This window comes from Vitis vinifera, chromosome 2 (assembly GCF_030704535.1).
Source record: "Vitis vinifera cultivar Pinot Noir 40024 chromosome 2, ASM3070453v1".
Classification (NCBI taxonomy): Eukaryota; Viridiplantae; Streptophyta; class Magnoliopsida; order Vitales; family Vitaceae; genus Vitis; species Vitis vinifera.
The window spans coordinates 9,690,632-9,762,720 of record NC_081806.1 but is presented as its reverse complement, the minus strand read 5'-3'; the positions used below and the strand labels follow the sequence as shown (position 1 = coordinate 9,762,720).

The 72,089-nt window shown below is 34.9% G+C and overlaps 4 protein-coding genes across 4 annotated transcripts; 2 read left to right on the top strand and 2 right to left on the bottom strand.

Annotated features, from left to right (window-relative positions):
- The first annotated feature begins 3,199 nt into the window (after nt 1-3,199).
- On the top strand, nt 3,200-4,167 carry LOC100267682 (uncharacterized). The gene is made up of 3 exons (XM_002278470.3): nt 3,200-3,542; nt 3,635-3,682; nt 3,770-4,167. The coding sequence occupies exons 1-3, from the start codon at nt 3,284-3,286 to the stop codon at nt 3,904-3,906; spliced, it is 444 nt and encodes a 147-aa protein (XP_002278506.1). The 5' UTR covers nt 3,200-3,283; the 3' UTR covers nt 3,907-4,167.
- Nucleotides 4,168-10,178: 6,011 nt separating this feature from the next.
- On the bottom strand, nt 10,179-21,007 carry LOC100262521 (binding partner of ACD11 1). The gene is made up of 5 exons (XM_002278507.4): nt 20,584-21,007; nt 18,483-18,586; nt 18,328-18,403; nt 11,022-11,108; nt 10,179-10,935 (listed from the first exon to the last, which is right to left on the bottom strand). Exons 1-5 carry the CDS (start codon nt 20,587-20,589, stop codon nt 10,360-10,362), a joined length of 849 nt encoding a protein of 282 aa, XP_002278543.1. The 5' UTR covers nt 20,590-21,007; the 3' UTR covers nt 10,179-10,359.
- A 21,122-nt stretch (nt 21,008-42,129) lies between these two features.
- On the top strand, nt 42,130-53,032 carry LOC100257399 (syntaxin-22). The gene is made up of 7 exons (XM_002278613.4): nt 42,130-42,641; nt 49,987-50,080; nt 50,412-50,551; nt 50,759-50,833; nt 51,930-52,087; nt 52,173-52,273; nt 52,639-53,032. The coding sequence occupies exons 1-7, from the start codon at nt 42,451-42,453 to the stop codon at nt 52,702-52,704; spliced, it is 825 nt and encodes a 274-aa protein (XP_002278649.1). The 5' UTR covers nt 42,130-42,450; the 3' UTR covers nt 52,705-53,032.
- A 1,920-nt stretch (nt 53,033-54,952) lies between these two features.
- Nucleotides 54,953-60,269, bottom strand: LOC100252266 (uncharacterized). Its single transcript, XM_002278651.4, has 5 exons — nt 59,465-60,269; nt 58,653-58,770; nt 57,087-57,477; nt 56,835-57,001; nt 54,953-55,340 (listed from the first exon to the last, which is right to left on the bottom strand). Exons 1-5 carry the CDS (start codon nt 59,482-59,484, stop codon nt 55,047-55,049), a joined length of 990 nt encoding a protein of 329 aa, XP_002278687.1. The 5' UTR covers nt 59,485-60,269; the 3' UTR covers nt 54,953-55,046.
- Nucleotides 60,270-72,089: the final 11,820 nt, after the last annotated feature.

The following is a 72,089-nucleotide window of genomic DNA, read 5'->3' as shown; positions in this document are numbered from 1 at the left end:
TTCCCTAGCATTTTCAATCAAATCTAAAAAATTAGGAGTTAATTCCCTGGTATCTTTAATCAAATTCATCAACAAAGATCAAGATTGTAAAAAAAGTGCTTAGAGGCCAACGTGGTTTGAGGCTGTGGATGTATTGAATCAATCGAGTTTTGAAATTATGGTTGTCTTGATTAATTTTTTGCAATAGAAGATCATAGGGAATCAAATGGTGACATTTTTTTTTTCTAGGTTATTTATTTATTTATTGTACTCTATTTTTTAATTGATCCAACTTTAAGTATGGTTGATTCATCTTCAAAATGGAGAATGGACAGTGTGACGCATATCCATCCATTCGGGTCAAAATTTGATCCATCTACATAAGAAAACTCTTTTAAAATTTTCTGGTTGAATCACAGTTATTGGATCGATCTCAACTTCCACTGTTAACCCCAAATTTTCAAATTAGGGGTTAAGGGAAATACAAGAGCCATCGCACACATCCCTTTGTGCTCCTTGTTCTTTTCAAATTGGGAGTATTTATTTTCCAGGAAAACTCACCTAGTTTTGAGTTGTAAAAAGTGGTTTTCAGTGGGTTTTCTTACTAAAAATGGATTGATTCATTTGGTTCCTTTATTACCACTCTCATTATTGTTTTGGATTGGGGTAAAACCCTTCCATTTTCCTCTTAATTGGGCTTCAAGAAGTGATTGAGATTGAACTTGGTTTTGACTCCAAGTATGTTCCTGAAGAAGGTGTGTAGCTGAAGTTGGAAGGTGCTAGTTAAGTGGTTCAGGAGAGGATTGCTAGGCTTGAGGCAACTAAATCCTTGTACTAGTTGTTTTTCTTCATAGTAGAATTTTTCGATCACTTGTAGATCTGTGGTTTTGATCTCTTTCGAGATTTTCCACTTTAAATCCTGATGTCATTGCCTCTCTGATTTTGTTTCTTCATTTGGTTATTTCTCTTAGTCTATCTTTTCTTGTGCAATTAACACTGTTATAATAGGTTGATTGGTCAAGGATATGGGATGAATTTGAACCATTTGTGCTTAGGAAAATATTGAAATAATTTCTGTTTTGGTTAAGGAATTGTCCGAAAGATACTTCTGATTGTTGGTATGAGGAGCAGGACAATTGGGCTGTTAGAAATAGGTGTTGGCATGCTAAAGGCTGTGTTCTTATGGTTTCTGCTTGATACTGAGATCATTAATGTTTAAGGTAGAGATTAAGTGTAGCCATGTCCTCCTTGTGTTCATATGAGAGTTCCATGAGATTATTTTATTTTATTTGTAAATGCACTAAAATTGTGAGAATCTGCAGTAGAACCTTGAGGATTTTGGAATAGAAGGTCCATAGATTAACCATTAATATAACCTCCAAATGTGTTTCATCGGCCCTCACTGTTGCAATCATTAATTTTTTTGATAGGTAAGATGTTTTATTTGTTTATAATTTCTTTTTTGGTCCCTAGTGGGAGTTGAACCTGAACTTCCCACAATTCCACCCCTTATGATTAGCGTTTGAGCTAGGTCACAAGTGCTAGTCAGAAAGTTTTTACTATAGCATTCTCCGGACCTAAAAGTTTTGATCTGTTTCTAGAGAATTTATCTGCAAAATATGGTTAGAAGTCATGAAGCGATTGTAAGAAAGTTTTTTAAGACCTACCAAAATTTTTTTGATGGATTTAAATTATTAAATAGAAGGCATGTGTCAGAAAGGAATAAATATTCTCATTTCTTATTCATTCTACAACTTAATGACTAACTTGGGAAATATTGACAATATTTACACTATGATTTAATTATTTCCAAAATATTGAATTGTGAGATACACAGGTAGTGGATTGAAGAGATGGGTAGTTTCTATATGAGACTTTCAAAGGGAAAAATGTAGAATTTGTGATAAGACTGTTTCGCCCTTGCTCAAATCAATGTGTCCATGAACTGAAATGGTTGCTGTTCTGGTTTACTCTTAAAGTTTGTAACTTGTTTGTCACAATTGCAATATGTGTGCAGTTCTCCATTTATTTCCATGTAGATCTTTTAAGTTGGTAATTTCATCTGATGAATTGAAATCTATCGAAGTTCTGTTTGGTATGGTAGAATCAAATTTCAAATTTATTTATTGTTAAAAAAAAAGGAGAAAAAAATGATGATGATGTTAACTTGTAATGTGTGGAAAATGCAGTGCTCTGGGGACATGGGTATTCTCAGTAGCAGGGGCATTGCTAGCAATTCCAGTTGGAATAAAACGGAAATCATTGGCACCCCTTGTGTTCTTTGGAACAACCGGTACCATGATTGATATCATCATGGGAATCAGCGCTTGCGAAAGAGAACATGCTGAACGCCAAATGAAGCTTCTAGAAGACCAAAATTCTGCGGCTGAATCTTGACATTGGATGCCATGTAATCATGTGAGCTGGTAATGGTTATATGCCCATAGCCCTCTGGGAGTTTGGATATTTCTTCCCTAACCTTTTTCATGGCATAAAGTTTGTTTATGATACAACTACTACTTTCGCTTGATGAATAAAAATTCAGGTTTTTGTTGTTAGTAGCAGCCAGTTCAGGCTTGGATCCAAGTGTGTGTTTCAGATGGGACTTTCCCCTTCTTCTCCAAAATATTCAAGAGCCAAAGCTTCTCCAAACCTATCTCTGCTCCTTAGACATCTGCAGTTCTATTGTTTCCCTTCCTACTTTGTTTTGCCTTTCTATCCTTTTCATCAGCCACAACCTTTTTTGGTTCACTACTAACACCTCCTCTCTCCCACATGCCCCCCTCTGCACCTTTTGTTTTCTTTCTTTTAAGAATAAAAAATATTAATAAATTATATTTTTATATATATATAAAAATATGAATTCATTTTATATCCTTAAAATTTAATTTAAAATTTTAAAAATTTTCAATAAATTTTAGAAGTTATTATCTTCTTAAGATAAGTTTTGAAATTGTTTTTTAAAATTTCAAATTCAAGTTGGTAGAATCAAACTTCATTTGTTAAAAGTCCGTTAAGGCCCAAATGGACTTCTGGCCGGCCCATCAAGGACGGACTTAACACAGTATCTTTTTTTTTTTTTTTTTTTTTTTTTTTTTTTTATTTAATTTCTTTATTTATTTATTTTTTAAAAGAAGTGGCGAGGGTAAAAAAAGTTAAAAAAAAAACGTAAAAAGGAAGTGAAAGAAAAGATGGAAAATGCGGAAATTGTTTCTATGTGTTTTCTATTAAAACTCATAACAGCTAATAAAACCACACACTCTGTCTCTCTCGCTCTACGCGGCTCAAGTGTAGAGTACAGAGCATGCAAAGACAATCTCTGGGCTCACCTTCCTCGAAGCTCCACATCCATGGCGGAGGAGGAGGAGGAGCAAAAGAGGAGATTCTCAAGGCAGAAAAAGACCTTAACCAAAGCCAAAACGACGACGAGGCCGACCACAAATCTCTCAAGCCTCTCCGATCATCCTCTTCTCCCCCGGACAAGCTCATTCACCTCATTCCCCTCCTCATGCTCTTCTGCTTCCTTCTCCTCTACCTCTTCTCTCACGATCCATCTCACTCCGGTGCGCTTCTCATTATTCACTCTCTCTCCCTCTATTCTGATTGCCGATTCATTTTAGCTCTTTTTTTACGTTTTCTTTTCTGCTTTCCCCAGAATTGGCTCAGTTTGATGGCTTCAAAAAGCGATCCTCCAAGCTTACAGGTATAATGTGAATTCTGGTTGTGTTTTTTCAAAGCGTTTTCGATGTTTTTGCTTTGATTCACTCGTTTTTTCTGTTTCTCCACGCAGATTCGAACGAGATTGCCGATTTGGAAAGGTTTGTGGTGAAAAGCGATGTTTTCTCGATTCGAAGCCTTAGGAATCTGCAAGAAATCGGAACATACGCCCCGAAATCTCGACTCCACAGGAAAATGGGTGATTTCTAGGCCGCATTTTCGGCTCCTGTGTTTTTTTTTTCTCCTCCAACTCTCCCTCTTCCACCCCCGCTCCCACCCCCACCCCCCAACACGCACTTCCTCTAAGGTCGCGCGTGGGACTCCCCACGGATTCACACGCGCGAATCTATCTGCCATTTTTTTCGCACGTGTACATGCTATTGCTTTGCATGCCAATTTGTTGTTTTGTGAACGCGCTTCGGCGCGTGTTACTGATATCATCATATATGTATAAATATCCATATTTAATTATGATTGTTCCATACCACCAAAAAAAAAAAAACAGATGAAATATCGGGCGATTGAATGCTAACGTGCACCGTAATTCATGTTGAGGAATGAGGATAGTGAAGAGAGTCTAACATGCGCAGTTGATGTTTGGAACTTTGGATTCCAGCTGGTTCTTTCGGACCGTTACTGCACCTCGAGTTGCGGTTGGCTCGCCAGCTGGAAAGTCGTACTGATGGAATCTGGTGCTTCCAGTGTGAGTGAGTCGATAAATGGCACCACCGTTGCATGCTTCCTCTCTTCTGCCTATCTCACCTCAAGACACGTGTCAGAGGTACAATCATTTATTTGGGGATAAACACAAAGTAAGGGTCCTACAACACCTCTGCGGGAATTTGTTCATTAAACTTTCCAAAAATTTATAGAATAATTTAGAAAAAAAACCACAAAATTCTAGCAATGCATTTTGTATTAAGTGTCGAATTAGTAAGAGTGAATTTAAAAATGAAAAACGAGGGGGCATTTTGGTAATAAGATGGAAAGAGGGTGGACTGATTGAGAAGAGTGATGATTCTCAGAAGAAGGTGTCGGTGGAAGAGACACGGTGTCTTTTGTTTTTTTGAGTTTTGATGATGATTACGTGTCACGATGTGACAAGTGTCATCAAAACCACCTACGTTCAATTATCTTTTTATTTTTTATTTTTTGTTTTATTTTTTTGGTCCACCTCATCATTCATATGGGTGATTGAGATTGAATGATGACAAAAAAAAAAAGAAAAATGACATCTTTTTTGTTTTTATTTTTTTAATTCAATCGAATTCTGATGATTCATGACATTCATCATACATAAATTAGAGACATATATTGAAATTAAGGAGGAATATTTTCATTGGTTTCCTTGTACAAGTTCTCTAATTAGTACGTTCACATTTTCTGTCTTTTTCAAGTTTTTAATTTTTTTTTTCCCCTCGAAGGTTTCCACAAATTTAAATATCGTATCTTTAAAGAACTCTAAGCTGCCGTGTCCATAGAAGCAGGTGAATACATCAGATGTGGATTTTTCTGATACACAGTGGGTAGTGGGTGAAGAGAGAGAGAGAGAGAGTCCACTTCTTGGCTGGTTTGGCTTAAAAGATCAAACTAAAAGGTCCAAAAAAAAAAAAGGGGGTGGCCAAGTGGTCCAAACCCACTATCACGAGGCTTCACAGCAGCATAACATGCTCGTGAATATGGTTTTTTACAGGCTGTTTGGTTTGGGAAAGTGTTGGAAGAGTTTTTAATATTTGGATAACGACGTGTGTTGAGTGCGACTCCCCAGTCCCCATTAAGTTTTGATACTGACAAAATTGTGATAATAGGCATAATGGTATTCTTAAAAGTTTTTGACCAGAGGATTTCTTTTTAACCCTATAAATCTATTCTAGAGTTGTGACTTGTGAAGGCCTTACTGTACGATTGAAAGAGGATCATTAGTTTCGGTGAAGACTGAAGAGTAATCACAATAGGGGGTTTTGTCGGAAACCACCGTTTTGCTTTGGCTGTGCGGTGGAACCCTAGATATTCAAAATAGAAACAGTGGATGAGCATGAGATGTCAGTACAATAAGAGAAGTTCATCAGAGAGGTTCGCGATTTGACTTCTCCTCACGTGAGATGTCGTTAGGGTGATCACAAAACCATGTGACTTAAAACAATATCCAGCTCTGCGACGCTGTAAGTCTGTAACTCCCTTTGCTGTCAATCCGCTCCCCTAGGGCACGGGCGACTTTGAAAAAAATACAATAATTTTAATATAAAATAAAATAAAATATTTTTTAATAATATTTTTTAAAATATGGCAATTAAAGGTGTATTTTTGAAGAAATCTAATTAAAAATTATCTTTTGAAAAATAATTTCAATACTTGAACTGTTTTTTTTATAAAAATATGTAGATTTAAAAATAATTTTAAATTATCACATTTTAATACATATATTTTTTAAATGTATTTTTAATCAAAATCTTCGATCAGATTATAAACATTTCTTTTTCCACGTATTGGAATTTTTGAGTGTCAACTTCTCTAAATGTTGGAATTAGGTGGGTGGCCAAATTAATGTGATCTAAATCTGATATAACCAAATAAAAAATTAAAGTTGAAATCGTAAAAAGATTGCCCAAAAACTACCCCGATTAGAAAACAAAGGAAATATATTCTCTCTCTCACTTTACTTTTCCTAGGGGAAAAGGAAGACAAAGAGAACTTTAAAGAAGAAAAGTTATTTACAAAATAAATTGAAAGGTTTTGTGTTGTGAAACGAAATAATTCTTAATTTTAGTTTAATTCTAATCACAATTAAAGATTAAGGTGGTATTTGTTTTTTGGTTGAATAGAAAAAATTAAAATATTTGACTTTTTCTATTCAGCTAAAAATAATATGTTGATATCATTCAATATAATTAAATTGAATCTATTGATAACAAGTTTATTTTAGTTATATTAAATGATGTCAACAAGTTACTTTTAACTGAATAGAAAAAATCAAATATTTTAGCTGAATAAAAAAAACCAAATATTTTGACGAAATATATTTAGCTTTTTCTATTCAGCTAAAAAACAAACACCACCTAAGAATTGAACTATGAAACAATTGCTTTTTGGATCTTGCATATTTTAAAAAGATAATCCGAAGCTTTCCTACACTAAATTCTCTACTCTCAAAACTCTTCGTGACATTAAGATTATTTCTTTAAAATTATTAATTCAATGTCACATATAACATTTACAAGTAAGAAAATAATTTTATAAAATTAAAACTTTCCCAATCATTTAGAGAAAAATACATCAAGCGTTACATCAATGAAATTGCCACTCATTCCTCTGTCTCCTTGTTCTTACTGGTTGTGGGTGTGGAGCTTATCTCATGCATCATCAACCCCCTTTCTTTTTCTTTTTCTTTTTCTTTTTCTTTTCCTCTTTTTAAACTAAATGTATTCCGTGGGACCAGAATTATCTCCAGGTCCCAATCTCTCCCTCCACATTATGTTCTAAATTATTTACTCCCAGAAGCGACCAACCAAACCAACACATCATCCCTAAATTTTCAATTCGAATGTTTCCAAAGGGATAGAATACCAAAAAAGCATTTTTCTAGATGATGGGCTCCACACTCCTCATCATTGACTACTAAAATTATCTTACAAATCCAGGAAGCTTAACGGGCAAGAACCTTAAGGGTCAAGCTATTTGATATCAAGGCACGAACAAAAAAAAAGACCTAAAATCACTCATCCGTTGAGAGTGGGCTCATTTCTCAACTCTACCCAACTTGGGATGGGAATCAGTCTTGAAAAATTCCACATCACCACTCATTGGAGCTAATAAAGATTTATTAATGTCCATTTCGTATATGAAATAATAATAATAATTAAAAAAAGTTGTAAAATTGTAGTAGTTGACATGAACAGCTTTGACTTTGGAGCCTGTAATCACATTGGCTACACAGCAATCATGTGAGATGATTTTATGCAAAACTAAAGAGCAGTGAAAATGGTGAATAAGCTAAAACCCTAGAACAATAGGTTACTTGGCAGCCAAGCATAGAGTTTGACTCCACATTAGGAAACATTTATTACCCTGCGTGATTCTCACTTTAATCAAATAATAACTACTTTCAGAGTCTTGATTTGAGACAAAGGAGACATTGTAAGTTAAGTTAATTTGAGTTGAGAAACCAACCCAAATCCAACCAAAACCAGCACATACACAGGCTAATCATAAGTAGGATTCAGGTAAAGTGGATGACATAAGTGCTTTTATGTTACAAGGCTTCCTTTTCCAGTTTTTCCACATTGTGTTTTTGTTGGTTGGACCAAACTGGTTTCATAAATACACAGATAAGGGAATGGAAAACCCCATCTATTAGCATTTGTATGTATGACAAATAAACCGAGTTCAGTAAATTATAGTAATAAGTCTAATAAGTTATTCAAAAGTATTCCAATTTTTCTACACTATAATAAAGTCATAATTAATTTTTTAGTATATTATTCCAGCAGCTTATTTTACCTCTACCCCAACAAGTGTTCTTTTAATGTACTTCTGAAGTATACTTGATTAATAAAGGTGGCAGTAAGTAATGAATAGACACAAAAGTATATACAAACTAATTAATCTGATCATCCTTGTCGGGCTAAACCTAACCAAAATGGAGGTCCAAAATATCCAATTAAATGCAAGGTTAGGTAGCCACTGACCTGCATTTAACTTGATTTGCTTAAGAGTTATGGTTATAGAAGAAACAGACTAAAATGTCCAAAGGTATAGCTTGGAGAATCTGGAAACAAGCTTAGAGGAAATAATTTTCAACCCACAAATGTAGAATGTGTTCCCAAGCATCATATTCTGAAAGAAAATTTCAAACAATATGCACTTTTTTTAAACAGAGTTCTTGCCTAAGTAAATATGTGCCAATACACTTTGCTTGGTTTCCTTATTCTTGCCTGCAAAAAGGGCACAAGCCCTTATTGGCCTGGGCATTTTGAAATACACTTTGCACTGCTAGTACAATTGCAAAATAAGAGCTCCAGTTTGGGCTAAAAATCAAATCACATTTCCTAAGACAACCTGGGAAACAACAAACTAACCTGGCATACCATCATCTAAAATTGTGTAAAAAGGCTATTCTAAAGAATATGTGCCTGAAATAGGTCATTGGAGCCTCTTCTCCCTCCAGGCTACTCCCAGCGGCACCTTTTGGGTTTTAGCCAAAATCAAATTTAATCCCCTATGTTTAGATTTTCCTACAGGATTGATATCTTGATAAGTGGATGCTTTCAAGATCCTGTGAGGCCTTTGTACTGACATTTGAAGAGTTGGGTTTGGGGGAAATGAAATTCCTAGAATTGGGTATTTTTATTTTTTGGCGAGTTCATCCTACAGATCTTTAGCAACTTGTGTCAGGGGATCACCATCACTGTGAAAATTATTTGGTCACTTATTCCATCAACAATTTTATTTTTTCCAGTCCAGCTGCTTTGGAAAAAAATTTGTTTTGTGGGAGACATTAGATGCCCTTCATTTATAATATACTTTTAACTTCACCTATGTGAAATAGGAGGGAAAAAAAAAAAATTGGAGAATCAAAAGCAACTTGGTTTGGTGTATAGTGTTCCCAAGAGAACCAGGTAACACCTACTCTGGAAAAAGTTCACAGGGGCCATAATTTATGTTGGAATTAAAGTATCTGGATGAATTGAGTTTTGAGCCAAATATTATGCTTGAAAAAAAAATCCAACAAATAAACCTCCTTCCAAAATAGTTCCCAAACTAATACATCTCAGCCACTTGGACATCTACCCGGCCTGAGACTTTTTTCTTTCTTTTTTTCTATTATTATCACAAAACCGTAGTTAGTAATTACAGTTTTGAATTTTTTTTTAAACATAAAATCATAGTTGGGGACTACGGCTTTAAATTTAAGCTTAAAACCATAGTCACCAACTATGGTTCTAAATTTAAAACCATAGTCACCAACTACAGTTTTGACTATTTTAAAAAAAATTCAAATCTGTAGTTACCAACTATGGTTTTGTGATGTGGAAGCCCACATGGATAGGATGCACTAGTTTGGGAATTACTTTGGTAGAAGGTTTATTTTGTGGATTTTTTTTGTTAACAAATTATTTTTGCTCAAAACTCGGATGAATTCACATCATCAAAGGCACCTAAAGGTTAAAAATCATGAATTCATAACCTATTATCCTAAACAGCACATCTGAAATAGGCCGTTAGAAATCACTCTAGTGTTTGAACCATCCGAAGTCCTACTTAAAGTTGCCAACAAAAGAAAACACCCATGATCTTTACTCTCACAGAGATTATCCCCAAAAGCAATAAAGAAAACAAGATAGATGGAAGTAAAAGCATCTGTTAAGCGTCTAGAAACAACTTTTAAGCAGGATGAGAAGAATCGGAAAACAACTGAATTTTTTTGACATAAATCATAACCATATGGTTAAGGGAAGTTAAAAGAAAAGAAAACAAACCAATAATATCATGAATGTTCAATTCATTGCCATTTCAACAAAAGAAAAGTTGATATAAAGTGCAACCATATCCAACAATAAGGGACACTATATTCTACATTCGCCACTTCCATACAAAAAGAACAGTGCAAATAATCAAGAGAAAATGAATTCCAAAAGTTTGGACAAAGATATTTACTGAAGCGAATTAGAGAATCAAACCTTGTGGAGGAGCAGGCTTGTAAGGATGCTGCTCATTGGAAGCAGAAGCTTTTGGAGAATCAGATAGATGAACCTGGGCAAAGTCCTCCACTACTCTTCTTTTCTGTTCATCTTCAGACTTTCCCACCTTCTCTTTTGCCTTCTGGCCCACTTCCTCAGCTGCCTTAGCAACCTTATTGAAAGCGCCTGTTACCCATGAAGCTCCGGTAAATACATATCGGTTTTTCATTATGGCAGATCCAGCACTACTGACTTTTTGCTCAGCAGCCGCAAATGCTGACTTGGTTTTATCGGAAACTTGAAATTTGTGATCCACTTCTCGAACTTTTTCATTCACAACAGAAGTACCAGCACTTATCTTCTCAGTGAAACCGATTTTTTTGTCAAAGGAAACAACTTTAGACGTGGCTGTGGAAGTCAATTGATGTTTCTCGTCAAAGGATTTTGCTTTATTAACTGCATCTTTGCCTAAGATATAGCCTTTAGCAAGCATTCCACTGACAACATCTTCTGTCTTTCGAAAAGCAGATTCAGCACGACCTGGAGTTTTATTTTCCTTTGGCTGCAGAGATATGGATTACAATCATGTTAGAAGCATTCATCTGGAAGGACAAATATGCTAAAAGAAGCAATATGCATGATTGTTACAAGAGGTGGTGCTGAAGCAGCAGCAGGCGGGAGCTGGTAGTCTGGAGCAGGAGTTATGGTCACAGACATATCCACAATTGTTGCTCCCTGAAATAACACAAAGATTTCAAGTGAACCTAGATCATTAAAAGCATAAAAAAGCAGGTCCACCATATATTTGATTTAAAATGTCATGTCTGTAGTATTTAGGTTGCTAGGTTAAATGCTTTTAGTATAGAGGTTAGTGTTATGTGAAGCCAAAATTATGAGTTGACAGATTGTAATGTTCTACACCTTTCTCCTTGTATATAATCATTATCTCACACGTATGGAGTCTACTACATGATGCCCAATCCTTAACATCACATTCATCAGAAAATTGGATACATTTTTCTCACATTTCATAGTCCCCTTACCGCTTATACTAGGTCCAACTTGTACAACACTGTGATGCAGTTAGAAAATCAGGCAAGTTTATAACAGAAGTGCTAACCTCTAAGAATGATGAGAAATTAAAGCCATTATTGTGGAAAGCATCCACGAAATCTCAACCAGCTAGTGGTCCATATGGGACACTAAATGACAGGCATAGAAAATGATACAGCCTAGTCAAACCTCATTTTATTTGGAAGGACCTCTTCATTTCATAGAAAATGAAAAATACAATAGAAAAATGACAGGTGATCCTTCAATAAGAAATATATGAACCCAAATGAACAAGATAAAGAAGGCAAACTACAGCAAACCCCAAAAAGGCCAAGTCAAGATGGTATAAATCCCCCATAAAGGATCCTAAGAGTAGGTCTGTTACCTAGGCAAGAGATTTGTAGTCTGACTGACAAAATGAGGAATCCAGAGGGCAAGAAAAAGGGAAAGAATCAGATACGTGGTAGAAAGACCTCACACAGTTGACAAAATCTAACAAGTAGAAACAATCCACTCCCAAGCAAAATCTAGACCAAAGCAAAAACGTCCAGATAAAAAGGTCCTTTAATGCTTGAATCACAATTGACCTTTTCCTACTACTGTATCTACTTTTTCATATTTTGGTCAGGATTTCTACTGATTACAACCCCATGGTGGTTTTCTTGAACCAATCTTCCACAAAACAGTTTTGGAATCTAGGAAAACTCTAAATAAGCAAATACAATGAAAAGTATCTATGGAAGAGAAAGCAGCAACATTGGAGATTATTTGGTACACATTGGTATATATAAGAGAATAATCACTACCCCAGCTTGCATCAGAAGGCAAACTTGTCTATTAGTCTGACATTTAAGAGTAAAATTTTAGTACTTCCATAAAAGCATGAACACATGATGATCTTTTTGCCTTCACACAAGTAATATTCCTGAGACCTAAACTGTTGAAACTACAAGGAGTAAGATCACAAAAAAAGAGCTGATCTTGTTCTTTAGCATAATCAGCAAACTGTATCCAAGATTTTAAGATATAACCAAAATTTCAAATCTTCCACAAGAGAAAGAAATATCAATAGAAGCACCAGAGATACCAAAGAAGATAATCCATGGTTTAAAACTTCTTAAACATTACATAGATGGGCCCTTGTGACCGCTTACACAAGTAGGAAGGGACAAAAAAACAAGTTCAAGAGGATTTAGAATGCCACATGAACTTTGAGAAAGTGTAAGCTAGAAAAATTATCCAAAATTAATCTCCAAGTGCCCCATTAGCCCTCATAATTTAAAATGCCAACATAGAGAGTTAAGAATATATTATTTAAATGAAATTTTACTATAAGTTTCTAGTGAAAAATTATGTCTCAAGGGCATGATCAGTCTTCACACAAGTTAAACTTTCTCAAACACTTAATCTATTCAACGGTTTAATTATAATAACCTATGATCTACTACTATATTCTTGGTTTTTTTTTTTGATAGGCAAATGGGAAAAACATGTATTAAAGGCACCTAAAAGGATGCTAGCAAAGTACATACGAAATATACAAAAAACACTTAGTAGCGACCGGGGAAAAGAACGAAAAGACACCTTTCCTTACTTTAAGCTCAACCAATCTAGGAAATCTAGCAATGACATTTTGTGATCCTCTATATATACCCTAGGCCAAGTCCTAAAGGTATACAAAAAAACATATTTGATTGCATAATATCTTTGAATGCCCTTCTATTTCTCTCCTTCTAAAGAGTCCACATCAAGCATAGGGGAACAACCTTCCACGTTTTTTTCCATTTTTTCCCAACAAAAGAGCCATGCCAACACAACAGTGCCCTTTGATTGAAGAATGCATAACTCACTCCACTCCAAAAAGAGATAAAATAAGATGTCACACCATTCTTGCTTTGTAACAATGAAGAAGCTTGTCGTTTCCTCTGCAGCTTTGCACAAGTAACATCTACTCAGTAAACTCCATCCCCTCCCTTTTGAACTCGTCAATAGTAAGGAATCTACCCCAAGATGCTTCCTAGGTGAAAAAGCTAACCTTCAAAGGTGCCCAAGCTCTTCATACAATACTAGTTGGAAAAGGCCCACTATGACCCCTCAAAAGGGAAGAATAGAGAGATCTAATTGAGAATTTACCACATTTGGATTCATTTCACCTTAGATAGTCCTCCACTTCCATTTTAATTACCATCGAATGTAATTTCCGAAAGAAACTCTCCACTTTGGCCATCTCCTAATCGTTAAATTGCCTTGAGAAATAAGGTCTCCAGCCACCCCCTTCTTTTTCTAGCTCTAAAGCATCTGCCACCCATCCTTCTTTGTTGGAGGCCACAGAAAATAAATTCAAAAAGCTTCTTCCAAAGTTTGATCATCACACCACAAGTCTTTCCTAAATTTAACCCTTCTCCCATTCCCAGGTAAAAGGTGAGACCTATTTTTTATCGCCTCCCATTCGTTTTTGTTGGCTTTCCACACCCTCACTTCATAGCCACCTCTAACCCCTCTTGAACACTAACCCTTGTCCTCCTCTTCGAACTTCCCTATTATAACTTGTTTCCATTAGGAATTCCTTTCAGTAGCAAATCTCTAATTCCACTTGCCAAGCAAAGCTTTGTTAAGGATAGAAAGGTTGCAAATTTTGAGACCCCCATCCTTCTTTCCCAAGCGCACAATCTTCCAATTAACTAAATGAGGCATTTTCTCAAAGGCTTCACCTTCCCATAAAAAGTTTCTTTGGATCTTCTCAAGTCTTAAACTGACCTTACTTAGGATAACAAATAGGGACATGTAATAAATCGAAAGGCTTGATAAAATGCTTTTGACAAGAGTAAGTCTCCCACCCTTAGAGAGAAATTGTCTCTTCCACATCGCTAGTCTTTTCTTAAATCTCTCCTTCATGGCATCCCAAATCCTGGAAGACTTAAAGGGGGCTCCCAAGGGAAAACCCAAATAGGAAGTGGGTAACTTACCTATTCTATAGCCTAACACTAAGGCTAAATCCTCCACATTAGCTACTCCCCCAGTAGGAATAATCTCGCTCTTCTCCATATTAATTTTTAGGCCAGAGATTGCTTCAAACCACATAAATACCCAACTCAAATGTTTCAACTGATCAAGATTGGCATCACAAAAAATCGAAGTATCGACAAAGAAAAGATGAGAATCTTCCAACCCTTCCCCATCCCTTCTACCCAGCTTAAAATTCAATATGAAGACCCCAATCTTGGCCCTATACAACATTTGATTGAGAGATTCCCTAGCCAAAATGAACAAGTGATGGGAAAGAGGATCCCCCTCCCTCAACCCCTTAGAACTCTAAAAAAAACTAGACAGAGTGCCATTAATAAGAATAGAGAAGGATGCCATGGAAATACACAATTTCATCTAACTTATCCACTTTTCCCAAACCTCATTTGTAGACATGATTGCCAACAAAAAATTGCAATTAACATGGTCATAAGCCTTTTCGATATTCATCTTTAGGATAAGATCAAACAAGTTGCTTTTTAATCTTAATTCAATGGCTTTGCTAGCAATAAGAACTGCATCTAGAATCTTTCTTCCCTCTATGAAAGCATATTGAAAATTTGAAACCACCTTTCCTACCACTTTCTTAAGTCTATTTGCTAACGCTTTAGCTAGCAACTTGTATAATCCCCTTACTAGACTAATCTGTCTAAAGTCTTTTAAATCCTTTGCCCCTACCCTTTTAGGAATCAACATCAAGAAAGTGGAGTTTAAGCTTCTTTGGAAAGTGCCATGAGTGAAAAACCCCCTAAAAATGCCCATAATCTCAAGCTTGACAAAGTCCTAACGAAACTGCCAAAAAGCCATAGTAAAACCATCCGGACCTGGAGCCTTATCCCCACTAAGATTGAAAACAACAAAAAATACTTCCTCCTCAGAGAAAGGCAACCCTAAGCTTCTAGAACTAGCACCCCCCAACACTTCAAAACTTAAGCCCCTGATGCTCGATCTCTAATTTCCTGACTTGGAAAGAAGAGCATGAAAAACACTACATACCCTGTCCTTAATCTCTTCAACCTCCGTCAAAGTAGCCCCATTAACTCTCACTTTTGTCATCAAATTGCTTCTATTACGAGCATTGGCCATCTTGTAGAAAAACCTAGTATATTTGTAGCCCTAATTTAACCAAGTTTCTTTGGCTTTTTGTCTCTAAGAGATTTCTTCCATTAAAGCCCACTTTTTGAACTCGTCCATGGCCATCCTTTTAGCCTCCGTCTCCTCAGCTGAGAGAGGAGAAACTCTCTTTAGGATCCTAAAAGCTGATGGTAGAGAAAGCCTTTGCCTTGTTAAGAGAACATTTCCAAAAACTTCTTTATTCCACACCTTAAGGTCCTTTTTAAGGGCCTTTAATTTTACTGCATTGCTAGAACCCCTAGCATCATACCCCGTCCACCAAGATCTAATGAGATATTTAAAGCCCTCAGCCTTAAGCCACATATTCTCAAATCTAAAGAGAGTTTTGCTCATTCTGATCCCTCCTCCCTCAAGAACAATGGGACAATGATCTGAAATAGGCCTTGAGGCTGACTAAGAATTCAGGCCTCCACTCCACATAAACAGACCTCCATACAGAGGCAGATCCCTTAAGCAGAATTCCTCAATAAAGCCTGAATACTGTCTCATTTTTGCAGTGAGTTTGGAACAATTTCTTCTTTCCCCAGGAAATCTGACAGAATTGAAGTTCCACTTAGACACCACGGATCATACCACATAGTTCCCAGCTCTTCCTAGAAGGCCTCTTCCCCCTCAAAATAGACCCGTGCACACCAGTAAACATCCACACAAAGCCATCCTCAGAATTCCTAAAACGACAAGAGATGGAAAATCTTCCACACTCCATATCCAACAACTCCAAAATCTTGTTGTCCCAAAATACCATAATGCCCCTCCTTGGGCTTCCATAGCTCCCCAGTCCAAAAACCTACCAATTCCCAAACTTCTAACCATCTGTAGCGACACCTCTTGCACTTTTGTTTCTAGTAGGCATATTAAATCAACCTTCTGCATCCTAATCACAGACTTGATCAATTTTCCTTTCTCACCATCATTGGCACCTTTCACATTCCAAGAGAAAATTTTAACTTCATCAGTCAACTGGCACCAAATCCCAACTAATTTTTTCGGGCCTCCTAGCCACTCCAGCAGAGCCCCCATAGTTGACTGAACAATTCAATCTTCTTACCTCTCTCACAAACCGAGAAATGGAAGACTTCTTCTTCTTCCAACCTAGGTTAAGGGCCCCACCACCAATTCTTGCTTCCATTTTCCTCAACAGGCACTGAATTTCCTCTTTGAAACCCTCAACTGGCAGTCCTAAAAATCTACTGAAGACTGCCCCTATCTGGCGCAATGTTAAAAATTTTCAGGCTATAATGCCCAAATGCAGTTTTGAAACCTTGAGAGCAGCCACTTCTTAAAAATTCGACGTTAGTGGGACCAAAAATATATAGTGGCCTATTTGATAGGGAAATTGAAAAGGGGAGCCTGAACTGGTTACGTAGTTCTTTCAGAGGTTAAAGTCCATTACCTCATAAGGTAATCATACCATACACATCTTTCAACAATGATCCCATGTCAAATGAGAAATAAGTGTGACCTATGGAGGTGTTAAATGTTTCTTCCACCCTGAATACTTTCCCTTGGAACAGAAATCAGGCAAAATTGAACGCAAAACCTCGTTCAGGAGGGTGCTAGTGCTTTGTAGGAAACTACTAGCCACTAGCTTTACATTGTTGACATTGCTTTCTTTGACTTCTTGTTTTTTGTTTGTCTGCTTAGAAGAGTCACCTTCTTTCCTTTTATTCACACTCTCTTCTTATGCACTTGTGTTCTAAATAGATTCTTGTTCTTATGAATTAAAGAATAGGAAAGAAAATAGATTTTTTGTTTCTGCTCTTGCACACTCCCACTATTTTTACCATGGACACAGACACTAACATGAAGAACCACCCAACTAGTTCTGCTTGTGAATCTTTTTTTTTTTTGGATAGGTAGTTCTGCTTGTGAATCTCAATTCATCTTTTCACAATGATTCAACTCAAAGAAGGGATTTTAGTGACAGATTATATCAGATCCAAACGTAACTGGATTCTCGTTGCAATGTAAAGACCTAGATCATCCAAGAACTCATCCAGGTCTTTAGTAGATGACAAAGGGTTAGATGTTGTCACATTTCAATTGGGCTCAACAAATTTAAAAATTACCTGTTCAATAAGGATAAGGAATCTGAATTATAAGTTAATCCAGGTTAGCATATGTTAGATGCACTGATAACTGATTTCAGCCATTTCTACTCTAATAAATTGAAACAAATAAGTCCTAATCTTATGGGAAGAACCCATCTTTTTTGACAGATAGTTCATGAAATCAATTGAAACTTGTGAATGTTAATGACTGCTCTGGCAGTCACCATTCTTTATTCTCCTGCTCCCAGGCTCTTAACAAGAAGGGTACAATCACCCAAATATGTGTTTTAATTTAGGCAATTATCCATTACCACCTAGCACACAAGGGAGGATCCAGAATGGATATCTTTGAATGATTTAAAAACTTTTGGGTGTGAAGCCTGAACTCTCTGTTCCACGAAGACAAATTTTGTGAGGTAAAACCAGTTTCCGTTCAGGTCTCAGACACATTTATATTAGAGGTTATTATACGGTGTTCAAAGATGTTATAAACGCATTAAATAATGAATTCCAGAAGTAAATTTAGCCAAAGCAGTAAAACTGGAATTTTGGTAAATTTAGTCAAAGCGGTGGAACTGGAATTTTGGTAATTTCCCTTAAAAGGAAGCATATCTTCAACCTATTTGGTGTGTAAGTGAACATGAAGAGAAAATTTTCAGAACAATGCTAAATTTATAGAGAAGTGAAATCACCGAAAGAAGAATAGCAGTCTCTGCTCCTTGCATATCCTTGAAGGTAACATATGCAATTTGAGACCTCTCATTATCACTGCATAAACGTATTATATGCTTGTTATCAGCCTTAGAATCAATCAAAGAAACCTGAGGAAATACCTAAGACGACTAACCTTTGCATTTCAACACATTCAATGTCACCAGAAAAAGAAAAGAATTCTTTGATGTCCTGCTCAGTTGCCCCTAAGGAAACATTGCTGACTTTGACAGTTGTTATCTGCAAGAAGAGGAATGAATATCTTTTACAACCTTGGAAAGGGATGATGCTCACAAGTATGATCATCCCAGACTGCAACAACATAATCATTAAAAATCTAACAAGACACTGGCTTCTCAACAATTTAGGCAGTAATACCAACTTCCAGTACAAAACATTTGTGATATTTAGGGTGCATTTGGAAACTCAATGGAATTTAAGTTGCCATATTCAGGTTTAGATATCATTTGTGTTCAGTCAGTCTTTAATGATGCTGTTATAGAAACCATGGTGTTTCTTTCATGAAATCCTGATGTTTGACCCTATATCAACACTTGTACTGCGGTTCTGATTTTTCTTGTTCTTTTCTTATTCAGCTGGCCCATTCTGGATTTCCATTTTTTAACTTAAAATTGCATGTAAACTCATGATGCATCCAAGCAAGCCGCCAGCAATTGACATAGTCAAGGACTGTAAAAAGCCTTTTAAGATATGCAAGACACTTCCATCCATCAACCAAAAGTTTGACAGAGTCACATGTGAAAAGAATTTAGCAATTATGTCATCTACTTCTATATAAGCAAGGCCCAGAAAGTTGCTTATTTAGTTATCTTTCCAAGTTTGTGTCTTGTCTGGAATTTAGGAAGTTTTGCTTTGTTAGATGTTTCTTCCTTTGATAGTTTCTTTTTGTTTGAATCCTAGATATAATTTAACAAGTTAACGCATTTTGCACTTCTTTAATGGTGATGCTGCATTGATTTTCACTTTTTTTGGTTTTAATTAGGCAAGGGCCTATTGATTTTTCTTCTAATTGAGACTCCTAAAAGACCTTAGTAAGATTCTAAATTCTTCTTTTTTATTTTACTTCGTATGTCACTGTCTGTGTTACTGCATGGATAAACAACCCTCACATAATCCCAATTTTAACTTCCACCATCCTAAAAAATAAAAATGCGCAGTCACTGCTCATGGCCTTACTAATTTGGACGAAAGACCATAAGAGAAAAGAAGTAAAACAGAGCTACTAATTTGAATAGAATTAAGAAGCCCAACTTCATCAACATCTTTTAAGCCCAGAGTGAAATTCAATCCAAGTTGTCTCACAAAAAAAATTCTGTCAATAAAATTGGCCTGAATTCAATTAAGCAAAACTAGCCAAACCTAGAGTCTCCTCCTTCAAGCAAGCTTTGAGCCAAGAATTGCTGTAAGCCAATGGCCCAAACTCAAGTACTGCATATATCAGGCCTAAAATTGAGACAAAACCTAGTTCCCCGGATCAGAACACCAAATTATTGTCCTGCCATTCCATCGCCACATCCTAACTAAGGTCAGTCTGAAGGAAACAATCTACATAGTTGATTCTGAAAGACTTCAATTTAAATCCCTTATTGGCCATTACAAAATCCAAAGTTCTTTCCCCCCCTTTTGATAGGGAAATGCTATAATTATGAATGAAAGTCTTATAGAACCCAAATAAAAACACATTAGTTAACATTAATATCGGAAACCACATCAAGTTAAGTATAATTCCACTTCATCTGCTTCAGCCAGACTGACAATGCCACTCAAGTTCTTATTAGGGGCAAAATCCACTTTATTATGAAAATAAGAAAAATTCAAATGTGAGTCCAAAATGAAAAATTCGATCTGATAATTTTTTTCATATCAATTTGATGGAACGGCTAAGCACTGATACAACACACTTCTTTTCTGCAACCAAATGGAACTCTGAAACCGTCACAAGATAAATTAGCACAGCTCAGCTCAGCTCTAACTCATCCACCTAAACCTCTACAGAAGACTTCAATTGAATACAAACATTAATGAACCAAACAGATCTACACCGATTACTTATCCAAGCCCTAACTTGTTCAACAATAATTCAATCAGAAAAGAGAAATATAACTCTGAATCATCCAATACACTTCAAAACTCAAAACGAAAAGACAAAAAAGAAAAAAAGAAAAAAAAAGCCAGATGTTTACACAGGCAGATACTGATAAATGATCAATACTAACCGGCATAGCGGTCAAGCAGAAGATTGAGATATGGCCGGTGGCGGAAAATGATGGGAAACTCGCCGGAGAGTCGTAAGCAAGCCGAGGGATCAAAGGCCTGTAGTCTGACAAGAGACTTTATATAGAAAGACTGGAAGGAGGGTGGGCCCCGCAGCGGTGGCACGTGGGAGAAGGACTCCGGCGAGGCACCACGGTATTGGGATTTGGGACTGGGGACAACGCACTGGGAATTTGGCAAAAGAAAAACTAGGCTCCCCGAGGCCTAACCATGCCTTAGTACTCAAAACGTGGGAGACGGTGTCATTCAAAATTTGACTCTCTAGTCTATGGCGTGTTTGGTAACCATTCTCAAAAACAGTTTTCAATTTTTTAAATAGAAATTTCTAAAAACTATTTTCAGAAAATTCTTCCCAAAACAAGGTGTTTTCAAAGAATTACATAATGGCGTGTTTGGTAACCATTCTCAAAAACAGTTTTCAATTTTTTAAAAATAGAAAACAACTCTTTAGGGTAAAAAAAACATGTTTGGCTCCAAAATTTTCTAAAAACTATTTTCAAAAAATTCTTCCCAAAAAACACGGTGTTTTCATAGAACACTAGGAAAAAGTTCTCTTATTTTTGCTACTATGCATGGAACAGAGAACAAAAAAACTCTATCGTAAAAATCCTTTAGCGCTTGAACGACTTATTATTATCTTTCAACCATTCTCTCCCAAACTAAAACCATTGTTGGAAACCATTGTTTCATATGAAGATCTTCAACTACTAGTTCTTCATCTTCAGGTTTTTGTTTTAATTTTGAAATTTGGTGACTTTTTCTTAAAACAAATTGATTTTGGAGAGTATATATTTTCTAAATAAAGAGGTTGTTTGGATGGAGCGAGGAATAATAAAGTAATTTATTAATTTTTAATTTGGTTCTTCTTGAGCTAAAAAAGAGTCTTCAAGGTTGATTGTATTTTTGGATATCTTGGTTGTTAGCAACAGCTACACATGTGAAAATCAATGTGTATGAGAAGAAAACAATTTGCATTCCACATTGACATCTCCAAAACAAAGTTAGTTCTTTTAGATGGGTTTTTGTTTTTACTTGATGGGTATTGCTAATGCTCAATACCCATTTGGAGTAATTGCTTGTGCTATGTCTTCTACACAAGTTTTTTAATTAAAAAAATTAAGGTAAGTGAAAAACTGGAAAAAAAAAAAAAAAAACCAAGATGGATGGGTAGGCTTGAAGCCATTCCATGAAGTTATCTAGGAAATGTAGCATGCTAAATGTGAAAGAGAATGCACATGTAGGTGCATTTTGCTTGAGTAAGTAGTAGTGGGGCAAATGGGTAATGGAAGGAACATGTATTGATGCCTTGGTCATGCTTCATTCATTACCAACTATCACTTTATATTGTCTTTCAAAATAGGATTACAATTTGGTCCTTTGTTTTAAATGTGTTAAAATTAGATAATTTCATGTTTTCAACTAAAACTTTGTGTCAAATATTTTTGAAACTTGTTTAAAAGGTTTTAAGTTGATGGTTGTTGAGCCAAAAATGGCTCAACCGATTGAATTGAATGAAGAATCAATCAACCTATTCAGCTCAATCGGACGAGAGGGTGCAAAACCTTCTCTTTCTTCCAAAATACTTGTTCAACCAATCGAGGTTGGACCTCAATCGGTCAAGGGGCGGTCGAGGTCTAACAATCACCCTCCTATAAGGTGATTACCTTAGGTTGAATTAGACTATTTTTCTAACAAGTTTAATCATATTTGTGGTAAAATAAACAAAGAAAAAGATGTGAATATCATATTTATGAAAATATAAATAAAATGAAAGATGTGAATGTGTAATTAGTTCTTATAAATGTTTGACAACTTTTTTGAGAAAATGAGAGTATATTATTTACTTTTTAATGCATTGTATATCTACATTAAATGTTTGACAACTCCTTCTAAAGCTCAGAAGGCAAAGCAAGGTAAAATTTTATAATTTATAATGTCTGTTGTGAACATAATACTTGTTTAATTGTATATTAACTAAAACCAACACACAACAAAGAAATAATTTTAATGTTTTTAGTATTGGCTAAATAGTTATAATAATTTCATTCTCATCCGAAACATTGACTATAAATTTTTATAATAAATAGAATAAACAACTTTTATTAATAGAAGAAAATATAAAACATTTATTACACAATTGTGGTGGGAATAATGGGATAAATCAACCTTACATATTGTTTTGTTTATTACCTATGCTAAAAGAAGTTGTATATGCACAGATGGCCACTAAGGTAACATATTTTGAGGATGGAGGAATGTGGAGTGGTTATATAGAGAAGATATTCATTGATATAATTGTAATAGAAGTGAATAGAGGTAACATGGAAAATGGGACAATCAATAGCCAAACTTGGAAAAATATGTTGAATGAAATGAACGTTAGAGCAAAACGAAAATTTCCATTTAAATAATTAAAACAAAAGTTTCATAAACTACATGCCAAGCATTGTGAATTCTTAGACCTTTTAAAGCACATTGGATTTGGTTGGGATGCTGAAAGTAACACGATGCATGCTTTAGAGGAAACATGGAAAAATTACATTCGGGTAAAATGACTTCCGAAGTAATTATTCTTTGGTTCAATTATTTTCCATTAAAACAATGCTAAGCATGAGATTTTTTTTTTTTTTTTTAGGCACACCTAAATGTAAAAAAAATTTGCTTCAAGGGATGTCCACACTATAAGTTGCTAGGACTCATATTTAACCCTTCTATAGCAACCGGTGTGCTCCATTATTCCTCAACTCAAAATCCACCAAACATTGATGATGAAGATGAGATGGATAACAACCTCAACATGGTGGAGTGCATGTAGATGTAAATTGTGAAAGTCCTGATGATCCTCTATGAGTAGTGATTGAAGGGGGCGTAACCACTCATTCTAGAAAACGCATTAGTGATTATTGTGGGGATCGTAGAGGTAAGAAAAAATCAAGACTAGGTCAAATGGGTGATGCCTTAAAAGCTTGGGCTGAAGCATCTAAGGCTAGATTTGAGACATCTAAGGCCAAAACTGAGGCACTATTGGCTAGAGTTGAGAGATATAAGGGTAGAACTAGTATTGAGGCTACTAGTTCCTCAAACACTCATGAATTTAACATAACCAAATGCATGACAGCCTTGGAAAATATTAGATTGCTTGACAATGACAAATATATGAAGGTTGTTGAAAAGTTCACATATGCAGAGTGGAAAGAAATTTTTATGAACATGCTTGATGAGAGGAAGAAAGCATGGATTGGGAGACTTTAGATATGGTTACTCATATTTGAACGGATTGTTATTATGCTAGTAATATAGTATACATTATTTATCTTTTGTTAGACTAGTTTTAATATGTTATTTAGTTTTTGTGTGGATTCAACTTGGACTTATGAAACTTAAATATTATATGTTCTTAATGTTTATTAAGCGTTATTTTATATTGTAAATTGTTTTATTTTATGTAGCACGTAATGGATGATGACAACAAAAGTAGTGGGTCATTGTACAAGTCAACTTCATCCTCTGAGGATGACAATGACTTAGATGGAGTATTTATTGCCCAAATAATGAAAGAGTATGAAGATTTTTTTTTTTAAGCAAGACACCTCAAAAGGACATCTATGTTAAGTGGTGCACAATTTGTAAAAGATATACTAGATTGTCATCCTCAAACATGTTATGAACTATTTCGAATGGACAAACGAACTTTTGTTAACCTTTGTCATCATCTAAAGAGACATGAAAACTTAAAGGACACACGATGGGTGACAATTGTAGAAGCAGTTGTTATGTTTTTATTAATAGCGGGACATAATGTGAGAATGAGGGTTGTAGCAGACCATTTTCAACACTTAATAGAGACTATCACTCGACATTTCAAAGAAGTTAGAAGAGTATTATGTCAACTAGCCAAAATCCTCATACGTCCCTGTAATATGTCTAATGAGGTGCCTTCATATATTGCAAATAACCCTAAGTATTTTCCATGGTTCAAGGTAATATATATATATATATATATATATATATAATATTTCACAATTTAAAGTCATTTTATATAAGTATATCATGTTTATGTTTTTATTCTAAAAAATAACATGTAATTTTTTCTTATAGGATTGCATTGGAGCAATTGATGGCACCCATGTGAGTGCTTGGGTTCCAACTGACAGACAAGCTAGTTTTAAAGTTAGAAAAACAGTCATAACACAAAATGTGATGTGTGTGTATGATTTTGACATGATGTTCACTTTTGTTTATGTTGGTTGAAAGGGAACAACAAATGATGCAGGTGTCTTCTTGGATGCATTGACTAGACCTAAAATCCAATTTCCATGGCCAACTAAAAGAAAAATATTATTTAGTGGATTTAGGTTATCCTTGTACATTTGGATTTCTACCACCATATCATGGTGAACAATATCACTTACAAGATTATCAAGGTAGACATAATCAACCCACAAGATACAAGGAAATTTTTAATTATAATCATTCATCACTTCAAAATATTATGGAAAGGTGTTTTGGTGTTTTAAAAGCTTCATTTCCAATATTGAGGATGATGCCTTCTTACAAGCCAAGTAGACAACCATCAATTGTTGTTTCATGTTGTACACTTCACAATTGGATTCGTCTATCAACACAAAATGATCAATTATTTAGACAATATGAGATAGAAGACCTTTTAGCGCAAGGTGAAGAGGTGACCACAAGCAACACAAGTCACTTCATTGATTTGTCAGATGAGAGTGTAGTAGCTATGGCAACATGTAGGGATGAAATTGCCCAATTAATAAGTACAAGATTTTGTAAAATATCATGAAATAGGCAAAATGCTAACAAAATTTTGATTAATTTATCAATTGCATGTGTAAAGAGCAAAAATTGTTTATAAATAAATATGTTTACACTATAAAGTTTTTATATTTTTATATATATATATATATTTTTTTAAAAGATGAAATTACTTAAAGATAGAAAATTAAAAATTAATGAAATTTTTTGTTGTTCTAATCAAGTATGTATTTATAGTTTAAAATTTTAATTTCATACATTATTTGTTTTTACTACATGATGTTAATAATGGTAAGAAAACACCCATTTTATAAAATAGATTCCAAATAGGTTTTTTGTTTTTGTTGTTTTATAAAATTGTTTTTATTGGTTCAACCAAATGTGTTTTCTTGTTTTTAAGAATAGAAAACTATTTCTCAAAATTCAATTTCCAAAAGCAATTTTATTTCTGAAAATAACATAAAACGGTTTTTAAAAACTCTTCTCAAAAACTATTTTTTGGGAACTGTTTTTGAAAACATTCCCAAACAGAGCTTAAGAGCCTGTTTGGTTGCTATTTTCAAGAACCGTTTTCTGTTCTTGAAAACAAAAAACACTGAAAACATGTTTGGGAAAGTGGGTGATTTTTGTTTTTGGTGTTTTCCGTGTTCTCAAGAGGCCTCATTTCAGAGAACAAAAAGAAGTTGTTTTGGTTGTTTTCTTCACTGTTAAAGGAAAAGTTGTTCTCCGTGTTGTCTTCTCCTATTTTTTGTGTTTCCCTACATGTGTTTCTCCTTCAACAGCAAGAAATGAAGATCATGGAGGATGAAGATGGCAGCCATGTTGGCTGACTATGGTGGTTTTGGCGTGAGTGAATGGTTGTTGGTGTGAAAGGCATCGGCGAGTCCGATGGTGGTCTGGTAGGACTCGACTAAAGTCCTACCCGCCTTGACACTGATTGCACCAAGTCTGATTCCAGGTACAACCAATTCGATTATGAGATTCTCAAATCCCAATTTCAAACCATCAATCTTGTCCGCCATGAAGATTAAAGAAGAAGAAGAAGAACTATTCCCATTTAACCCAACCGTTATCTCTCTATTAAGATGAGAGATCATGGGATGAGGGCTCCCTTACCTCACTACAATTGATGAACTGCGAGAGCTTCAATGCCAATGGATGGTGACTCATCGTCGCCGGCGCCGGGACTAAACTTAAGATTCTTCTTCAGCTTTGACGATGCTTGACTGTGATTAGGATTTGGGGGAGAGCTTTGGGTTTGGGGATTTGCCGGTGGTTGTTGGGATAGGGAGAACTATATTTGGTCAAGTTGTAATTTTATAATTTATAATGCAACATCAAATTTAATAAATATCAAATTTAATATTTGGTAAAGTTATATTTGGTAATTTATATGTAGCATTAGATTTAATATTTGGTAAAGTAATATTTAGTAATTGATAATTTATACATTATAAAAAAAACTTGTAAATTTTATAATTTATATGCAACATCAAATTTAATATTTGGTAATTTATATGTAATATCATATTTAATAAATAATAACATGGTTTGTATAAGATACATTTACATATTGATCAACTTCTAATATGTATTTATATGATAAATAGATTATATTTACATTTGAATCATTTTTAATTTATTATATCATGTAATTTTTTTTATCTTATAATATTTTAAATTGCATTAGGAAATCAATAATTATTTTTAAATGGTACAAAAATTATATTTATATTTGAATTATTTTTTATTTTATTAATTTTTTTACCTTATTTATCTATATCATACTCCATGTTCATATTTATCTACTAAAAATTAACAAAAATTATAATTGATATAAATAAATTTAAGAATAATTTTTTAAATTTTAATAAAATGTGAATTTAAAAATGATTTATATGCTTATGGTATCAAGTTAATTGAAGAAAAAAAAACCTTTAAATATGTTTTTTATTTTAGTTGTTCTAAAAAACTTTTTTTATTAACTCAACCAAACATGTTTTTTTTTTTTTTTTGAAAACAAAAACTGTTTTCCAGAATTCAATTCCCAAACACAATTTTGTTTTTTAAAAAACCAAAAACTGTTCTAAAAAATTGTGGTCCAGAACAGTTTTCAAAAACAGCAACCAAACAGGCCCTAAGTCTCCTATTCATGCATTTAAGTATTGGAAAATTTTAGGCTAACTAATGGGTCGAAATTTGTAACCTGTACCGCTAAAAATATGTAAAGAAACCTAAATTATTGGACGATGGGATAACAAATAAAATTGAATACTAAAATATAGGTTGATGTACAAATAATAAGATTGAAGTATAAAAGAATCAAATTAGGTACAAAGTAATGTGGCAAAAATTGTAAATGTGACACATTGTGGTTGTTTCCACTTTTTGATATGTGATAATTTGGCACACATTAGGATTGGTTTCAACTTTTGATACATACTAATTTGGTATTGCAATGCCTATATGAAATATTTATTAAACTATTAGGATTTCTTTTCTTTGTTAGAAACTTTCTTTTGTTGCTTGATGTTTTTTTACTGATTTAATTGGTATAGTTAACAATGAAAATGGTGGCAACTATAGAAGCAAAAAATTGAGAGGAAAAGTGGGGTGAGTGAAATATAGGTCCAAATTGGGTTAATCTCATAGTTTGATGATAACAAAATAATATTTGAATTTAACATTTATATTAAGTGTGATAGAGAATAAGATTTCAAGATAAATCTTTAGGACCTTAATTTATGTAAGATTGTGTGTGTACTAAGTTAGGTTTGTATTTCGTATTTTTATTAAAACACTTTAATTCATCCAAGTGCTTCAATCTATTTTATACTTTTATAATTTGGATGAAAATCAATTTGAGGAAAAAACCTAAACTTAAATTAGTCAAGAATATAAAGGTTTTTCAAAAGGCTAAGGAGTTAAAAACTATGTCCCCCATCTTAAAATCATTCATAAATTTACAAAAGTTATCAAATTAATCAAAGTGTAATGGAATTGATTGAACCAATTAGGTTGAACTAGTTGAGGTTGGCTAAAGGCCACAAATTGGCATAAGCATGTTTCAACTAGTTGAGGTGAAAAATGTTGATTGGTTAAGTATGAATATTACTTAAGAGAAGAAATCTAAGTGCGAGATATCACTTAGGGATTCTCAAATGTTAGTTATCACTTAAGAGAGTGAGACATCTCTTGAAGTTTATGGAAGGTTTTTTGGAATTAAGAATCCAATCATAAAAGTTTAAAGGCTTTAGCTTTAAAGTCTTATTGATATTGGAACCCTTAGCTTGAGATTGAAGCTTGAGGAGAGTAAATGTAGATTTAGTTGTACCAATCAATATAAAAATCATAGTTTTCATTTTCTCTTCATTTCTCTCTTTATATTCCATTGTCTTATTTATTACTTGAATTATCACTTACATTCAAGTCAAACATAAGTGAAAAAAGGAGTGACCTCAAGCCAAAGATGGGAGAGGAATGATAACTAACAACTAAGGTTAAACATATGAGAAAAATGTGTGGATTGAGCCCAAATGAGAGGAATGATACCTAGGGCATGACTCAGGGTCGAACATAGAAGAAAAGATATCTAAAGGCATGACTCAAGGCCAAATATAAGAGACAAATGTATCTAAAGGTATGACATCGAGGCCAAATATGGAAAAGAAATGATAACTAAAGTGAGGCTCAAGGCAGAACATAGGAGAAAAAGTATCAAAAGGAATGACTCAAGGTGGAACGTGGGACAAGAACGAAACTAAGGTGAAACTTAGGCCCACTATATGAGACAAATGTATTTAAAGGCATGACTCAAGGTTAAACACGAGAGAAGAACGATAACTAAGGTAGGACTCAATGTTAGACCAAAGGGAAAAGGTATCTAAAGGTGTTGATTAAGGTTGAGCATAGGAAATGAATGATAACTAAGGTGTAACTCAAGGATGAATATAGGAGAAAATATGTTGAAGGGTGTAGCCCAAGGTCGTGTTAGGATAAAGCGTTTAAAAACATGACCTAATGTAACAATTTTGGATTTATTATTTATTTAATATGATTTTAAGTTCACTTTTGTATATCCATATTCCTTATATTATATTTTATAAGCACTTTAGCCTGCATCTCATGCATTGTACATGATTTGGGTGCATTAGGATTTATACGAAAGATCTAAGTTATGAGTTCCTTGCAAGTAGATGATTTGTTAACAACCAGTCTATGGACTTAGGCAATCTATTTGATGTTGTAGTAAACTACCTCCAAATTGGAGGGATGACTAGTCTCAACCATTAGAATGGGGTTTTGATGGTAAGTGCACTAGTATGTATGGTTACGCATTGGATAGGACCTTCAATAAGTCATGAAATATTATTAGGTAATTATTTCACCAAGCTACTATGTTGTATTGTCTTTCAACATTGAGAGAATACTAAGTCTGTGCCAAAGTTAGTAATGACTTTGACCTACGAGTGAGATCCAAAAGTGGTCATATATTTCTTATGGATTAACTATTGTTCATGGAAATTGGTAGCAACAGGTATCCTTAATAGAGGAACCATGATATTTCATGGACTTTGAGACAATGTGTTCCCTTAAGTGATCATAAGGAAGTGTATTCAGATAAACTATAAACATAGTAATTCCTTATGTGAAATTTGATGTTATCTCTTTGTGAGATAACACATGTTAATTAGGTTGGGAATGTTGGATCTCTTTATTTCCTATCTTAGGCTCAGGTTAAGTGCATAAAACTTTTCCTAGGCCTCTAATCTTAAGTAATGAAAGCAAAAACAACACTTTCAATAATAAAAGGATCTAGATTTGTGCATTAGAAAACTTTACTTTTATTTGGATGTTCCCAAATTGATTTCCATGCGATGAAGACTTTGAAACAGCAGTGGTCGTTGTAGAACCTGTCTACTTAACAATCTTCCACCCTATCTTTCCCTTCATAGACCTTGGTATGAGAGAATGAGTTTCTTTCTCTCTCTAGAGGGTGTGATGCGAACCTCAATTGACACATTTTGAGACCCAACAAACAGTATTGGAATAATTGCCCAAGAAAGCTAAAATATAGATTTTTGATAAAACCCTAACCCAACGTTTATAAGTGAAATGTGAACCAAAAGTATAAGTAACAGACCTTGACCCAATGATTACAATGGAATCACGAACCGAAGGCATAAAGTTTGAACGCCACAAGGAAGAATCTCTGATAAGTTCACAGTTCTTGAAGAACCAAAAGAAGAGCAAAGCCTCACATTTTTTTATTTTTTATTTAATAAAATTATCCCATATTACAATGAGTGCATGTTATTTATATGTCATGAAAAAAAAACTTACTAAATATTAAAACCCTAAATAAAAGTTGATTTGGTTGAAATTAGTAGATCCAAAATAGGAAAGTAGCTAAAAAACGTTCTAAATAATAAAAACCTAAAATTAAGGTAGATTTGGCCTGAAATTAGAAGCTCTAGAATAGGAAAAATGTCTATTAACTTATATGAAGTTGGAAAGTCAATCAGTCATTAATTCATGTCATAAATCACGCCTAATCAAGCCAGATTAGCCCTCAATAGCTTGGATTAAATTTATTACACTTTCATTTTTCTTTGGGCCAAGCTTGGAATGTCTTGCGTTAGAATCAACCCAAATCTCTTGAATTAGCCCATTAAGTGCTTCTTTGATCTTCTTGGATTTTGCTTTAGTAATAGGCCCAACTGGAACATGCAATGAATCCTTGAATGCTTGTTGATTCTCATAAGGGTGGCTAGGTTTTCTCTTTCATTCTCTCTAAAAGACAATGGTGGCAGTGGTAAAAGCTTAAACCTTAGACCCTTAAGGGGGTTTATATACAGCTTTTTATGGGCTTAAGTGACTTGGGCCCAAATTAGGCTTGGGTCACCTAATCCAACCTACTTGGGTCCTAATTAATTAATTAGCCTAATATACCAATCTAAAAAAACAATTTATAAGATCTAGTGCAACCTTGCATTTTTTCCAAAATGCTTTTATGCACACGTATTAATTACATTTCCAAAATTCTCTCAAAGCATGCCACCATGAAATAAGAACTCAAGTGAGGACCATTAAGACCCATAAGAAAATATTGGCTCTCTTAAAATCCAATTATGTAGTTGACTCAATACTCCACTAAAGAGAGTTTATTGCATTATAGTATTCTATGAAATTACAACGAGACAAAGTTCGGACTTGTGACTTACTATTCATTACATACAGAATCCCTATGAATTAGTTCCCGTAATCTAACAAGGTAGTGTTATCAACCCATCAAGATTTCCTTTCCAATATTTGAGTTATAGATCTACCTATTATGTGATCAATTAACATACTCTACCTCTAAGGAGGATATGTCGAATTCCATTATAGGAATTATTACGACCATAGATTTCATGATCACATGTCCTTTGAAACACCCAAAGGGACATATTATTTCAATCTCATGAGATATTGTGATGTCTTTATTGAGAATACCTATTATCACTAACCTCCATTGATAGTTACTTAATTAGTAGGGAATATAAGACTACTTTAGGGTTTCACCCATAGGTCAAACACTCTTATTGATTTCAACACAAACTCAATATACTCTCATGGTTGAGAGTCCATGCAACATAATAGCTTGGTGAATCATGACAATTTGATAGCCTTACATCATGATTTCCTATAAGTTTTGTCTAATGTGTAACCACACACACTAGTGTACCCACCATGGGAATCCCATCCCAATAGGCAAGACAAGTCATCCCTCAAATTAGGAGTTGATACACTGCAATCTCTACTAGTTTGCCTAAATACATGAACCGACTGTGACTAACTTATCATCTTGCAAGGAACCCATGATTTATATCTTATGTGTAACTCCTAATGCACCTAAGTCATGTACAATACAAGTGATATGGGTTGAATGATCGAATCAATGTTAATGCATAAACAGGGATAGTAAGGAGAAAGTGAAATCTAACTTTGTTACATCTTGTGTTTCTTTTAGGGACTCAATCCCAGAAAACTCCCATTAGCCTTAAAAATAGACTGGGTTTTGCACAAAGAATATGCTCCACAACCATATCACCTCTCTAAACTATATCATAGAAAATGTATGTGTGGACCCGCATTTTTCACGTACGTACCCACTCGACTAGCAAGACTCACTTTTGCTTAAGGTGAAAAACTGTATTTTTGTAAAAACTTGGAGTCACCACTTTTATTTATTTTTAAAGGGGAAATCAAGTAAAAACAAAACCCTTAAAATGACTCATGACTTTTGGAAAAACTGTTTGCAAAAAACCTAAGTTTGGGTCTAGGGATCATGTTACTTATTGGAAAGGCACCTCAAAGAAGTAACACCCCTCTAAGCCTTAAAAAGGTCTCTACTAGCTAAGTTAAGGGGAATATGACAATTAGTTAGTTGATTATGGATACCTAAATGGGTTAAGGTGATTTTGAAACTCTATTTTAAGTAGCATGCCAAAGAAAAATTCAAAACACAATCATAAGGAATGATAGTATGCATACCTGAATCGCAACTTAAGTGCTATCACAAGACATCAACAGTTAATTAAAAATAAATAAATAAAACACAAAACCTATATTTTACTCTAGTCTCTTAACACATGGCAAGTCAAACAATCAATCAAAAAGATATGTTTCACATGTTGACAGTCACATTCAAAACAATGCATAACGATCATATATAAAGCAATACATCATTTATGGGATTAAGATGTGAAGGTAAGAAGCGTACTTGAATAACATAGATAACTTGCATTGTTTTTCCATGAGACATGGGAGGTTGGATCAAAGTTATAATAACATGAAAAAAAGAAAAGTCATCCTAACATGCATGGTATCCGAATAGCATAACAGAAATAACTAGAGTATAAGGAAACACTAATTATCACACATGTCATGTATACAACTCCAAAAATCAACAATGTAACAACAACAAGAAGTTATGAGATGTTAAATGGTTTTGAGTTAAACAACAATGTAGGTATGATGCAAAACTTTAAGAATAAATCCTAAGAAAATACTAAAAACATGGAATTTGATCACACCAAATCACAAAATACTTCTCGTAAATGTTTATAACAACATACAAAAGTTCAAGCATTCAATTAAATAACATATTCAATTCAAAGTATCCAAAAGTTCCAAAAAGTCCAGAATTTGGAAAAAAACTATAGCCAATGTAAACTAAATTTTAAAACATACCTAGAAGCCTTCTAAATTCATAAAAAAAAAAAAAAAAAATCATAAAAGTCGTTTAAGATGTTTAAATTGTGAAAAAAAAAAAAATTCCAAGGTTAGAAAGCAATCAAAAGTATTTTAAAACACTATGCGTATTCAATTGTCCAAATTCAGTCATATGCAGTAGGTGTGACTTTGAAAAATCATATCTCCTCAAGAAAGCTTGTTTTTTTTTTTTAATATTTTATGTGTCAAAATTCAATTTCAAGAAGTACATAATCTAGAAAAAAATATTCATTTAAATTAAAAAGATCAAGAAGCAATCTAATTTTGCAAAGTGCTCTCGGTTGTATAGAATTAGGCCTAAACAAAACATGTTGCAAAAGGAGATCATAACTCAATTTTGAGCTAGGCTTTTTGACTCAAACAACACTCCAAAATCAACTAAAAGAAGTGGAAACCACCATACAATTTTTGGAAATTTTTTTAAGCATTCTAAAATTATTAAAATGAATTTTTAAAACTGAAGGGTCCATAGTTGAGTGGAAACCGGGAGGAAACGATGAGTTTTGAAAACAATCTTTCATGTTGGGGTTCCATCAAGTCCGGATTTGATATTCATAAGTTTAACCTGTATATCATTAGATTGGGAGTACAAGTTCAAACCTATGTGAAATAAAACAAAATTTTGAAAACCATCAAAGGAGAATGCAACTTAGGTTGAAGTGAGTTGCATAATTGCCAAAGAAAATGTGTTTTTTGCCTAAACCTAGAATGAATGTTTTTCTAAAGTCATTTATTGGTTTAAATAATTTTGAAAACAATTTTAGAGGAAGCAAAAGAAACCAAGTGGTTTAATAAACTCCAATCAATATACACAAAATAGGTATTTTTTATTTCTTTCTTAAAAGAATTTTAAAATAAGAGAAACTCAACTTGGATCACCTTTTTGGATACCTTTCATTTGGGATCTAGAAGCCAAACCTATGATGGAGAAGAATAATTATTTTTGAAAGAAAAAAATTAATTTTGACTTAATTCAAAATGTAAATTTCTAAAACTTTTCCTAAAAAAAGTCTTTCAAAGATAAATAACCAACATCATGAAAGTTAGCTAAATCGCAAACAATTAACAAGCTTTCAAATATAAATGATCAAACATGAGTCTTAAGAGGGAGATCTAAGTCACAAACAAAACAATATGCTTTCAAAATAAATAATTCAACACCATGTATTAACAAGGAGATTAAACACTAAACAAATTAACAATACTTTCAAAATATCAAATAATCCAACTTTATACTTTAATGAGTAAACTAAATCTTAAGAATTTTCTAAGCTTTCAAAAATAAAAATAGAAAAATAAAAACGAGAATCAAGACTTTTAGTAGCATGAATAAAACCCAAAAGATCTAAAACCTAAAGAGAAACCAATCTTGTAAGGACGAAATTAACTTTTAATAAAAATAGCATCAATTTGAAAATATAATAACAAGGAAATTTAAAACCTAAGAATTAATAGTCTTCCAAAGACGAGAATTTTAATGACATAGCACAACCAAAGATATACATAATAACAAGAAAATCCAAAAAACTAAGAACTACCAAATTTTGAAAGATGTGAACTTTAAATATAATAGGAAAAAAAAAACTAATAACACCCAAATTGAAACAAGAGAATTAAATACTAAAACTATCCCACTTTGCAAAATCAATTTTAATAGCATGGAAAGCAACCTAATAACTCAAAACCTGAAACAAAAAAAAGATTAATCACTACAATTATCCAACTTTGCAAGATAAGACATCATGACATTGAATCAGTCAAACTAATTAATTAAAACTAAAAAACTTCTTAATTATCTTGAATGAAATAAACTAAAATAGCACAATTTTCAAAATAAAAATTTTATTCCATGAAACAATTAATCTAGTGAACTATAAAGAAAAATTCTAAACTAACTAAAATGAATTAAGATAAATCAAGACAAGTTTCAAAATAACAACTTTATTACATAGAAGCCAATTTTCTAAAAATGTAAGGAATACTTAAACTAAAAGAGTGGGATCAAACCAAATCAAAGTATGAACTATAACACAATAAATTGATTAAATTAATGATCACAAATCACTACTACAAAAATTGTATATAATGACGTTCTCTTTCTTGGCGTTTTTAAAAAGTGTCAATATTTAATATAATTTGTAACACACAATGGCGTTTGGCAAAGACCTGATATATTATGGCACTTACTTTAGAAATTCTTGTCACTTCCTTCAAGCATTCTTAAATAATTCCTGTTTTCATTTCCTTGGTGCTTTGTAAAGCGTCATTTCCTAACACCTTATATATAGTATATACCCATTTCTAAGATTTTATCCATACCGCCAAACAGGTCGAGCTCCCTTTCATACCAACCAAATAGATTGATGCGATATTGAAAGTCTACCAATGATATCTTTTTCCCACCAGTACCAACACTTGTGGCAATCCATGAATGTTCTCTTTGTCACGCTACTCTCTAACACATCATTTGACTTTGGTCATTTCACACTTTACACCTCTTTTCCATTCCTTGCTTTTTATTTCACTATATTTTCTTCTTTTTCTTGAGCCCTATTATTCCGATCTACGCCTTTTGCCTTTTCTTTTATTTAGATTCACGCTGAAACTGAAGATCAACAATCTTGTTTTCTGTAAGATCTCGATTTTTTCTATTTCCTCTGGTTCGTTAATCTTTCCCTCTTTAAGATGTTTGAATTTTTTTTTAATTTTTATAATTTGTTTGGAATTTGTAGATTTGCTGAAACTGAAGATAACAATTTTGTTTTCCATAAGATCTTTGTTTTTTTCTATTTCCCTTGGTTTGTAGATCTTTCTCTCTTAAGGCATTTGGCTTTTTTTTTTTTTATGTATATGTTTGAGGTTTGCAGATTTGTTGAAAATGAAGATAACAATCTTGATTTCTACAAAATCTCATTTTTTTTCTATTTCTCTTGGTTTGTTAATATTTCCCTCTCAAGGCATTTGATTTTTTTTTCTTTTAATTTGTTTAGAGTTTGTAGATTTGGTATAATTGTTTGAGTAGTGGATTTGCCTGTAATGAGGGAAGTTGTTGGGAATTAATTTTGCAATTCTTCATAAATTAATCGATGCAAGCTTGAGTTAATCTTAGTTCTCTCTTGTTTATGCCTTTCATTTTTCTTTCAATTTCAATTCTTAAGAAACTAGATTGATGACGAATTGTATTGGAGTTGAAATTGCATGTTGCTTATTTGGTAATGGTTTATTTATTTATTTTTTTTAGGGATTTTATCATTATATTCTATTTTGAAAGAATTTTTAGGGTTTCTTTTTTAATATTATTATTACTATTTTTAGAGATTGGAGCAAATGTCAAGTCATGATTTGGGTAATGAGTAACCCTGTAGATTGATATTGAGGCATGAGTCTTTCATGTTCAATTCTATTAGGATATCAAAATGTCATAAGGAGTAAGCAATTTTAAATTCCATTACTTTTGGTTTGCAATGAAACAAATAAAAAATTAAATTATCTGAAATTTTGAAACCATTCAAATTTTTATTCACTATTTTAAAACAAAACAAATTTATAAACAGATATGAGAAGAAAACTATAGAGTTATCATTTTCATTCCGCCAGTTTGTGAACACGTGTTTTACTATTTTATTAAATTCATAGCTATCAAGTCAAAAAGATAGAAAGTAAGCATATCTAGTTGAGTTATTGGCATACTATAGTAATACACATGTAGATTATTTTTGGAAAGTCAAAGAGAATGCATTAAAATCTTGGAGGGTCATTTAGTATCTTTGATTTCCTTCCAACTAATGAATTTGATATTATCATTATTATTATTTTGGTGTTAAAGGGAAGATAAAATTTATAAGTGTTGGTTTATTTGGAGGTTAAAACCTTCTAAATATGTTTTTTTTTTTTTTTCTGTAATTTGATTTTAAAAAATAATAAATTTACTTGGTCCTTTGTTAAGTAAGATGTCCATGTGATCTTTGATTTCTTTTTTCATCCTAAGTACTTAATCCTACTAAATGACCTAACTCAAAAAGAGACCATCATCCTATTCACCCCCCTATAGGGTAATTACCTTAGATTGGATTAACCTAATTTTTCTAACATATGTATATTACAACGAAGTAGAATTTTGGGTATGTGACCTACTATCTGTTGTGTATAGTCTAACTGGTGTCTATAATCTAACAAGGTGAAAGTTATCATTCTTTCAAGATTATTTCTACCATCCTTGAGTTACAAATATTCCTATTATGTGATGAATTGACATATCCTAGTTCATAATTACACATGTCAAATTCCACATAAGGAATTATCGTGATCATAGATTTCATGATTACATGCCCTTAGGATCACCTAAGGGGACCTACTATCTCAAATCCATGAGATTTCATAACACTATTGAGAATACCTATTGTTATCGACTTCCATCGATAATAACTCAATTCATAGGAAATATATGATCACTTCAGGATCTCATCGATCAAAGTCATTGCTAACTTTGGAATAATCTTAGTATTTTCTCAAAGTTAAGAGACAATACATCATAGCAGCTTGGTCAAGTCATGACTACCTAATAACCTTATGTCATGACTCACCATAGGTCTTGTATAATTGTACACACTAATGCACTCATCATGGGAACCTTATTCCAATGGCCAAGACCAGTGATTCCTAGAATTAGAAGGTAGTGCACTACAACCTCAAATGAATGTCCTAAGTAGATAGACTAGACGTGAACAAATCTACTTACAAGGAACTCATGACTTGAATCTCCCATGCAATTCCTAATGCACCTAAACTCTTATCTATCTACCATGATTCCTCATAAACAATATTCACATTTAAAAAAAAAAAAAGGGAAAAATGGGTGAGCATTTCCACATTGCTCAATAGGGTGTCTTATACCCAAAAGAGTTAAAAATTATAGGTGAATACAATGCAATCATATACCAAAATATAATATTTCATTTACACTATATACATTAAATGAAACCTCAGTCATATAAAATTGATTAATTTGGATTATTATTTTTGTTATTTTAATCATATAAAATAAATAAATCATTGTATTCCCTAATAATATATTCAAACATATATTTGATGTTATTCAATCAATTAATATAAATCTTTCTTTTAGATGTAGATATGATGTAAATATTTACACACAATCAAGCAATACACTATTAATACCGGGCTTTCATCAAAGCATACGCGTTTATATCCAAAATGAGCTCCCCATTCAAAGCTTCCTAGGGTAAACTTATATGTTTTTTACACTAGAAATCTCATTCCCATTTTAATTCGTCATCTCTAAGGTATTTTCATTTCTCTTTTTATTTTCTTTTCATTTTTGTCATTTTCAAGGTCTTTTCATTTTCATTTCTATTTCATATAACCATTTTTTTACTTTTCTTACTACCATGGATACAGAATGAATGTGACATGATATCATTGTCTAATCCAAACTCAAAATAAAAATGCCTAATAATATAAAACAATTATATTAAAAATGTAGCCATTTTCAAAAATTTGGCAAATAATTGTCATTATTTTCAAACTAATATATCAATAGTAAATGTAAATTTCATTTTCCAAACACAATCCAAATAATTCTAATGTTTCTCACAAATATTTCTCTTTGATTCACATGAATTGTGTCATCAAGAGATAATTACAAAATTTTTCTCTAATGTTATTACCACTAAAAATCAATTAAAATTTTGCATAATTGCAACAAAAAAAAAAAAAAAAGTAAAACAATAACCATGTATGTAAAATCACTTGCAAAATATCACAATAATAAGTAAATTTGATTTCCAATAATAACATCCACAAACCTTTCCCCTAAAATTATGTCGATAGAAAAGGTTTGGAAACCGAGCACCCTACCAAAATTTTAGAATCCAACTATATAACTATGTTCACCTTGACGAATTGAGAAGCCTTTTTAAAATTTCATACAAATCAAAGCATAAACTTATTTTTTATCTTAACCTTGAAATTATACATGGAATCCCCTCTCATCTTCCATTTTTGTTTATCCTAACTCTTGTAATTAGACATGAAATCTTCTCTCATCTTCCATCTTCTTTTTATCTTAACTCTAGAATTAGACATATAATCTTTTTTCATCTTCCATTTTTTTTCTATTGTTACTTGAGTTTGAACTTTCGAATCTTATCACACAATAATTAAGGGTGTTCTCTTTCTCAAACCCTTTTTATTATTTTTAAAATACATAAACTTAATTTAATTAAATCTACTATTAACTTTCTTTACTAAGCTATTATCCTAATTCCCTTATAATCTCTTCTTCTCATTGTTGTTGTTTTTCCCTTTGGTAAGTTTCATGTTTTCTCCTCAATCTACCAACAAGATCATACTCTAGATAAGATTCTTCACCAATCCTTAAAAGAGTTTATTCATTTTCTCTTGGTTTTTCATGCATTCTATGGACTTATAATTCACTAATGACGTATATCTTATAAATTAAAATGCCCTAGTGTTCGTCTTTCTTTTTCTTTTTCTTTTTTTGTTACCCAAAATATTTTCTCAAATATCCCAATAATTATAATGTAACTTGATTTTAATTCCCTGTGAACCCTTCATCCAACAAAGTACCTTCAACACTTTCTTTTTGTAAAATCTCTTTTCTTTTAAAAATAAAATAAATAAAATAAAAATTGTCATTGATATATTTTAGAAGAAAAAAAATTATGAGGTACAATATAAGCACTTTTTCATGTTATTATTATTATTGTATTTTATCTATAATATGGTAATTTATTTAAAGTTATAAATTTATTAATATAATCACATAACTATGTATTTCTCTAATCTAAAATATTAGATGTTCTTTAAGCAAATGAATATTATTGTTACTTGTATAACAATATATATCTATTTTCGAAGAATAATAGTTAATAATACATTTTTTTAATGAATTTAATAATGATTATTTCATATCCGATAATGATAATTACAAGTAATAATAATGAGATTTGACATCGACAACATCTATATAATTTAGAGGATATATGCTTAATTTACATAAGCAAATTGTGAATGAATTATTTAGTGGTTGACCAAATTGCAATGCACTTGATATTTTGATTCGAATAATAATTTTAATATATTTTTTAAATGGTATATAGAAAGAATATTTAAAATTTATCATATGATGAGGGTTCATTTTGTAAAATAAATTATTTTCAGTCTTTAGTGGTTTTTATTATCAAATATTTAAATTTAATTTAGAACTTAAAATTAAGATGATACTAAATATTTTTGATTTAGTAATTCAAAACTTATAATATGTAATTATTTTGCAACATTAAGATTATGTTTGGTTATCGGAAAATACTAAAAAAAAAATTGTTATGAAAAATTATTTTCTCATGTTTAGCTGTTTTATGAAAAATATCAAAGAAAATTAAATGTAATTAAAATTAATTAAAAATGATCAAATTTCAAATTATTTAATCTTTATATCAAAGGGTTAAAACATGTGAAATGAGTTTGAAGTAATATATAAAAATATTTTATTGACTTTAAATCTATTTTTTTATTGGGAGAATTATGTTTTGAGGAAAGATGAATCTCATAATTGACTCAAAATCCTCATATCCTTTATATTTGAGCTCATGACTTACTGGTGAAGTGAAAATTGAGTCGAAGGACATTATCTTTCAAAATTTCCTAAAACACCCTTGGTTGTCAAAAAGAAAAAGCCAACTAGTTTCCTTACTTCTCTCTCATTCTCTCTATAAATATCTAAGGAGTTGAAACAATTTATCATTGCTTAGTCAAATAAGTAGTTTTGTCTATTACTATTTTATAACATTCCTATTAATTATAGGTAATATGAGGACTTTTAGATAGTTATGAAGTCAAATTAGGTTAAAAACACAATTTTCTCTTTTTTATATTTTCTTTCGGTTTTTCTTTTCTTTCGTTTTTCCTCTCTATTTTATTTCCTTCACATTTTTCCTCAAATGTTCCGAGAACCAAACATAACCTAAAGTTTTTCAAAACTTAATTTTTATATTTTTATCAAACATTCAATGAGTCTTAAGTGAATAAAGAATTGTCATAATCATGTGTTGGAAATGCAACACCAAGTCTTATGACATAACACCTTACAATTGACTATATCATAACAAAATTCACATGTCACACGTACAAAATAATTCATCTATTTGAAAATTTTTTAAATAGAATATTAACAATGTTTTATTTAATTTAATAAATTACAATTTCTTTCATATTATAATTTTAAAATGTTTAAAAATTAAAAAAATTCAAAATTTTCATACATCTAAATTAATGGTTTCCAACAATACAATTGATGGTTAGTCTTCTCTTTTTACCATATCTTTTAATTTGTGAGCACAATTGTTCAAGGTGGGCCTAAGTCTAGAGACCGTGATGCTCGTCAATCAAGGCACGTAAATTGCACCAATGCCCACGGCAAAGTCCAACCATGTCTTTCGATTGTGTATTCCGCTACGTGTCATTTCGCTGTAGACAGCCAACGTGCCGGCAGCAAGTTAACCGATTATATACATATTTATATAATCACGTGATTATATATAGGTCAGGCCGAAGGTTTACAAAAAATAATTGTGATTTCATTTTCATACTGTCGATATCCTCTCTAATTCTCTTTTTCTGCCCTCGATATCTGCCCTCGTTAGTCCAATTTTTCTAGGGTTTGCCGGAAAATCCTCTCCAATTTTCCCGAGAAAAATTCTAGGGCGCGCGCAGATATGAGCTTTCAGGATCTCGAATCTGGGCGCCCTTTGGCTCAGTCCCGGCGAGATTACATCAATGCTAAGCAAGATCCGACGCAGGCCGTTGCTTCTGGCATTTTCCAGATCAATACCGCGGTTTCAACTTTTCAGCGACTCGTTAATACGCTTGGAACCCCCAAGGACACGTCAGAGCTACGGGAGAAGTTGTGAGTGTTGTGAGGCTTGGCTTGGTTCGATTGAATTGGTTTAATTTGGTTTTGGTTAATCGGCTTTAATGCGGTTTCTTAATGGCTGCATTTCGGTGCTTCAATAGCTGATTTTTTATTAACATTTCTGAATTCTTTTGTTAATCGCTGGAATATATTTGTTAACTGACCAAGCATTAAGACGTGTATTTTCTGAAGAGGAGAGTCTGTTTGAACTTTAAGTCGTCTCATATCTTATGGTATGAATTGAGTTTGCACTGCGGCCGCCACTCTCACTTCTGATTTCTATGTGTTTGAAATGCTGATATTTATTAATTTTTTTCTATGAAGCTAATGCTCCATCAATAATACCCATTAGAAATATGTTAGAAAAAAACATAAAAAAATTCAGAGTCAGTTTAGAAACATTGATTCTGTTAACGACAATGTTACCAGTTTTGTAGGATAGGATAGGAGAAATGGGGCTCGAGGAAATTGAGATTAGGGCTTAATAAAGGTATGGCTAGTGTGTCAGGTGTGAAAAGGGGTTTTCCGTAGGTTGGATGAATAGTTGGTTCAGTGTGTTTTGTTGAGAACTAAGTGCTACAAGTTATTATCTTAAAAATATAATTAAAATTCGTTTTCCCCTAAGCTTTCTGAAGTCATCATCACTGAAGGGGAGTTGGAATTTCCTCAGTTGAAAGGAGACGACCAACAATTACGATCTGAAAGGAAAATGGTTCTTTGTTTGTTAGGTAACTGTTCAAGAGTGACCTTAAAAATTTCCCTATGTTAATAAATCAAATTCAGCTTACTTAAATTTGAACAGTCCATCAAATTTTTTGTTTTACCAAGTTTGCATACATCATTTAAAGGTAAAGATGACCAAAACCATAGTTTTAAAAGGCACGCTTAAAGCGTGCTGAGGTCCAAGGTGCAACCACTCCCTAACGGCTTTGCTTGCCAAGACATGTGCCTTGTTGAAGAGGCATGCCTCTTCTACTTTAATTTTCCTTTTTAAACATTTTTATTTTTAAAATTTCTAATTGTATATTGAAATTTATATATATATTTTTGTTAAAAGATTCCTTTAAGAGTTTAGATTCTTAAATTTTTTATTGATTGAATTAGTTTTTAGTTCATATTTGATAAAATCGATATGTGTCATAGGTTTGGTTTCATTTCACTCAGGCATGTGCCTTGTGTTGCGTCTTGCACCTCAGCTCTAGGAGACTTTTGCACCCTAAGTAGGCCTTGCACCTTTTAAAACTATGACCAAAACAATAATCTAGAGGAAGGATTGGCTTTGGTACATATATTTTACTAGAGTATTGCAAATTCAACAGAGGTTGCACCTGTCTATGAGGAGGAATGGAGGATGGGATATGAATATTGTCAGCTCATTTGCTTTCATCTTCTCAGGATGATCTATGATTTGGTAGCAAAAAGGGGTATAGCACTGGGTCCACAATGTCTTAAAAAACACTCCCTTGGATAATGGGGATTACTATGAAAAGGAGCTTCTTACATGATTTTATTAGTCAAATCTATTGGTTCCACTTGGAAAGGGACCATTGAGCATAAAACATTAGGCACACTAGTATACACTTAATTCAATTTTGTAGATTGGGTGGGGTCTAGTTGAGGAATGGAGCAGTTTTTTGTATTTTCCCTTGTTATGGCTACGCCTTTTGTGATGCACAACCTGTGTATTTTGGTATATGGCTTTTTTCATTTATATATTTTCTCCTGCTTACTCTATTTTTTTTATAGGCAAAAAGTGAAATAATATTAGAAATGCCTAAGTAAAGGTGTATCAATGTATACACCGTGTATAGTGTATACATATAACATCCACATAAGACATCCTGAAGAAGGAAAGGAAACACAAAAATGAACCTCCCTCTCCTTAGATTAAGCTAAACCAATCAACAAAGTCAATCATGGACAAGGAATGATCATCTATGGACACTCTAATTTATTCCTAAAAAGTATTCACGAAACAGGCTTTGATTTTCTGATTAGACTGTTGCAAATCTTCAACAACCTCCTGCTTATTTCCTTCCACAACAAAGGAGCGGCCCTCCAAATTTTTTTCCCTTTTTTCCCCATGAAAGAGTCGTGTCAACTCAAAAGATTATCTCTTTCTATGGACCACATCACCCAAGCCACACCAAAAAATGGGAAAACCAAATGCCATGGATACTAGCTTTAGGGCAATGGAGAAGTAGATGATCAATCAATTCTTCCTCATTTTTGCACGCAAGGCAACAATTAGCCATTGCCCATCTGCTCCTGTTAAGCTGACCAATTGTAAAATCCTCTCCCAAGTTGCTTCCCATGCAAAGAAACTCATTTTTACAGGCATCCATGAGTTCCAAACATTACTTGAGAGGAAACGCTCACTCCTTTCTGGAACAAAAATATGGTAGAAAGATTTCACTGAAAACACAACACTCTTGAACTCTTTCCACATCAATTTGTCCTCTTCCTCACTCCTAATCGAGCTCTTCTGTTGGGTCTGCAGAAAAGTCATTACTCCTTCAATTTCCCAATCATGAAAATGCCTCAAGAAGCAGGGCCTCTACCAACCCCCCTCTCCTCCTTGTTCCCACACCTCTAGTACTCAAGTCTTTATCACAGGCTAGAGAGTATAGAGATGGAAAGGACACTTCCAAAGATGAGTCACCACATCATCTATCTTTCCAAAATTTGACCCTTCTTCTATTACCAAGAATGAAGTGTGTTCTACTAACAAAGGATTCACCCATTTCTAATAGCCTTCCACACAGCCAACCCATGATCATCCCTCACTGTCTTTGTGCACCATCCCTCTTCTTCTTCCCCAAATTTTTGTGCAGTAACATTTTTCCAAAGGGACTCACTTTCATATGCAAATCTCCTGCACCATTTGCCAAGGAGCACCTTGTTAAGAGAAGAGAGATTCCTAATACCAAGGCCCCCATTCTTTTTATTTCAGAAAACTATGGACCAATTAACCAGAGGAAGCTTTTTCACTGATCCAGCCCAACCCCAAAAGGAAGTTCCTCTGGGTCTGCTTCAATCTTAGACTCACCTTTTTAGGGATTAAGAACAAAGACATAAAAAAGATAGGAAGACTTGACAATCCACTTTCTGTTGCTTATCAGAAAAAAAAAAAAAAAAAAAATCAGTAATTAAGAACACCAAATTAACTAATAAAGATACAAAATGAACAATTCTAATATCTTGCTTAATAGCAATTTTTTTCGGTTGGAGTTTTTATAGGGTCACATAGGTCAAGTGGTAATAGTAGGCCTGAATCTATGTTAAGTTCAGGGCTTGGGTTTGATGAATTGATGAGAAATTATCCTTAGTGATTGTTGTAAGAGACTCAAAGCAACTTATTAAAAGTTTAGAATCTCATGGATGAACATCTTCCAGCTTGAGCAATGCTTCTCTGAATTTATTAGGATTTTGGAGATTAGATATATAAGATTAATGAATTTTATGGTTTTTTGGTATAGTATATGTATAACTCGCCTTAGCAGGTTTATATCAACTTGTCAGGTTTTAAGTTTCTTATCTTAGAAAAGGATGCTTATGTAGGACTGAATCAAACCCATCCAGATGAGGCTCAGTTAGTGCTGATAGGGAGTTGTAAGTGCTATTTTTCCTTTTTCTTTTTCATTCAAAATTATCCAGTGTGTGACAAGTTAAAGGAGAGACAAAGTCTCTATGGGAATCCATCTTATAAATTAGGTTAATGACATAAAAATATAGTTGAATGGTCACCCATCTAAAATTAAAAAAATAAAAATGGTTTAACTATCATATATTCATGTGTGTCTGTTTTATTTATTTTGTGTGTTTGTTTCGTATTCCTAGTTATGAAATTGGTTGTCTGGTTGGGTTGGTTTACCTAATGTATGAGCACAAAACCGACCTGGCCCTTGATTGGTCCTCCTTTTCCTAACTTAAAAGCAAATATCCATGCATGTTTAACTGGGAAAAATCAACCAATGCTAGGATGGATCAGTAAATTTCTTGGCATGTGCTAACCCATATAGGTAACATCACACCCTCTTTGAAAACTGCACAACTTGCCCTTTCCCTTTTGTAGTTTTGTATTTTATGCTTTTTACTTTTGAATGCCTGGATGATCCACTAGAAAGGTGAGCTTAATGTCACAGGATGCTTCAAATGACCCTCCCCATGGGCTTATATAGAGCCCAGGAAGCTTTTGGAGACTCCTGGAGCCATTTACACTAAGCCATTAGTGGGAAGAGTATGGAAGGTTCTAGAGATGTCTAGAGAAGTCCACACATCTCTACACTATGGTGGAAGGCATGAGAGGAGTCCAGGGCTTTTTAGAGAATTCTAGAGATTTCTTGTATATTCTTGTACATAAGGTTGTACATAGATTAGTGTAGGGAGTTTTAGAATATTTTTGATTTGTAAGGAACCCTCTAAGGTTCCAGAAAGTTCCATTGGTGCCTATAAATAGGTGAGACCCTCATTTGGCCAAGACACCACCCAAATCACTTCCTAACCAAGCAAGTGAGCTTCCAAGCATTGTAAAACTTCCTTTGAAAGCAATAAAGCTTCCATTCTTTAAGAGTCGCCTACTACGCCTTCTCAAGCTTATGAGTCTTGAGCATCTTAGCTTAGCAAGCTAAGCGTTGGGAGTAAGGCTGACTTAGCAAGATCAAATGTCTTGACTTGTCTAAGTGTCGCACAAGCTTAGGAAACGACTAAGTCCGTGACATTACACTCTCTTTCTGGTGTGCTCTAGTTCGTTTTGTATGTAAGCGGAAGACCTTAACAAAAACAGAGACATAATTCTTATTCATAACTTCTTGATGCGGGACACCGCACTCAATCTCTATTGGTGGGTCAAGGTCTAGGATGAGCTTTTGATTCTGGCATTCTGTAGTTCTTGAAGATGGAAGCCAATTATTAAGGTTTAAGGCTAATTTTTGGAGGTTAATAGAGGTTAGGCTTTTAGGGGGGAAAAAAAGTTGCTAGAATTTCTGGACAATGAATAATTTAGGGCCTTTGGCGTTTGGGTGATGGTCTAATGATAGAAATAAGTTTTGGAAGACTAGTTGTAAAATGTGTGAAGGTTTTCTGTAGCATAGATACAACCCAATTGATCAATGCAAGATATAGAGTTTAACATGCAATTTATCTAAAATTTGTAAATTTTTTCTCTTTGATAGACCGTATCAAGTTTGTAAATTTGTACCCATAAAAAAATGACTAAATATGATGACATTTTTCTTGTATCACTGTTCAATATTTGGGCTCAACCATTATAATACACAATGTATAAATGGTCATCCACATAGCAATACTATTACACCAAATAGATCTGAAATTCCTAGTTCCAAGCATAGAAAAAACTTCCAATCATAATTAATAACAAATATGTGAAGCTTTGATTTCTATGCAAAGTAATTATTAGGAAGGGTCCTATAAGTAATTTCAGCAAGCAATTTGGGAAAAATCAATGCAGAAAAAAAGGTGCCTAAGTGTACCTCATGAAACTCCTAAATGATACCCATGCTGGCAGCCTAACAGTGTCAAAGATAGGGAGAGATTGTTTGCTTGTCACACAGAGAGAGTGTGTCTGTTGTGTTGATGAGAAAGGATAAAATAGTTGGGGTTTGTATTGTTTACTTTTCCAGCCCCTAACTTCTTTGATTGAGAGAGAGTTCTGCCCATTGGGTTTCTTTGTCTTCTTCTTCAAGAAAGAGAAATAAAAATAGTGATAAAAGAGTGAGATGATACGGAAATATTTATTTATTTATTTATTTTTTAAAGAAGACTTGACACAAAAGAGAGCGATCGAAAGTAGAGAGACCCAAGACAAAGAACAGTCATTTTCTCTATAGGGAACCATGAGTTCCTTTTGAATGAGAGAAACCTATGATTTTTGCAATCTACTTATAGCCATCATGGGTGGCACATTCAAAGGCTCAAATCATGTGAATTTCTTTTAAATGAGAACCATCTATGGCTTTCTATGACACACAACTATCATGAATTTTATCTCTAACAAAAGCAGAAGATTAAAGAAGCCACACCTAATGTGTGCCTTGGCCGCATGTGGTACTTGATTAGAAGCATAGCCTGATCCAGTGCCAAGTGCCTCCTGTCCTTGTGCATTTTTTAGCACTTGAGTGTGCCTTTCACTATAGTGATTTTTGGTTGAAGTATGGGATGCTTTTGTAGTGGCCACCAGATCCTTTTTGTGGTTTCATTGCAAATCAGTCTATCAGACATAATTGGGTGGTTTGCAAATCTTATCTTGAGAAGCTTGTGACCATGTAACATTTGGGAGCTTCTTTGTTGTGTATATGGGAGGATGTGTTTTGGGAATAAATGGGTGGGCAGAGTTAGTAATAATTGTTAAGGGGTGTTGACTAGGTTGTTTCATAGATCAAGAGGATTAGTCAAGGTGATCCATTGCCTACTTTCATGATTGTGATGGGAGGGTTTTAGTGGGATATTGATGGTTTAGGGTGGGTTTGAAGGGCCTTAGGGAGGATTTGTTTTTCATATTCCATGTGCTGAGGCAAGTCAATTGACATTTGTTATTGTATCCGTATTTGTTCTGAATCATTGTCAGGTTTGAGGGTTAACATGGAGAAAAATGAGTTATTTCCTGTGGGTAGGGAAGAGGAGGATGTTGATGGGTTGGCTTCTGAGTTCTACTGTAAGTTGGGCTTAGTGCCATCAATGTGATTAGGTCTTCCATTGGGAGCTTTCTTTAAAGCGAAATCAATTTGGGATCTGATTGTGGAGAGACTGGAAAAATGTCTTATCTATTTGTAAATGTGATATCTGTCTAAAGGAGTTGGAATCACCTAAATTCTGAGTTACAGCTAGTACTCTTAAATATTCCATGTTTACTTTGTGTGCTTTAGGTTAGTTTCAAGGAAGATTGTGAAGCTGCAAAGGGATTCATTTGGGGTGGGCTTGGGAGAGAGAGGAAGGCTTATGTAGGAAGCTTAAAGGTGCTTTGTGGGCCAAAAGCAAGGGTTGGGCTGGGAGCCAGGAATATGGAGATAGATAAAGCATTCTTGGGAAAATGCTAACAGAAGTTTGTTGACAAGGATAGTAGCCTGAAGAGAGTCATGCTTATTAAGTGTCTGGTAGAAATCAGGAATTGGGTTATTGAGGAGGCAAGAGGGGCATTCAGATGGGGTAGTGTAGGGCAATTAGGAGAGGCTGGGGTCAGTTTAGTGCTCTTGTAAATATGTACTTTATTACCTTTTATTTGCATTTCTTTTTGAACAATTTCAACAAGAAGATTTCATGATAATTTTTTTTTTTTTTTTTACCTCTTGTGATTCTCATATTAGTTCTGCTGATCTGGCAGGCACAAGACGAGGCTACATATTGGGCAGTTAGTCAAGGATACCTCTGCTAAACTTAAGCAAGCTAGCGAAACAGATCATCATGCTGAAGTTAGTGTAAGTTTGCTTTCATGATACGATACTATTGATTTTGCAAGAATTTCTCTCTCCCTTTCTTACTATTTATTTGTACTCAGCAATTGTGGCAAACTTATCAATTCCATCCAAGAGGCATCTATGGTACCGACTTTAGTTTCAAAAACAACATGATCTATGGAGATTTTTTTGCATAAACCATTTTTTAATAAGAGTTTCTGCTGAAGTTTTCTGGAGCAAATATTTTCAACTTTTGGATATGTTAGAAAAAGGAAACAGAAGAGGATGCTTCCAGTGCTGTGATCTTTTTTGAGGGGTGTAATTGCCTTGAACATTCTCCATCTAACTGCAGGCCAGCAAGAAGATTGCAGATGCTAAACTGGCAAAAGATTTTCAAGCAGTTTTAAAAGAGTTTCAGAAGGCTCAACGGCTGGCAGCAGAAAGGGAAACGGCATATACTCCTTTTGTTCCCCAGTCAGTTCTTCCTTCCAGGTAATTATTGTAAGTCTTATTTGTAGTTAGTTTTTGTGCACAACATATTAGCTGTCAATTTTAATCACCAAATGTTGAGTCTTACAAAATCTGCCTGATTCTTTCAATGCAGTGATATCATTTTAGTGGTTCTGAGTGCATTATACTTCTCTACAATTTCAAACTTGCATTTCTGTCTTATGCTCATATTATTGGTTTGATCTGCAGCTATACGGCAAGTGAGATAGATGTAGGTCCAGATAAGAGTCCTGAACAACGTGCTCTTCTTGTGGAATCTAGAAGGTGAATTCATATTGTTCTGTGATGTTTACTCCACTCATGGATTGGTACCCTTTTCTTTTTTTGGTGTTCTTAATTTTTTTTTTTTAAAGCGACTGTTGTTTACAAAAGTTTATTAGGATATATCAGGAAATATTTTTAGGAATGGACTGCATACTACAACTACTTCATACACCAATAAGGGTGTTAAGAACTTCTGGTTAAATTTTTTTTCATTATTTTTCTGACCAGCAAGGTTTTTATTCCAGATCTGTCAGCATGGATTTTTTAATTGCCAAAAACCATTTGTTATCTCTTCTGATCAAAAAAAAAAAAAAAACAGAAAAAACCATTTGTTATCTCATATATAGGTCCGTGCTTGCTATCTATATGGTGAGGCTTCTATTGAGACATGCATGTTAAAGTTGATGATGTGTAAGCTCCCAATTGGATAATAACATGGTCTCCCTTCTTCTATAAGACATCTTACAATTAGAATCAGTGATGTGAAACTAAAAAACTAAGGGCTAAACAAGAAGCCCATATATCAAAGACTTTGCCATCAACTGGCAATCCTCTCTCCTTGGTCTATAACCCCATCAAAAAGTGATCTTAATTTTACAATATGATCAGGAAAATCTTGCTGGGTCTCATGTTAATAGGAAGGATCTCCATTATATTAGGTTTCATTCTTTTGGCCTGCATTTTGTCTCTAGTGCCAGACAGTATGTGGAGCTATAGATTAGATAATTTTCCAAAATTTAATCAAATTCTTAAAAACTCCATAGGGAAAAAGGCGAAAACTGGCGGACACCTCAAAACGGCTAGAATTAGAATGAAACTCAAAAGTGGGACCACTACCCTCCCTTTTCTGAAGATACATTTACTTTGTGTTTACTAATGGAGAGTGTCAAAATTCTGAACAAAACCTCAATTTGATGGTTTTGATTTCATTGTAGAACAGGGGTGAATGGGCCTACCCTTGACTAGGGCCTGCCTTGCATCTTATCCATTTGAACAAAACTGGGCACATGCCCTACATTATATCATTTCTAGGCATTAAGAATAGGTTCTTCTAATATGCTCTCTCCCCTAAACTATTAGATGATTTGTGCTGCAGACAGGAGGTCTTGTTGTTGGACAATGAGATTGTCTTCAATGAGGCTATCATTGAAGAAAGGGAGCAGGGAATACAAGAAATCCAGCACCAAATTGGCGAGGTGAATGAGATTTTCAAAGATCTTGCTGTGCTGGTCCATGAGCAAGGAGTTATGATTGGTAACTCATCTGACTCTCTTGTCTAGAGTTCGCTATTCCCTTTCTGATTCAGGCTGCTGACTCTCATTTCAATTTCTCTTTTCAGATGATATTGGCTCCAACATTGATGGTGCCCAGGCTGCAACAGCACAGGCAAAATCCCAACTTGCAAAAGCATCAAAGACCCAACGATCAAATTCATCTCTGGTAATCTTGAACTCTTTAATTCTTTTTCTTAAAAAGCATAACTTCACAACAGGAGGCACTTTTTAACTGCAGGTCATTTCTGTGGTAGGACCAGTTAAATGGTCCTGTAATAGACTCGTGCTAAAAATTGAAAACCACGTGAATATATTAAGAAATACAAGGTGGATGATTAATGGGGTGAATTTGATCTCTCAGAAAGACTGGTGCCTACTCTTTTAGGTCAACATGCAATGATTCAGTTGGCTTATGTTCATCAATTAAGAGAATCATGTTTGACAGATAACTGTCATCTTCATCTATCATCTCCAACCTTTATATTTCCACTAAAAAAATGAATTCTGACATATCATTTCCTTTTCTTGCAGACCTGCTTGCTGTTGGTGATATTTGGGATCATCCTCCTCATTGTGATCATCGTAATTGCAGCTTAATCAGAAAATTCTTAGAGTCCAATCATAGAGCAGACCTGTAATCTGCTTGGCAACAAGGTGTGGTCTCTTTGTTAATTTCTTTGGTTTTGATGTTTTACGAGACATGCATGATGAGGGACTGAAACTTGGCTTCAATTTCAAGGGAGTATATAGTGTTGGTATCTGGTTATAATTCAGTTGTTTTTATTTGAGGAGGGGGGTGGTTGTGAGTTGTGGTTGATATCTGTTCTCATCTTACTGTAAGTTGCTGTTTTGAGGGTATATGGGTCTGGTTGTGTAATGTTTCTTTTATTTTTATTAATAAAAAATTATAATTCTTTGTGTTTCATTGCTACCATTTGAATATGTTCCCTTGGGGTATGAGGTATGCGGATTCATTGTTCTAGATGATGCCAGTAGGGTTAGTGTCTGGAAATAGGCATCTAATAGAAATGGATTGGGTGAATTACTTGGAACAATAGATTTTTATTTATATTTATTATTATAACTATTTGGATGTTCTCCTGATAGTTAAGAATCCTCTTAAAGAAATGTGGTAAATCATTTTATTTGACAATAAAAAAGGAACCCAAGTAGCTTTAATTTTTTATGTTATTTTAGAGGTGGGGGTCGAAAATTGGAAACAATGATATCATTAAGAAGACCCATGGCTTTGTCCATTTATAGAAGCATCACCGTCCTACACTTGCTGCAACGGAAACATATTGGCGGGATCAAGTTGACACCTTCATGCCACCTTTCTTTCCATCGAACTTCCCAAGGCTCGTATCGAAACCTTTTCAACACTTTATTTATTCATACATTAAATTTTGTGAAATGTTTTTAAAAAATACCATTAGCCAGTTTACCCCATTTATTGTGAAGAACAAGACAAGAAGGGAAGGAAAATTCCCTGAAAGATCGTTTAGCAAAATAATAAGCCAAAATTCCACCTCAAAGCGTGTATATATATATATATATATATATTTTCAAGCCTTTTAAATCACGTGGCCCTTACATTAGCTGTAATCAAGATCTAATTTTTAAGCTAAAACAAAACGTCTAATGTGTTTTCTTGAACATTTTTATTTTTATTTAAAAAAAATAAAAAAAAAATACAGGTTTCATAATTATGTAAGAAGAATGATGATTTTTTTCATTTACATTTTCTAATTTTAAATTGATACATCATGTTTTTTTATAGAGTTTGAGGAAGAACAAATATCTAATTTTTTGTTTGAAATTAGAAAATGATATAAAATGCTTAATCATCTTTAGCTCTTTATAATTAAATAATTTTAAAAAATCGTATAATTTTATATTTTTTTTTCCCATTTTTTCTTTTGTACAATGTTTTATCTTAATTTTTATATATATTTTTATTTTTAATACATAAAGTGGATGATATTAATACCTGTTCGATGTCGATGAGGTATAAAAAGTATCTCTAATGTTATTACTTTGTCATAAAATACAAGTATAACCAAAATATATTATATTTATATAATAAAGATACTAACATTACAATACAACAAAACCTAGAGAAAATTTTGAACTTCTTTTATGAAACTCATAATTTTGTACGATCATGTTATATTCCCTAACATACTTATATTATAAAACATCTTCATTACTATTTGTTAGTATTTCTTAACATAATTTCTATTTGTTATTTAGAGAAAATATTTTCACTAAAAATACTTAAAAAAAGAAACACTTATCATCTTGAAACTCTCAGAAACCATTCAAGTCTCCACCTCTAAACCTGCGGAAATAATTATCAGATATCAATACTAACAAATCCTTGCAATCCACCAAAGTCAAATTAAATATAAGAATGAATGCAAAGAGAAAAATGCTGTCTAGTGCAGAGAATGAGAGTACCTTGATTTCATGAGGGCAGAAAGAATTGGGGGGCTAGCTTACATGATTGAGGAAGAGCACCACTATGACTGATAATCTCATGACTGAGGGATCATCAACAGCCAAAAGAGCAGCCATTTGTGACTATATCTTAATTTCCTTGTAGTCTTTCAAGTGTCAAGTCATTTTCAAACTCTTGGGTGTTTTACTGTCAACCCCTTGATTCCATATCTTCTAATAACAATTCTAACAAGCTCAGAGATTAAGCTATTTTCAATTTGGGAGACTTGTGCAATCTATGGATGAATAATCTTTGTAGCATTAGGAATCCCATCCTCACTTTCAAGGCCTAATGTTATGAAAATACAGCTATTAAATGCAAAGAAAGCAGATGATAGGAGGAAAATAAAATAATTTCACCCACAGGACATTTTCTTCCATTAGAGCAGTGTTTTCAAAGTACATGCAAAGTTATCAGGGCCCAGAAAAGGTTTAATGAATTAAGATTGTTTTAGGTTTTTGCACAATTTGGTACTTGAATAATACACAGATGTCAGCACAATTGAAAGAGTCGACAATATGGCTGAAATGAAAGTAACAATAGACACTGCTCTGGCATGAGCCTTAATTCCAGAAGGTACCCTCCACACTACAGGGCCATTCCCTAGTGCAACACCATTATCTTTTAACATCAATAAACAGCTCTGATTATGTGACTTTGCTTCAATGCTGCAGCGCATGAATAAGTCTGGTGCACCTAGTTCAATATTTGAATAGCCACTCTCTTCCAAGGGCTGCAGCACAAGAGAGATATTAGATAGTGCCTTCCAAGATTGCCTTGTAACTGTTAGGACGTCATAAAAACAACTATCCACATTCCCTATACACAATAGACTGTAAAATAAGGTCCAGACAAAACCACCTGACAAACTTCATTTGTTATATGAGTTTGCATCTTTACTAATCATTTCTTTTTCTTTCTCATATTTTTTAGACTAGCTAGGCGGATGACAAAATGTACATATAAGAATCTGAATTGGAAAGATACATAGGACAAGCAAAGCAGAGAAAGATGTTTAGGTAAGCCAAAAATGAGTGGGAAGACTACGAAAGGTGGAACTAGAAGGAGGAAGCATACAAGCAATTCAAGGATTATCAATAAGATAAAGAGTATCCTAACTGTATCACTGGGAAAATGCCAATTAGAGATTGCCTCAACAATGATAAATAACCCTTTCCATGGACCCCTATATTCAATTGCAGACTAGGAATTTTTTTGGGAAACAGGAATGTAAGAGTACAAAGAGAAATTAAGAAGGAATTACAAATATAATGTTATCAAGTTGTTTTGCAGAATTTTTGTTTTATAATTGAAGCTATTTTTATTTTAAATAAAGTTACTTTATGTAACTTATAGCTTTAGATCGCTCAAGTGATCTCTAAACCTAAAGGTCGTGATTTTTCTTAATTTGTTTCAAGCCATAAAGAAATGGAATAACTTATTATCATTCAGTTTGTAATATTTAATTCAGAGGTTCTCCAGCAATTAGTAGTGTTCATGGGACAAACTAGCAGTTTTCTTACAATAAGACAGGGTTTGAATAAATTTTGAAAATTTCACAGGGTCAAACAAATTAGCAAAATTGATGTGAGTCCTGAGCAGGGGTGTAAATTAGACTGATGGAAGGCAGGGCCCACACGGTATTAGTGAAAATTCTATAGAGGCTACTTCATTAAGTTCACTTCTGGTTACAATTATTTACATGGATTATATAAATACCTGAAAAGTTAGGAGGTTGGGGATGAGAGCAGGGGCATGACCTGTCTAACTCTACCATTGCCATCCATTCTCTCTAATATTATATTTGGGTTGTCAATTTCCAAAATAAGTTTCTGTAACAACCCTAAAGGCTAACCACATAGAATCATCAATGGGGACAAGGTCCATATCAATTCAATTTTCATTCAGATGACCTAAGAAATGAGTTTAGGAAAAGAAGAATTGTTAATTAAATGAGAAACATGCCTCATGTCACTCAGATATGGGAATCAAGAATTGTTAATTAAAGTGCAGCTCATGTTTTTGATATTTGGGAATAAAATTGATCCAGCACTTGACACATATACCCAGATCCATGTAATTCAGATAATTAAAGATGCAAAAATAGTAAGTGCTAAACTCTTTAAATGCTTGGCAGATGTCTTGCAGAATATTAATCAAATTTCAGGGAAAAAAAAAACTACTGTCTATTTTTATTTTCACTTTCTGTGATCTCCTTTTCACTTACTGGATAACGTATATGCAGTGGAAGATCTATGTTGATTTCCAAACCATCCTTGTGTCTTGAAAAAGTGTTGAGATCGACATCCATGTGAACCTCAACAAGGGACCGGTTGGAATGAACGGATGGCAATTCCAAATTTGTGTCTCCAAAAACAGCTGCACCCATAAATACTGCACATGTGGTTTGACTCAAAAATCTTGGAAAGGGAGAAGAGTGCTTGGATGTGTTGCTTGAATGATACAGAAAGTATTTTACCTCCACGCTGAAGAAGATGTTGTAGCTCAAATGGGTCAGCAAAGATTCCATAGGGTAGTTTTTCAATGATTATGGCCTCACAGAAGTGTATTGGTAACTCAGCTATTAACTCCGACTGGATATTAAATCTGAAGGATGAAGAAAGGTGACGATGAGAACCATCACCAATCAGAGAGCGTTGTTGAACTGACAGTCTCAGCACAAGATTCAGATTATCCAGTAGCAGTTCACAAGAGCCAGGAAAAAGTTCATGTGATATGAAATCTAGGAAATCTGAATCAAGCAAGCTATCATATTTATCAAAATATGATTTTGTAATATGTTTCTCAAAATAAGGTGGGATGTTTAAACTTTGGTTGGTGGAGCCAACATTTGAGGTACACCCGCCCACCTGAAAATTAAGAAATGAGGATAGAGGATAGTCAACAAGTTTATCAAACAAAAGGCGCTAATTGAGGCAAAAATTTTGTGAAATGGGACTTCTACATAATGCAAGATGCTTTTTTTCCTCAAAGATAGGAGAAAGTGAAAAGAAAAAATAGTTCTATGGGATCCCAAGATCACAAGGAAACTCCCCCATTGTTGCCCTATTCTTAGCATTAAAGGAAGAGACTAATAAGTATCACAGGTAATGATAATCAGACAACTATCATTCTTGATAGTAATAGTGATAAAAATCTAGTTCCAAAGAAGGTTGTTGAAAGTCTGAAATTTTCCATTAAAAAGCATCTTAATTTTTACAAACTTGCATGATTTCAAAGAGGGAACAAGGTATTGGTTACCTTTGCTTCGTTAAATAGGGTGAAGATGCTAGATGTATGTTATGCCCTTGAAAATGCTTATCACATTGTATACGGGAAAGGTCAAGGTTTTATGACAAAAATATGGTCCATCATACTAAAGCCAATATGTATTCAATCTGAAGGGATTAAAAGAAGTAGACCTTGCACAGAAGAAAGGACTTTCTATTACCTCTAAAACAAACAAACTAATGGGTTTTGGATTGCTCAAAGATTTGCAGTTAAGAGTGGGGCAAGAAGCCTGCAAACTGAAATTCTTATGCTGCAATGAACTAAGAAGATGTTCCATGCTCTCATGAAACTACAACTAACAAAACCAAAAGTTTGATGTATATCAAAACAGTTCATGACCACATAGTGAATATTAGAAAGTGGTAATCCTAGCATGAATTCTAGAGAATTTAACCTCATCCATACTTCAGCCATAATTTCTTAAAATAATACAAGAATTTAAAAAATGGGTTCTGGTATGGTTTCAGTAAGCTTTCTAACAGTTCAAAAGAAAATAAAATTTCCTAAGATTGACAGACTATTAATCAAGTTCAATTCATATCAATCGAACACGCATAGTGGGTAAAAATATCAGATGTGCAGTGAAAGCATAGACCAACTCAAAGAATGTACAAAATTCTAGACATAGATGGTTGGCAGAAGCTTTTGCAATACCAGATAAATAGTTGGATAGAAGCCCAGAGCTTTGACAACAAAAATTCATCATAAAAAATAATTAAAAAAAATGCAAATACAAGAATTGTGTTTAACCAACCTCACATGAAACGAAAGAACTACTCATGCAAAAACCAAAACCAACAAGGAATATCAGCTGGATCCCTAAAATCCGACAAATGTGCACTTGGACATGTTGCCAGCTTTCCATATGGTAGCTGAAACCAAGAAAAGAAAGTAAGAATGAGACAATAACTGCAGCAAAAATATATATATATATATATATATATATATATATATATATTTTGAAGAAGACCGAAGTAAGTGCTTGCAAGAAATTAATGTGGACGGGTTTTATGCCTAACACTCAATTAATTTGGGCGCTCATAGGGCTTGTTTGGTAGTCAACAAACATAAAGAGAATAGAAAAGGAAAAAAAAGAAAATTTGATCCTCTTTTGTAAACAGAAAATAAAATTTGCAAATTACCCAGTGTTGCATGTTTCTAAAGGCAGAAGAACATAGAAACATTAGGTATAAATACAAATCGTAGAAAGTGATATCTTCAAAGGATTCATGCATTAACCTCAGCCAGAGTACAGTTGTCCCCATGATCCATTAAACTCTCAAAAAAATAAAATCAAGAGGTTCATAAAACAATCAAAGTGCAAATAACTGGAATGGGAAAAACATCACAAAACAATCAAAGAGCAATTAAAGGCGAGGCATGCTTCCAATGCGCCTTCAACGCGCCGGAGCTTGAGGCGTAAGCCTTCTAGGTGTTTCTGTGATTGAGATGGCTAGACCAATAAATAAATAAATTTAAAAGAAAAAATGATGTCTCGTAACCCAAAACAGCTCGTGGAGAGCGAAATCAAAGGAGAGAAAAAAAAAATGCAACCCTAACTCTGACCTTACTGTCGACGGCGGCATCTCAGGCTTCTCAACACCATCGGCGGCAGCTCACTCCGGCCTAGGTAGCTTCGACATTTTCACTTGGCTCCGGAGAGATCTCCACTGGTGCTCCTCGGTTATTCCCTCCGTTCTCCCCACCTCTAATTCATTTTCCCCTGTTCTTCTTCATACATTCCCCGCCGACCTCTCTCTTTCTATTTTTTGTTTTTCTCATATGAAATTAAATAATTGATTTTTCATATAGAAAAAAAAAATTAGTTAATTGATTTTATTTTATTTTTTGAAATTATTTAATTATTAATTGCAAAAAATTATATAATGTTCATGTCTTTACTTGTCATAGGTTCTTCATTTATTTTATTTATTTTTATTTTTTATACATTTTAAATATTATTAATTATAAAAATAAGGGTATGGAAAGGTTACCTTCAATGCTTTGACGTACCGACTTGCCGGTATTCATCATCCTAACCTATCTCATTTATTCAAAATAATTATCATCTCCACCCTAATAAGAAAATTAAACGAGTTGGGTTGAACAGGAATGCAAATTTCACATACTCGCTTTACCTAGTCCCTTTTAAATTTTTTATTTTTTGAAAACATGATTTTTTTTTTATAAAATTATTACATTGAAAAATAAAAATATTTTATGAATAATTAAAATATTATATTTTTTTATAACTTATTATTTGAGAAATAAAAAGTCTAAATTAAATTAATTTTTAAAATTAATTTTATATATAATTTGAATTGGACTGATAAAGCGATACTAGAACCACACTAGGTTAAAAAAAAAAAAACTCAAATCCACTATTATCACATTTATTTTAATCCTAAACTCATTCCATTAGGGGTGAGTACCTGAAAAAAAAACTCATTCCATAGTTGTTCTTGCTCACTAGCACATGCTTAGACTTTTTTTCAAAAAGCTTCGATCTTGACTAAAAGCACTTGTGAGAAAACAATATTTTTACTTTCTTATACCTTCCTTCAACCCAAATGAAAAATAAGAATTTTTGCATTAGAGAAATGCAAAGACAATAAAAAATTTAGCCTTTAATCCTTCATCCCTTTCCTTGTTTATGTTGAAATTTATATAGATGAATGAAAATTATGATTTTTTTTTCTTGAAAAACATGTTATCTCTTAATAGACACAACCTCTTTCAGATGATGTGTTTAGTGTCTTAAAACACAATCCTTCAAAAGATGTGTCTAGTATTTTAAAGACACATCTCTTCTAAAGGTCACCATCAAATCTATAAATAGGGACCTCCATGACATTTTTATTCATGTATCCATTCTCTCCACTCTTTCTCATTTCTTGTCATTCAAGTCATTTTTAGTTTTAAGTTTAATTATTTCTCTTTTTTGCCAAATATTTGATATATAGGAGAGTACGAAGCACCAAGTATTTCGTTGTTTCTTGTGATTTGAAGTGCTACTATCACGAAAAAGTTATCGTTATATCCTAGAAAACGATTGTCAACAAACTGTAAGCACCTAAGCGGGATATATTTGTCTTAAGGACATAGAGTCAAACGGTAAGTTCAATCAACCATATTTGTGAGTTCCAATTTTCTATTTACTTCATTTTATTTGTATATTTATTACATACACTTAATGCTCATATATTCAATTATTTGGATAACAATTGAGCATTAACTTACCCAATGACAATGAGTTACATAAGATTTTTTTTCCCCTATTTTGGTATAAAAATCATAATGGTTTTTAAGGTAAATTCAAATTAAAACTTTAACTTTATAAGAATCATTTTTTCCTACAAAAGTTTCTTAAAACATTACTTAGATTTTTGTACAAGTCAACTTACAAGAAGTAATTTTTTTCTATACCTTTCTAAAATCAATTTGTAGACCCTAAAATTTGTCGTGAACTCTTTTCATTTTATTATTATTATTATTATTGTTATTATTATTATTATTATTGTTATTATTATTATTATTATTATTATTATTATTATTATTATCATTATTATTTATTTTGTTTTTTTTTCACTTTTTTATTTTATTTATTTTAGGAATTTTGGTTAATGTATATTAGGCAAATTCCTTTTGACTTTTAATCAAATTTTTATTAGAGAATTAAATCTTGGCCTTCCTTTTTGCTTCAATCCCCACCGTTCATCTAATAAAAACCCTAAGGACCACACATTCATTCACCCAGTTGTCCATCTATATCTCATTTTTTTCTTTTCCATTTCCTCTTGGTTTCTTCTATTTCAATTCTTCTTCTTTTTTCCTTAAGAAGTTGGGCTTTGGGCTTCCCATCCCAACATAATAGCATTTTTCAACACCCAACAATGGGAAATATGACAATCAGCTTTTAATATGAAAAGTTTTATCATTTTTGTGCACTCTAAGCCGACTCCATCTTCTGTGCCCAAATTGCCCCTCCGTTTCTCCACCTTAGTGTCCTCAACATCATTCCAACCTCTATATCACCATCTCTCATTTGGAAGTTTTCTCTCATCTTTCTTCACTCTTGAAAACTCAAAATCTCACATTTCAATTCAAAAACCCAAATCCAAAACTCCAAGACGATGTCAAAATACGCATTTCAGCTCGTCTAGGAGCCATGGGAGTCCAAGAGAATCCGAAAAAAAAAAAAGAAATGGAGCTCAGGTGGAGAGAGTGGATACCCAAAAACTAGAACCTGAACCTCCAAATGTGTCCTAGACTTGCAAATCTATGTCCAAGATAGTTTTATTAGCAAGAAATAACATCAAACATCTCTCCTAGATCATTAAATCAGCGAAACCCTTGAAGAATCAGAGGAAATGGTGTAGAAAATGAAGCATAGGAGACTCTTAAAGTATTGGGTCCCGACGAACCAATTGACCAGTCCTCGACCAGACCTCAACTAGTGACCGTATCTTAGGTACTATCTTAATAGCCCTTAGGTACGACCTTAATCTACCTTAGGTACTATCTTAACTGACCTTAGGTTCTACCTTAGCTAAACTTAGGTATTACCTGTGTGAAGCCTCAAAACTTCATTTATGGATATTACTTCATTTGTGACCTTTAGAGCATGTCATTTTGTAATTAATTAGTGTAATTAGTTGGTTCAACTTTGGTATTTTGGTGATTGTACCTTAAGTACTGCCTTAATAGCCCTAAGGTACTACCTTAATCTACCTTAGGTACTACCTTAACCGACCTTAAATACTACCTAAGTAAAACTTCGGTACTACATATTTGAAGTCTTGGAACTTTATTTGTGGATATTACTTCATTTGTGACCCTTACAACACGTCGTTATGTGATTAATTAGTGTGGTCAATTGGTCCATCTTTGGTATTTTGGTGACTGTACCTTATGTACTACTTAATAGCCTTAAGGTACCACCTTAATCTACCTTAGGTACTACCTTAACTGATCTTAGGTATTACCTAAGTAAAACTTGGGTACTACCTATGTGAAGTCTCAGAACTTTATTTGTGGATATTACTTATTTCATTTGTGAACCTTAGAGCACGTCATTATGTGATTAATTAGTGTGGTCAATTGGTTTACCTTTGGTATTTTGGTGACTATACCTTAGGTACTACCTTAATAGCCCTAAGGTACTACCTTAATCTACCTTAGATACTACCTTAACCGACCTTAGGTACTAATTAAGTAAAACTTGGGTACTACCAATCTAAAGCCTCAGAACTTCATTTGTGGATATTCCTTACTTCATTCTCGATCGGACCTCGACTAGAAAGGAGTAACCGGTCGATTGGTTTTATGTTTAAAACTGAAAAAGACACCAACCCGCTCCTAGACAGTTGAATGAGCTTAACTAAGGTAGTACCTAAGGTCGGTTAAGGTAGTACCTAAGGAAATTAAGGTAGTACCTAAGGTACAATCACCAAAATACCAAAGATGAACAAATTGACTACACTAATTAATCACATAATGATGTGTTCTAAGGGTCACAAATGAAGTAAGTAATATCCACTAATAAAGTTTCGAGACTTCAGATAGGTAGTACCCAAGTTTTACTTAGGTAGTACCTAAGGTTGGTTAAGGTAGAACTTAAGGTAGATTAAGGTAGTACCTTAAGGCTATTAAGGTAGTACCTAAGGTACAGTCACCAAAATACCAAAGATGAACACATTGACCACACTAATTAATCACAGAATGACATGCTCTAAGGGTCACAAATGAAGTAAGTAATATCTACAAATAAAGTTCTGAGACTTCAAATAGGTAGTACCTAAGGTCGATTAAGGTAGTACCTTAGAGCTATTAAGGTAGTACATAAGGTACAATCACCAAAATACCAAAGTTGAACCAACTAATTACACTAATTAATTACAAAATGACATGCTCTAAAGGTCACAAATGAAGTAATATCCATAAATGAAGTTTTGAGGCTTCACACAGGTAATACCTAAGTTTAACTAAGGTAATACCTAAGGTGCAGTCACAGGTCGAGAACTGGTCGACCAGTTCGTTGGGACCTAATACTTTAAGAGTCTCATCTGCTTCATTTTCTGCACCATTTGCTCTGATTCTTCAAGGGCTTTGCCGATTTAATGGTCTAGAAGAGATGTTTGATGTTATTTATTGCTAAAAGAGCTATCTTGGACACAAATTTGCAAGTCTAGAACACATTTGTAGGTTAGGGTTTCGGTTTTTGGGTACCCACTCTCACCACTTGAGCTCCATTTTGTTTTTTTTTTTTTTTTTTCAAATTCTCTTGGACTCTCATGACTCCTAGACAAGTCGAAAGGTGCATTTTGACATTGTCTTAGAGTTTTAGATTTGGGTTTCTGAACTGAAATGAGAGATTTTGGGTTTTTGGGAGTGAAGAAAGATAAGAGAAAGCTTCCAAATGAGAGAGTGTGATATGGAGGTTGGAATGATGATGAGGATCCTGAGCTGGAGAAACGAAAGAGCAATTTGGGCACAGAAGATGGAGTCGGTTCAGAGTGCACAAAAATGATAAAAATTTTCATATTAAAAGTTGATTGTCATATTTCCCATTGTTGGGTTTTGAAAATGGACAGTTGTGCTTTGGGTTTCCCATCCCAACATAATAGCATTTTTGGTCTATAGGTAAAGGTTATTTTGGGGAGCACTTTTTTTTTTTACCACATTTTTTGTTATTTTGACAGCATGTGTATGAAGGAGTGGGCTGGAAGAGACGTTTTCTTGAAACAACCAAAGAGTGGCAAGTTACCAAGGGAATATTCTAAAACGGTTAAGGATGAATGTGGTTGTTGCTTGAAGGGCAAGACAACTTGAGCTAAAAAACGAGACAGTTGGGAAGGGAAATAGTGGGAGAATGAGAGAAGCTTGAGAGAGATTACCAGAGAGGAAGATAGAGTTGCAGGAAGAGAGAACTGGTTTTAAGAGGAGGAAACACATAGGGGAGTCACCTTGAAGGGGGCAACACAGGTATGATGTCTATAAGATGTCGATTCATTCATTCTCATACCATTTTATTATGTTTTCTTTTGTGTATAATGGGGTTTCATTTTGGTGCCTGAATGTGAATATTGGAGACTTTTGCATTTTTTATTTATTTATGGAATATGGGTTTGTTTACATGCATTTTATGTTTCATTTTTAACCTATTTTCTTAGCACTATTTTGAGATTTCATATGAGGTATTTGCAGTCACGTCTTGGTTTCCCTTTGAAACTCATTTGAAATCCTTTTTTGGTCCATCCCCTACATCTAAGCTCGTTGATTGATACATGAAACGAGGCTTGTATGGGTTCATTTTGTTCCTACCTTTTGTGCTCTGTTTTGCCATCTTCCTTGTTCCTGGTACCTCGTCCATGGTGTGCATCAGTTTTCTCATCTCTGCCTGAGAGAGTAGGGAATTGCAGGAGATGTATTCTCAATTTGTGGGTATGAAGAGTTGCAACATGCTTGTCAAGTTGTGGGAATGATAAAAATAGGTCATGGATATGGTAAGAAGTGAATTTCTGCTCAATGACACTGAGGACCGTTAAGGTTTATTTGGGTGGTAATGCTTGATAACTTGAACAGATGATGAAGGTTAAGATGAAGTGGAGTCGAACTCTGTTCACTATGAGATTTTCACCTCTCACTGATTATCAGGCCATAACCACCCATCCGACAACTCGTTTCGCTCATTTGAGTTCAGAAGTCCAAACGGATCCTACCATCCCTACCTGCCATGTTGCCTCAATCTCTTACCCAGGAAGAAGCCACATCAAACCCATGTTCGGTTTCTATCATTTGTTAACTTCAAGGAGAGATGATGTCCTCATCATCTTTGTTTTAACTCAAGAGTGGCGGGGCTTCATCGGCACCGACCCTAAGCCCTCCAACTTCCGTTTATCCTCCATACCCAATGTCATACCTTCAGAGTTGGTTTGCACCGCTAATTTCCTAGGGTTTTTGGAAGCTGTGATGACGAAAATGGAGGACCCATGTGAACGGCTCCTGGATCTGCTCAAATCTCTGGTGACTGTCATTGTGACCGATGCTCTTTTGTTCTGGATTATGGGAGTAGAATGCTTGACACACTGGGTTTATGGCAGGCACTCTGCTTGATGGGATTGGCTCTTCAACATGCTGATCAGTCTTTGTATGGGTTCCTGTTTCTAACATCAGATTCACTTCGAGCCAATATTCTCATATGCAAGTGGATAGGCCAGCAATGCAGTAAAAATCCATATGCCAGTAGTTCATTTCCAAGCAATCAATATGTTGCATTCCTAAGTCAACCTAGCATGCAATTTTGTAAATTGGTTTCTGGGGTTTTCTAAGGAAAAAGTTGTTTGGGCTGGCTCTTAGTGTGAGTCATTTTTATATATATATATATATATATATATATATATATATATATATATATATATATATATATATATATATATATATATAGCATTGATCCTCCAACTGGAAAAAGACATGTTGTTTGGAGGAGGCTATAGAACGGTTCGCAAATACGTGGTTTTGATGTCATTGGCATCATCACAGCTACGTGGAAAGCTCATGGAAATATTTATTGACAGTGACAAGCAGATATTGATGGGAGAATATTTGAATTGATATAAGTGCAAGTTTATGCTCCAACTACGCTGGCTCCAACATGTAATTTCAAGACTCTTGAGATATACTTCAAGTTTAGAATATGACAGCCTCTTTGTTCACTATTCTCATGTCTGAATCCACTCGTCTCTGTTTCACAGATCAATCTATAGGATTAGAGTGCTTCAGATCCATTTTTATTCTCTCTTGCTTTCACAGCATAATACTATAGATTAAGTGTGATAGTGAGAGTAGAGGTACATCTGAGAAAATGGAGGTTGATATCTCACCAAGTCCCAGAGAAAATTTTGTGGAGCCTTCTAAAACAGTAGCACTCTAGGCTTCGCTCCAGCATGGTTATCCCTTACCATCTCCCCCACTTTTGCATGGCCATGCATGGCCCCACCAAACCTTTGCAAAACCTGCTACCCTTCATACCCACCATACCCATCACCATTCATGCTCACCACCTCTTGTTGTCTTCCAATACATATTAAACTCACTACCTTTCACCACCTTCCACCACCTATTCCATTCATTCCCCATTTGTTTATTTTCTATTTTCCCACATACATGGAGTTTTATGCGCATGACCATATTCATCTTTCCATCCCACATATCCATCAAACCCATCCACCAAACCCGTCACCACATTCCCACTTTCAATTTCTTTCACACTTACCCAACTTGCCACCCCCACCTTTCATCACCCACAAGTCCATTTTCATTATTTCTCATGTGCATGCAACCTCCACGTTGTAGGGACCCCTCCCTCTGGGAAACATGTGGCACGCACCTCACAGTGACACGTGGCACATGTTATCAGCCTGACCATTATCATCCGGATTCCCCTAAGGATACGCATGACGATGGTTCTCCTATCCGGACCGCCTCAAGGAAAGGCAAATGACGTTTCAACTTCTCCTATCCAAGGAAGAGCAAACGTCGCTGGCAAAACACAGACATCCGGACAACCTTCATAATGCTTCCGCTCCACAATACATCCGGGCAATTAGCATGTGCCACCCGGACATAATCGTCCGGATCATCAATTAAAGTAAAACGAGTCTTACACGCTATCACGACAACCAGCCATGGCCCACGTCCCATCATCTGCAGAGTGAAAGGACGGGTCGAGGTGACAACAAGTCACTTCCCACGATCATTCTACATGATCACTTCCCACGATATCTAGACAGCACCATCACCTACCACGGTTTCTGACAGCCACCAGTAGGGTGACGATGACCATGCTGCCTCCGAATGTCATCATGACAAACATAAAATATCTCCTCGACATTAATGAGAGGAACAGTACCCCTGAAGCTGTATATATATGCCTTCGCACGAAGAAGAAAGGGATCCCCTGGTAACCTCCTAATATCTGGTAAAAGGCCAACTGATTTATATTCCTCTCTCTGACCATGGCTAACAAAACCATCGGAGGGTGCGTCCGGACACCCTGTCCGGATGCCTTCTTGCAAGTATAACGACTGGATCAAGAACCTGTATAAGTTGAAATCACGCGTCTACCCATCTGGCAACTACGTGGATCATCAAAGACGCAAGGCATCAACATTGGCGCCGTCTGTGGGAAATTTTTACTTTGATTCAGTCACCAAAAAAGATGGCAACACCTTCCCAAAGCCGTTCATCTGGTAGGGGAAAGGAGGATAATTTTGAATGGCGTCTAGCCATCGAAAGAAGACAGTTGGCAAGCGAAAGACAGCTGAAAGCTCTCCTCCAGGAGACAGAAAGATTGAGAGAAGAAAACGCGGTGTTACGCATCCAGGCTTCAACATCAGGGCCTCCTCAACGTCAGCGTTCGAGGGGCCAAGTAGCAAACTCAAGGCCTCAACAAGAACCGGAGTCAATATATCCTGGGACAACAGGAGCCATCCCAGGAGCATGCAACGTAAGACCTCATGAGCCACGCACGCCTATGCCTCGAGCTCCCCGTGAGGAAAGCTCAGACTCTACTCACTTTTCAGCGAAGAGACAACGTGATAAAAAATCTCAGTTGTCAAATTCGATGCGCGCAAGACTAGGCCCGCAAGAGCCTAGAAGTTCAAGGCCACCAATGGCCACAACTTGGGCACCACGCCCTGACCCCATGGCCACCCCCAGGGTGCAAAACGTTCACCCGCATCGTGACCCCGTAGTCACCCCCGTCATGCGGAACGTTCATTCGCACCCAGCAGAACGACCAGCTGGAAGAAACCTTCCAAACGAGCCACCCATCGGCTCCATCAGCAAAAGGCTGGATGACATGCTCTCCACGCCCTTCTGCTCTCATATCATTCATTACGAGCCCCCAAGGGGATTCCTCGTACCAAAATTTTCCACATACGATGGAACCAACGATCCCTTCGATCACATCATGCACTATCGACAGCTTATGACGCTCGATATTGGCAACGATGCATTACTATGCAAAGTATTTCCCGCCAGCCTACAAGGGCAGACCCTTTCATGGTTTCATCGCCTACCTCCCAACTCTGTTGACAATTTCAGGGACCTGTCTGAAGCCTTCGTGGGACAATACTTGTGCTCTGCTCGACACAAACAGAATATCAGCATCCTCCAGAACATAAAAATGCGAGATAACGAATCCCTGAGGGAATTTGTGAAACGATTTGGCCAGGCCGTACTTCAAATAGAGGCTTGCAGCATGGACGCGGTCCTACAGATCTTCAAACGAAGCATCTGTCCAGGCACTCCATTTTTCGAATCACTGCCCAAAAAGCCTCCTACAACTATGGACGATTTGTTCAGACGTGCGAACAAATATTCAATGCTCGAAGATGACGTGCGTGCGGCCACTCAGCAAGTTTTGGTTGCCGGACGGCCAGCTAGAAGTAGTATGGAGGGAAGCAATAAACCTCCGGATCGGCCAAAGCCGTCTGACCGAAAGCAGGAAAGGCCAAGTCGCCCGGAAATGCCGCCTCTCACACCTCTTTCCATATCATATGAGAAACTTTTCCCAATTATCCAAGGCTTGTCCGACTTCAGATGGCCTAGACCCATTGGAACGGACCCATCCACAAGGGATCGTAGTAGGAGATGTGCCTTCCATAAGGATCATGGCCATACAACAGAAACATGCCGAGCTTTTCAGTTTCTGGTCGAGAGGCTCATAAAAGCAGGACATTTGAAGCAATACCTCCGCACGGATACTGGGAATAGGGATGTTTCCCAGCACAACAACCCTGGAGCCCCTAGGGTCTCAGTTGCCCCCAAGGCCGTCATCAGCTATATTAACGGAGGACCATCTGACGAGGAGTATGACTCCAGGCGGAAAAGACAGAAATTGTTGCGGGCTGCATCAATACGCGAACGCATTAATTCCATCCGGCCGGGTCTGACTGGAGAGGGCCCTCGCCCCATAGATGGAACAATAATTTTCCCACCAGTAGATCCCGCCCGGACGCTACAACCACATCGCGACGCCCTCATCTTGTCCCTGGAAATTGGGGACTTCGATGTGCGGCGTATCTTGGTTGACCCAAGCAGTTCGGCCGACCTGGTGCAAGCATCAGTCGTTGACCGCATGGGACATAGTCTCGCGGGCCTTGAAAACCCCGGACGAATCTTATCCGGGTTTAACGGATCATCAACCACATCCTTGGGAGATATCATACTACCGGTCCAAGCTGGCCCAGTCACGCTCAACGTACAATTTTCAGTAGTATAGGAGTTGTCACCCTTCAATGTCATTTTAGGGCGTACATGGCTCCACTACATGAAAGCTATCCCCTCTAAATATCATCAAATGGTGAGTTTTCTCACCAACGATGGCCAAATCGACCTATATGGCAGCCAATTAGCCGCTCGCCAATGCTATCAAATAGCACGACAAGCAGGGGCTAACCAGGAGGATGCATCTCCCCCTGAACCCAGCATTGCACACGACCAATAGCAATTATTGGGTCCGGCGGACAAAGATCCCCCGGCAGCAGATCCCTTACAAATAATCCAAATTTCGTAGGAAAACGATCACCTCACGAATATCAGTTCCCTCATGACACAAGAAGAAACTCAGGGCATGCGAAATCTTCTCAGACAGAACCATGACATCTTCGCATGGGCACATTCCGACATGAAGGGAATCCATCCCTCCATTGCATCTCACAGGCTTAACGTCTTTTCAACTGCCAGACCCATCCGGCAGAGAATTAGGCGCTTTCACCCGGAGAGACAGAGAGTCATCCGGAATGAGATTGACAAATTGCTCGAAGCCGGATTTATCAGAGAAGTTTCTTATCCGGATTGGTTGGCAAACGTAGTTGTGGTACCTAAAAAAGAAGGAAAATAGCGAGTTTGTATAGATTACACCAATCTCAACAATGTCTGTCCAAAAGACAGTTTTCTCTTGCCACGAATAGATCAGATTGTGGACTCCACTTCCGGGCAAGGGATGCTCTCTTTCTTGGATGCCTTCTCCGGATATCATCAAATCCCCATGTCCCCGGATGATGAAGAAAAAACAGCATTCATAACGCCACACGACCTCTATTGCTATAAAGTCATGCCATTCGGACTCAAAAATGCTGGCGCCACTTACCAAAGATTGATGACTAAAATCTTCAAACCTCTAATAGGCCACTCGGTAGAGGTATATATTGACGATATCGTAGTCAAAAGCGAAACTCGAGAGCAGCATATCCTTCATTTGCAAGAAGTTTTTCACCTCTTACGAAAGTATGGCATGAAGCTAAATCCTTCCAAATGCGCCTTTGGAGTGAGTGCCGGCAAATTTCTAGGATTTATGGTCAGCCAAAGGGGCATAGAAGTCAGCCCGGATCCAGTCAAGGCAGTCATGGAAACACCTCCTCCCAGGAACAAGAAGGAGTTACAACGCCTCACAGGCAAGCTCGTCGCGTTAGGACGTTTCATAGCCCGCTTCACTGATGAGTTGTGACCCTTCTTCGTGGCAATACGAAAAGCTGGAGCGCACGGATGGACGGACAGTTGCCAAAACACTTTGGAAAAAATTAAGCATTGTCTCATGCAACCACCCATCTTGAGCAGCCCCATCCCAAAAGAGAAATTGTACATGTATCTGGTGGTATCAGAATGGGCAATCAGCGCCGTTCTATTCCGCTGCCCCTCACCCAAGGAGCAGAAACCTATCTATTATGTCAGCAGGGCATTGGCAGACGTAGAAACCAGATATTTAAAAATGGAGCTAACAGCCTTAGCCCTTCGGAGCACTGCCCAAAGGCTCCGGCCCTATTTCCAAGCCCACCCGGTGATCGTGTTAACCGACCAACTCCTTCGCAACATTCTGCACAAACCAGATTTAACCGGGAGAATGCTGCAATGGGCCATTGAATTAAGTGAATTTGGAATCGAATTCCAACCCAGATTGGCCATGAAAGGCCAAGTAATGGCTGACTTCGTGCTAGAATATTCCCAAAGACCCAGCCAACATGACGAATCAGTTAAAAAAGAATGGTGGACTCTGCGAGTTGACGGAGCCTCACGCTCATCAGGCTCTGGAGTTGGGCTCCTACTACAATCCCCAACTGGGGAACATTTGGAGCAAGCCATCCGGCTGGGATTCTCTGCCTCTAACAATGAAGCAGAATATGAGGCT

What these genes read in the sequence shown, in the direction of transcription:
- LOC100257399 (XM_002278613.4), top strand. Translation starts at nt 42,451, where the DNA reads ATGAGCTTTCAGGATCTCGAATCTGGGCGCCCTTTGGCTCAGTCCCGG. An exon ending in ATCATCATGCTGAAGTTAGT is followed by an intron (nt 50,081 to 50,411) that starts GTAAGTTTGCTT and finishes ATCTAACTGCAG; the next exon opens with GCCAGCAAGAAGATTGCAGA. An exon ending in AACGATCAAATTCATCTCTG is followed by an intron (nt 52,274 to 52,638) that starts GTAATCTTGAAC and finishes CTTTTCTTGCAG; the next exon opens with ACCTGCTTGCTGTTGGTGAT.
- LOC100262521 (XM_002278507.4), bottom strand. An exon ending in GAATGTGTTGAAATGCAAAG is followed by an intron (nt 18,404 to 18,482) that starts GTTAGTCGTCTT and finishes ACGTTTATGCAG; the next exon opens with TGATAATGAGAGGTCTCAAA. An exon ending in CTGCTTCAGCACCACCTCTT is followed by an intron (nt 10,936 to 11,021) that starts GTAACAATCATG and finishes ATATCTCTGCAG; the next exon opens with CCAAAGGAAAATAAAACTCC.
- LOC100267682 (XM_002278470.3), top strand. Translation starts at nt 3,284, where the DNA reads ATGCAAAGACAATCTCTGGGCTCACCTTCCTCGAAGCTCCACATCCAT. An exon ending in TCACGATCCATCTCACTCCG is followed by an intron (nt 3,543 to 3,634) that starts GTGCGCTTCTCA and finishes TGCTTTCCCCAG; the next exon opens with AATTGGCTCAGTTTGATGGC. An exon ending in GCGATCCTCCAAGCTTACAG is followed by an intron (nt 3,683 to 3,769) that starts GTATAATGTGAA and finishes TTCTCCACGCAG; the next exon opens with ATTCGAACGAGATTGCCGAT.
- LOC100252266 (XM_002278651.4), bottom strand. Translation starts at nt 59,484, where the DNA reads ATGCCGCCGTCGACAGTAAG. An exon ending in ATGCCGCCGTCGACAGTAAG is followed by an intron (nt 58,771 to 59,464) that starts GTCAGAGTTAGG and finishes TCTTGGTTTCAG; the next exon opens with CTACCATATGGAAAGCTGGC. An exon ending in CACTGCATATACGTTATCCA is followed by an intron (nt 55,341 to 56,834) that starts GTAAGTGAAAAG and finishes CTTGTGCTGCAG; the next exon opens with CCCTTGGAAGAGAGTGGCTA.